Source organism: Dipteris shenzhenensis, chromosome 29 (assembly GCF_047967505.1).
Source record: "Dipteris shenzhenensis isolate YYH24624 ecotype China chromosome 29, Dip_SZ_1.0, whole genome shotgun sequence".
Taxonomy (NCBI): Eukaryota; Viridiplantae; Streptophyta; class Polypodiopsida; order Gleicheniales; family Dipteridaceae; genus Dipteris; species Dipteris shenzhenensis.
The window spans coordinates 37568252-37640340 of NC_141624.1; the positions used below are offsets into that span (position 1 = coordinate 37568252).

The 72089-nt window shown below is 42.9% G+C and overlaps 1 protein-coding gene across 1 annotated transcript; it reads right to left on the bottom strand.

The window, feature by feature from the left end:
* Positions 1-5759: 5759 nt before the first annotated feature.
* Positions 5760-35506, bottom strand: CAND3 (tobamovirus multiplication protein). The gene is made up of 12 exons (XM_087400972.1): positions 35450-35506; positions 24457-24490; positions 24244-24330; positions 21822-21873; positions 18077-18260; positions 17432-17530; positions 16906-16966; positions 16728-16792; positions 14749-14823; positions 14581-14656; positions 6531-6733; positions 5760-6439 (listed from the first exon to the last, which is right to left on the bottom strand). Exons 1-11 carry the CDS (start codon positions 35504-35506, stop codon positions 6531-6533), a joined length of 993 nt encoding a protein of 330 aa, XP_087257098.1. The 3' UTR covers positions 5760-6439.
* Positions 35507-72089: the final 36583 nt, after the last annotated feature.

Genomic DNA, 72089 nt, shown 5'->3' on the forward strand with positions numbered 1-72089 from the left:
AAGCAGTGCAAAAGAAAGAATGGGTGACAACCATGGATGAAGAAATGGAAGCCTTGGAAAGGAATAAGACATCGGAATTAGTAAGTTACCACCTGGCAAGAAAGCCATTGGATCAAAATGGGTCTATAAATTCAAGTTCGAGGCTAATGGAAGCCTCAAAAGGTATAAGGCAAGACTTGTGGCAAAGGGTTATGCACAAACCCAGGGGTTGGACTATGATGAGACCTTTGGTCCGGTTGCTAAAATGACAACCGTGAGAGTTGTGATTGCATTGGCTATAGGTTTGGTTGGAAGATTTATCAAATGGATGTCAAGAATGTCTTCTTGAATGGACAATTGAAGGAGGTATATATGTTTCAGCCACAGGGATATTTAAAAAGAGTGTTGTATGGGTTGAAACAGGCCCCAAGAGCTTGGTGTGAAAGGATGAGCAAGTTTCTATTGAGTATGGGGTACAACCAATCCAAAGCTGATTATTCTTTATATGTAAAGCACATAGGACAAGGAATTGTAGTCATTGCCATTTATGTTGATGATCTTATCATTATCTGGAGATGATCATGACAAAATTGCAACCATCAAAAGAGGCTAGCAAGTGAATCTGAGATGAAAGATTTGGGATAGCTTAAATATTTCTTGGGTATAGAGGTGGTGGACACCCCCTCATGCACATGGATGATGCAAAGGAAGTATGCCTTGGAGATGTTGAAGAGATATGGAATGACTGCATGCAAACCTATTGATACCCCACTTGACCAGAATATTAAGTTGGTAGATGATTGCCATTATATAGAGGATGTGACCATGTATAGGAGGATGGTAGGTAGTCTCATATACATAACCATTATCAAGCCTGATCACAGTTATGCAATTGGCATGGTTAGACAGTTTATGCAAAAGCCATGTAAGAGTCATCTAGATGCAGTCAAGAGAATAATGAGGTATGTCAAAAATACTATTGGATATGGGATGTGTTATGAGAAGGAGGTTGATATGTGGTTTCATGGATACATGGATGTAGATTGGGCAGGTAGCATAGTGGAAAGAAGATTCACTAGTGAATATGCATTTTCTTTTGGTAGTGGTGCAGTCAATTGGTGCAGTAAAAAACAACCAACTGTTGCTTTATCTAGTACAGAAGCCAAGTATAGAGGAGCTTCCATAGCTGCCTGTGAGGACTCCTAGCTTAGGATGCTGTTATTTGATTTGGGTATCATTAAGGATGGAGCAGTTACTTTGTATCGTGACAACATATGCAGCATCATGCTTGCTAAGAATCCTGTTTATCATTCCAGGACTAAACATAGAGAAGTGCACTACCACTATATCACAGAAAAAGTGGTAAGAGGAGAGATTGACATGGTTTATGTTAGAACCAATGATCAAGTAGCAAAGCATTACGAAAGGACGAATTCCAGCACTTTAGATATGTGCTAGGTGTGCATCATGTGCAAGCTCATTCTGAGCTTGACGAGGAGAAATGTTGATGTATTTATGTTATATGTATGAGACTGGCTTATTGTGGTGAGTGACATGACATGTTAAATAGTCAAAGGGGATAAGGACGATCCTATCTTGTATGAGACTGCTCTATGGTGGTAAGCTCCGAGGTTAAGCAATGAAAATAAGATGAAGCTTGGTTGCATTGTGTTCGAGTGTATAAGCTCGTCTTGTGATTAAGCATTGCTCTCTCATAACTTGAGAGTTGCGAGTTTGATATCATCGGTGGTGAAGAATGAACAAGAGGTAGAGTGAGGCAACTATGGGAGGTCTAGTGTAGGGTAGTTGGGAATGTCATATAGGGTGCATGAATAAAAATGTGAGATGGATTTTGTGAGGAAGGATGCGGACCTTCTCTTGAGAAGTTTCCACAAAAAAACATTGGAGTTATTACTAAACATGATGTTTAGTATTTCTTCCTCATTTTGGCAGATGAATTCCCTCTTCTTGACGGACTAGATGATAATATTCTCATTTGGTCTCAGCCAAGGTTGAAAGATGATGCTTGTCTCAAATCTAAGCTGATGGCGCAAGGCCATACACTCACCATCATACCAGCTATTACAGAGCAACGAGTGGTGGCGGGTGGATCTGGTGATACGTGGGAAGGACTGGAGTGTGGCATCATGAAGGAAGCAGGTGTGATGACTTTATTCTCTAGTAGGGGGGGTGATGATATCAACAAGCAAAGTAGAGAGGTAGGTGGCATAGACAAGGGCTACTTTGTGATCAAAGTGGACCACTTGATAGGTGGTGTATGTGGGGTGGGATGTGCTCAATGGTGGGAGTGCAACAAATATGCTAAAAACCAAGTAGGTATGGTCGTCTTCAGGTGGGGGTGGGGGGATGGAGGAGTCTCAGACGTGAGAGGCCAAGGCAGGGGTCCCCATGAGGTAGTCAAGTATACTTCCTCCATGTGGGAAGCATGTGAGCCACTAGAGGAGGGCCATCGCTCCAGACCATTGTAGATTATCAAATCATCCATCCTACCCATGTCTATGAAAGTTTGCCAAATGATGTGACTCAGGTTGGTTAGTCTATAGAAACTCAAGAGACACCTATCTCATCTAGATCAATGTCAAGCAATATGATAGAGTCATCCTGAAAATCAATAATTGAAAATTGGTCACCAGTGGTCCTAACATTGAAGTCTCCACTCCTGATCTGACTCCATAAGAATTTGGTAGTGGATTGTGTCGCTGCAACTAGTTGTCCTAGTCAGAGATGATCGGTGTATAGAAATGCAACTAGATCGGACCTCAATCGTGTGTGCTTTGGTCCCACTCTGTATCGCATGTGGAGTGCGTATCTCTCGTCTGGCAACATCATGGCAGAGACTCCAACTGCTAATCCATATGCTCTCATCTCATCAAGCTCCTCTACCTCAGCCTCATAGAGATATGTAACAAGTGTCTATGCTTTGTCGATTTTGATGATCTATGGCAGTCATGGGCATCAATCCGTGTCGCCCTTTGGTATGTCGCATCAGTACATCTCTCTGTCGCCGCATCTCAATCAGATAGAGCCCTGATTAGGAAATAGATTAGCCATGTAAGTGGACCAAGGCCATGCCCCTTCTGAAAGAGGCAGTGATATCGCCCTCGGATGGGCCTCAGATCTCATAGTAGACTGGGCAGACACATAGAAAGTGCTCCTCTGTCCTGATCTCCCCCATCTAGCAAAGTGCGTAGATCCTCTGCTCTCCGAGTATGCTTGCAGTTGTCTCTGCCTCAATCCTTAGGTGATGTGATGAGACTCACAACTGACGGATGGCGGTCCTCAATGCATGTGAGACTCTCCTATCCTCAAGGTACTGAGGTATGATGAATAGACTATGCTCTGAGACCCTCAGGAAGTGGTCATGGTAGAACTAGATCTTGGTGGGGAACTCCTCTCCCCCCCAAGCCCTCGCTGTATGGAGCTGCTGGAGGAGGTCCAACCGTATGATACGGCTGATCTCATCTCGTGGGATCATCTCAGGTGGTGCATCCCTGATGTACTGAAAGGGGGGAAGTCTATCCATATGAATGCCGTGACTACCAAACCATGTGGATATGTGTGCGTACCATGTTGTATCAGCACCGCTCTCTGCGAGTCACCTAGAAGACTCCAATGCTAGCCTCGAAAATCTCCATTGGGATAAGGCTCAAACTCTGTGGAGGAAAGTCACTGTCTGAAAGATGGCATCAACCTGGAGAGGGGTCATGGTGCGAACTCTGCCTGTATAATCTGATGGGGGACTGAGGGCTTGCTTCGAATCATCTCTTGGATCCCATAATCACCACACACACACGCGCGCGCGCGTGCGCACACAGATTCCCTCTTTGAATATACAATGGTAGCGCCCTCGTATCTCATAGTAGGCAAGGCGTCCGCATATGTAATGCTCCTCCATCTCAACCTTTGTCCGGCATCTCTGATATATTCTATCCTCCTGTGCCTTTCTTGAGTATCTCCTTGTCTTGACCTAGAGCTAATGTGAGGAGGTCTATAGTAGCTGGCCTATGCATTGCATCTCGAATGACGTGTATATTCACGTATCTTGGTCAAACGATGAAACATTCATAGAGGACAAAGAAGGCACTATGTGTAAAGGCCATCCTCGCGCCAATGGTACTCTCGATGCAAGGCATATCCTCTCAATGTCCATCCTAGTGATGTCCACCATGATGACTTGGCTCAACTCTATGTGGCTGAATTGTAAGGTGGGTGCATCCAAGCTATGATGTAGTGGTAGCAGTATCTCCATCTAGAGGCCATGATCCATGAACCATGCACTAGTTTGTTTAAACCAACAGTCTCTGTCTCCTATTGCAAGTTTTTGTTTGAATCACAATAATCTAATGTACTTGTCTTGTCTATGTTGGCATTTAACTGACGAAAAAAGGGTATCAACCACCACATGCGTAACAACCAACTCAGCACACATGATCTCGTGGTACTGATGTTTGATGTGTATCACCATAGCAAGCAGCATAACCAAGGGCCTCTCCATTCTCAATCTGCTATGAAAATTTGGTCCCCAAAAAGCACCTCCAGACATGAGGGCTAGAGTGCCTAGGGTGTCAAACAACCATAGCTTCTCTCTAGGGCAGCAAGGGCCAACACCCCCCATGAGAGTTTGGCATTAGTAGGCCTCCTCATAGAAAACTTGGGGCGAGAGAAAGTGACCCTTGGATATACATATGATACTCACTCCACCCTATTTCCTTGGTATATGAAATGTGATGCTAAGTTGGATGTCCAAATAGTGAGGTAGTAGAGATCATTACATTGGTCTTCCCAAGGTTAAATATGAGGTCCCTCTACATGCAAAAAGCTTGTAAGTCATCAAAGGTTTGCTACAATCCCTTGGGAGAATCAAAGATGAGCACAATCATCAACATATGGTGCTAGTCCTCTATACACGATACTCCTAGTCCTTCAAACCTATCTATGAAAGTTGAAGATATCAAAGTAGCTCATGGCATTCCCAAATCAAAGGTGCCTGGGGCTTTTACATCCTAGAGCTCTGTAGACAGAGATTCCACTGACATGGCACGACCCCACGTAATAGTGGCTTATACATAGAAGAGGGGGCAAAGGATACTTACAGCCTTCTTCAAGGCGCTACCTCCAACACCAACTCCACAAACCTCCATGGAAGCAACACAAGATGCAAGCAAAGGACCACGAAGAGTGACATTGACAAGGCCAAACCAATATGCAAAGCTAAGAGACCTCGTCCCTTCGATGCCAGGCGACATGCAACTACTTGAGGATCCAGGCCATCATCTCCCACCATTGCAACTGGACTCCTCCACAATCCCATGCTAGATATACTAGGACTCTAGGAGAACCATTGGCTCCTTGTGTACATCTAGATTAGCTTTTGCTTTTATTAGTTCATTCCCCCTTGTTTTATCCATGACAAAATAAACCATGGAACAGTTGTATTTATCATTTGGTCTCATGGGTCATTTTGGCCTCTGGTAAGTCGCTAATATAGTTTACTTTATTCTTTCTTTCTCTCATCCCCACCCCCCTTTTCAATGTTTGGTTGTTGAAAAGCTACCTTGAAATTGCCATGGTCACAATTAAACTAACCCACATCATAAGAAGCTAAGGTTTATCTTCCATAGATCTATTATTTTGAGATATTACAGATTCTTCCACCAATCACAATTGTTCTACTCAACATAGTTACTTCAGAGTAAGATAAAGAGAACAGCGAGAATATTGTATTACATGTTCATGCCTGTTGGCAGATACTACAAAATTGCATTCGTGGCTGACACTTTGCAGTGCCTGACGATGTTGAATAATTTTATTGCATGTATAGTTCACTAATTTACAAAAGGATTTGAGCCTAATCTATTTGGGGTATCACTTGCCCCTGACATTACACGGCTTTGACATGCTTTGCCTGCAAGAATGAAATGAATGAATAAGTAATGGTGCCCAGTGATGGATTGAGGAAAATAAATTGCTCCATAAAAGGGTAGTGTTGATTTTGCATATGCAAACCACAAAAATTAGCAGGCATCTTTGCTTCCATGATCGGTACATAGCATTTCGTTAATCACCTCCAAGCCAACCCAGCTTCAAAGAGAGTAAACAACCAATGCAACCATATTGCTCTGCTTTCAAACTTTCCTGTGATAACACTGAACATTGGTTTGAATTTGAGTGGCACTTCTCTGCTGTGTCTTGACATTCCAATACATTTTGCATCTCTGCCTTTGAGCCTGGCACACGTTGGTAAGATACATTGCATCTATATGACTCAACTGCCTCTTTTAAAGAGCAATATTCCCCCATCCTTTGCCATTGTGCTGCAGAATAATATATGAATTATGTTTGGGCCTTTGCAGCAATCACATTATCCATCGCAAGTAAACAAAATCATTGATGAAGGCATGACTGAGCTTCATATTGATACAGGGCTGACCCTCTGGACCTGCACTTACAAAAAACAATTATGACAATGACAAAGTGTCTAATACTGCTGTTAGAATATTGGATCTATAGAATTAAGCAGATTATCCTACCTATTGATTGGGAATTGAAAAACTTGCTTCTGTCAGTGTCCCAGATGATGTTTCCTCATCATCATCCATCCACTGTTGAATTAATGTTTGGTCAGGGACCACGCCCTTATCTGTAATCAAAAGGCGAGGATGTCCAGTCTCTGAAGATCGAGAAGGAAGTTCCCTCATAACCCAGAGTACCACCAAGGACGGTATGGACTCTCCTGCCACAACACATGAAACGTTTTTTTAGTGCTTTATTGTTTAGAAAAATACAGAGTTGATGAGCAGCTACAATGCCTTTGGAATATACACACGCACTTTTTTTTTTGTGAAATCCATTTTTCATTATCTCACAAAAAGCAGTCCCTAAACGAGGGACAGCCAGTAACAAACATCAGAAGACGTCATTATATAGCAAGAAAGCAAGATAATCTAAATCCCGTGCATGTAGACAATCATCAAATGATTGCCGCGTCGATGGTTGCGATCTTTCCATAGAGTCCATAGTGCCAACACACATACACACACAAAGTACCACCAAGGACAGGCATCTGGTTTAGAATCTTAAGTCATCCAACCATGATTCCGAAGATAATCCTATTATTAGGACAGTCAAAGCTGCACTGAGAGCACAGAATTCGAAAAAAGAAAGTAAGATAAGTAGAAAAGCTTTCTCGTTTCGAAATTTTGATGGCACACGCTGTCTTGTCTTGGATCAGTTAGCTAGATAATTACTTTTCAGGGGAGAAATTCTCTGAAAAATATAAAATTAAATGCGCTGCAAACCATTTAGTTGAGAGTACTGCACTTTGTGGAACATCACTAAGCAAAGTCAAAGACGACCAAAATTTTGGAAGTCTTTTCAAAGGCTTATCAAGAGAGATTTCCTTTCCTCACACTTCAAAGCAAAAGCTAGACAACAATGGAATACTTTCAGGCAATTCGATAAAGAAACAATCTCCACATACACTGATAGGTTTTGGCAAACGCTGATCCAATTACAATCCTTAGAGAAAGTGAGTGAGCGAGATCAACAAAGGAAGTATGTGGCAAGTCTTCAATCTAAATTGAGAGCCGAGATTAATATGTTCCATCCTCCTTCATAGAACTCTGCGATTTCTCTCACAATGAATAGTGAGAGAAAGAATGGAATCCCAAAAGAAGGGAAGAGCTTGGAACAGCATGTACCCTTCCATAAGAAGAGGAGGTTTGATAAAAAGCCCTTCTTCAAATCTAAATTTGGTTTTGTTCCACAGAAGACAAATTCTTCTTCGAAGCCAAACGGTGGAAATTTTCAGAAGAAAGAAATAAGGTGCTTCAGGTACAACAAGGTGGGACATATAGCGACTAAATGTCCTAAGAGAAAGAAGATCCCAACGGCAAAAGTGCATATGATTGAGAACGAAGCACCCAAGCAAGAGGGAGATACAACGCCAAGCCACTCCAAAGTTGCAGGTAAGTATAATTGTCAAGCTCTTCTGAAAATGAAAGGTTTCATTAACGGTAAAGAAGTTGTTATTCTACATGACGATGGTAGTACACATGATTTTATTTCGGAAAGAGCTTTAGCAAAGCTAAACCTAGAGTCATTCCTGTCTCACTACAAAGTTAAAGTTGCTTTCACCAAGACGAAGTATAATTGCACTAGAGAAGTCAAGAATCTAGAATTTCAATCAAACCTTCCAAAGATAGACGAGAAATTCTAGTGGCACCTCTACAAGGAGTTGATATCATCTTAGGAATGCCATGGAGACATCAGTATAATCCTAAGATTTATGACTCACATCAAATGTGGATTGAGAAGGACAAACAAGAAATATGTCTAAAAAGCTCTATGAAAGTTGAAATCAGTCCTTTACTCAACCACACACAAGCCAAAAGAGCAATTAGAAAATGTGAGAAAACATATTTGATTTTGGTGAATACGGTAACAGCTACTCAACCAAACACTAAGCCCACACACCAAAAGTTTCTTCCTCAATTTTATGATTGTTTCTTAAAGGATTTACTACCCGAATTACCATGTTCTCGATCTGAAGATCATAGGATAGAAATCATATCAGGCAATACTCCACCTTGCAAGGCTCCTTATAAAGTCAACCAGCCAGAACAAAAGAAATTCAAAAGCAAGTGGAGGAACTAGTACAGAGAAGTGTTATGCTGAACATAGTCTTTGGCCAGACTAATGGCACTTTTATTATCACAATAATCACAAGGAGAATTTTTGGATAAGTAGGGTTGCTTAGTGGTAACACCATGTTCCTCATCATATTGTTGAGCCCAACAATCAGAGATAATGATGACCATGCTTGTCACAAGAAGACAAATGTTTCTAAAGATATTTTAGATGAGAAGAATTGCCACCTCTGTACAGATGACCATCATGTCCATATTTGGAGAAAGGACACTTGCGAGCAACGCAAGCTGTCTTTGAATCATGAACTTTTAAGTATTCACATTCTTACTTTTGCTTTTGATTGAATATTTTTTATTCTTTCAATAGTATGTGAATGAATGTGAACTTATCGAATGTGCATAGACTGACAAAGTGTAAATCGTACTAGCCTAGTGTACACAAGATTAGCGGAAGAACTAAGGAGGCTCAAAGCACACTGAATAAGACATGAGAGGGAGATAGCAAATATATATCTCTTGCAATGTGTGTTCTCAACAATACATGATAGGCCTCTTATATAGAGAGTGCCCTTCGAATAGTCAAACCATGTGGAATCCTCTCATCAACATCTATCCTTATAGATGTTCTCAATCCACATCTCCACATAATGTAGTCCACATCCTAGGGTGGCTACTTTGATTCTTTCCTATACCATACCTTAGCCTCTAATTATGTGCTTATGGCACCACAACTCTCAACATCTCCCCTTGGTGCCATGATCCTTTGGCTACTGCAAGGTGGTCAGATGTGAGTTGCATTCCATCACCTCCCCTTAGTGCATACATTGCTACTTAAGGTGATTAAGTGTGGGTATTACAAGATCAAATCTTCCCCTGGATGCTTGCATGGCTATTCTCAGGTGGTCAGGTTTGATTCACAAACATATGGACTGAAGGTGGCAAGGATGTTGCTTCTCAGTACATGATGTCGATGGCGTTCTCTTCTTTGCTTGATGTAGCTTGATGCGTGACACTTTGTTCTTCCATGTGCCTTAATGCTTTATGTGTGGATGCCATGTTCTGGGCTATGGTCATCTCATGCACTTGTGCTTTTGGCATGCTTATGACAACGATGTGTGCATTCATGCTTTGATTTGTCATTTGTTGAAAAGGTCTTACCAATTGACTTCTTTCAATATTGATAGTGTCTAATTACTAACAATGATTCTGATCTAACAGGCGCGTAGAGCTCGAAAAGGCGATCACTTTTTCTTTTTGAAGCGCGTGCAAATTCTTCTTGGATTGGACGGCTTGTCAAAGTTTTGATCAAGAAGAGGAGCAATCGATGATGTGACAGAGGCTGTTCACATGCTGCACTCACACTGTGCTTAACAAGGGGCTCTGTGCTTGGGTGGCACTGCTTATTGTGCATGCTTATGTGACACAACTTTGATCAAACTGAAACTCAAGCAACCTATAACTGAACCAAACCTTACGTAACCTAACCAAACTTTTTGAACTCAAGATTAGGTTAACTTAACCATGGTCCAATTAAACTGAACCTAGCTATAAACTTAACCAAGGTTGAACTTAACCACACCCTGGATCAGATGAACTTATCCAAGGTTTAATCTTATCCTGCCACGTGTCTTAAGTGTTTACAACCTTAGAGAAGAATGAGAGGAGCTTCTCTGCAGTGACGACGCGCACCACGTGCAGTTCATCTGCTTGGAGAGGCTCGAATCGAGAACCTCGCCTGCTCGTGCCTGGGGAGCGTGTGAAGTCTTGCTCAACTACGACAATTGAGTTATTTGGGTGTTGAAGCCTTCTTTGTTCTCAAGCTTAGGAGCATCCGGCAATGGTGAAGGCATCAAATCACCTCGGCTCTTCAAAGGCTTGACTCTCCTTCTATCTTCGCAAACATACGCGCAACTTAGCACTATTTTCTACGCTACTTTGAGGCGGGGAGCTGGTTATGCAAGTACGTGGACTGGGAGGTCATTTGAGGAGTCGCTAAGGCGTGGTGGTCACTGGCTGTGTGTCCCTTCACATTGGAGGCGGATAGCGTTGGCTGGCAATGGCTGTTGCTGCAGTCCGCTGTAACTAGAGAGTCGTTGAAGCATGCGCCTTAGTGCTGTTGGACGGCGGCTGGTGATGCTAGCCTTAGATGTTGGCCATGGAGATCCAGTAGAAGTCGCAGCAGATGTCGTAGCAGAGGGTGGGTGACTGCTAAGAGCGTTGCAAATGAAGGAGGCGCAGAGAACAGCAACTGCTCCGTCTCAAACTCATACGGAGTTTGGAACGATAGGACTTCTTGCCAAGCCGGTGCAGTGGTTTATCCAACAATGGAAAAAAAGGAGCTCCTGGCTGCCGTAGTCACTACAAAAGGGCTTTGAGAAGCATCTAGACAAGAAAAGATATAGAAATCATATGAAAAACATACACTTGGCAATTCTCATTTCCTATTGTTTCAAGGACAGGTTTTTTTTTTGTAGTGGTCCTGCAACGGATAGTCTTGACAAGTTGCCTATTGTGACAAATTTGGAGTGAATGATGTGCTGGTATAAACTATTGCGCAAAGAGCTTTTAAATGGTGCAGCTAAAGGTAGAAGCATCCGTATAAGAAGCTTGTATGAATTCAAATAACTAAACATGATACATTTGAGGACAACCAAAGCTCCAAGGATTGTTGGGTTTTAAGTTCTATATTCATAAAATGGACAAGACATGAAATGTTTTCCTATCTATTCCCTGTTGCTCATTGCATCCCTAAAACAACCCATCCAATTGAAAGGTTTTTGTTTACAAGTGTGTTAAGGGCTTAAGATTTAGGTTATCAAACTTACTCTTCCTTCAATATTCCAAACATCCTATCTACATATTCGAAAGACATGCTCCTGAAGGGTGGTGTCCTTGCCAAGAAGGAAGGGCCTCCACATTTAAGTGTGTCTACTTGGCTTGCAGTTAGTGCAAGAATCTACTTTAGGTTATCTACACCCATTCCATGGCAATCAGCTCAATCATACCAAACTTTGGTGAGGCTGGAAAATTGGATGGAACAAATTATCCAATCTAGAAAGTGAGGGTTTGGAGGCCATTTGGTGGCAAGGGAGATACGGGAGGTGATGGAAGGAATAGAGGCTGGACCTGTTGGCATGGTGGATGCTTCAGGCAAGATTACAATCCAAGTAGATCTAGATCTAGTGGGGGCATGGAAATTGAAGGATGCAACTGCACTCTCCATAATCATAGGGATGACTACAGATGCAAAACTTCCACATATCTAATTGGCAGTGACATCGAAGAAAGCCTGGGACATCTTGAACAATGTCTATGAAATTAAGAATACATGGAGAACCGAAAATCAATTGTCCACCCTGACATTGGGAGAAGCGCACAATTTCCTTGTTAAAATGAAAATTCTCAGAAATCAATAGGCAACAATTTGTCAAAAGATGGACCGTAACCAATTGGTGATGCATATGGTCAGTAAGCTTCCAAGGAGCTATCGAGGGTTGTGATGACTTTCATAGCTTGAAAACAAATGAGGCCAATTGCTTTTAAGAATTGGGACCCATTTTTGCTTGCTTCAAGAGGAGGCTCAAATGAAGCCATACAACGGAATGCATGCTCACGATTGAGTTTTCTTGGCCAAAAGTAAGTCTGATAAAGGAAAGCAACAAAAGAAAGAGGAATCCAAAGACAGGGGTACTCAATTGAAGGTGAAGGCAAAAAGAAAATGCTTTTACTATGAAAATCCGAGATACCTTAAAAGGATTGCGATGATTGATCAAACGAAGGAGAAGGTTCAAATGAAGTCGACGGAATCACATGGTTCAGCAAGGATGGGGGGGCTCAATAGAAGGTGAAGGCAAGAAAGAAAATGCTTTTACTCTAACAAGCCAAGATGCCTTAAAAGGATTGCAAGAATAAGATGGTCGATCAAGTGAAGGAGAAGGGTCAATTGAAGTCAACGGAATCACATGTTCAGCAAATGTGATAGTTGAACAACTTCTCTCAATGGTTTCTCCCAACATCCCTAAGGTAAGGTTTGCAGACCCACAAGTGATAGTGTTCATGCAAGGCATTCAAGAATGGTCCACGGACTTGGATTTTGTAAAAGATGACAAATGTTCGAATTGAGGCCAAGGCAAGTACCACCAACAAAGATGAAGATGGGCACTTGAAGGTCAACAAGGGTAGATGAGAACTACATAGCTGCACAATGGTGGATGGTACTTCCGGAAGGTAAGAAGCTTGCTTCAATAACCAGCAACAATCGAAGTTTCCAGGATATGTGTTCTCAATTTCTATTTTATCGGAGTCTGAGGACTTAAGCATTTCACTTTGGGCTGACTGCATTTGCTAGGAGAATGGAGGGTGAAAGCCTTTAAGGGAGTTCTCATTGTGATGCCCATTACCTACAAGACTGCCTTAGAGGTTGGTGATGCAGATTTTGAGAGTTTGGGATGCTGAGCAGTACAAGTGATCTCACCATGGTTACCCAGTTGCATTATGTAGGAAGGCCCAAGTGGTGAACCACTTGAGACCTTTCAGCGGAGATGAAGGATCCAAAGGACCAAAGGAGCACATGTCAAGTGGTGATTCCCAGATCAGTTTGCGAATGGTGTCAATTCATAGACCTAGGACATTTTGTGAATTCATACTGTCATCAGCTTATGAGAGGGGCAGCTAGATGGACCTGTTTTTGGTAGTGAAGAAGATGGCATCTTCATGATTGAGATCAAATATGCCAAAGATGGTTCGTGCTGCATGTATGGGACCTGCGTTTCAGGATGGCTCGCATGTTTGGAGCCAGACCTAATAGAGCAGAAGCTCTATAGAGTCATGGACCGGAATTCAAAGACGCCTTCTAATTGTTCCAGAGAGCTTCTCCAAGGGAGCTAATGGAACAACTGCATCGACATGTGGATGTGGACCCACTATAGGTAGGTGAGAGGAGGTGTTGGAATATTAGTGTCAGCTCCCCACTTGTGAGCCCCATATGAAAAGGGGATGACATAGACCATAGGATGGGAGAAAAGGGGTTAGATTAGGGCTGCCATGCGGGCAGCAGATAGTTGCCACATGGCAGCACATACATCTCCTTGTGGTCTGAGTTTTGAACATCCCATGAGGCCACCAAGGTCAGCATGTAGGGCTGACATAAAGCCCACTGTCGGGAAGAGTTTGGGGCTGCAAGTAGCCCAGCCAAGAGCCCATGGAGAGGGTCAAAGAGCTGGAGTAAAACAGCACAAAGGTACAGTGCAGCAGGACTGTACGGAAGTTACTGGTCGGCAAGACAGCCGGTACTAGTCAGGAGCGCAGGAGGTACTGGTTGGCAAATACAGCAGGTTACAGGTCAGCAAATACAGTAGGACTGGTCAGTGGGTACAGCAGGTCCTATAGCAGGTAAAAGGGCCTGGAGTTGGCATGTGGTCTGGGCAAACATCAGTCATAGGTCTGCAAGAAAGGCCTAATATAGGCCAAGGAACTGGAGCAGCAGGTCGGCTGCCTACAGACTGGGTTGGCCAGTCCGCCATATAAATAGCCCCCATTGTGGGTACAGTTAGAGAGAGAGGTAGGACCCTCTACATTGTGGACAAAAAACAGGGGGTAGATCTAAAAGAAGGCAAGAGATGACAATGGGATCCGACCTCCAAGAACATAACAGCTTTAAGTCATGGCCAGCTACCATCAAGTGAAAACATTTCTTATTTTTAGCATTTGCCTGCCCTTTTCCCCGACAAGAAAGCTTACTCTTTTGCCTCAAAGCCATTTTGGCAGCTTATGGTGAAAGATTTTCCCTTTATGTTCCCTCCTGTGTTTATCCTTTCCCTTTTGTGCACCATTTGTACATCTCAAGCTCAGTCACATCAGTATAATCTAATTTCTTTTGAGAGAAACACTCATATTTTAAAGAAACTCACACTCCTCTTGCAAAAAAATTTACCTATGAAATAATATAGGAAGAGGAGGGCAGGAGATTGGTCACGTTGAACATGCTGTGATCTCCACACGTCCAATGCCTGCAAAACATTTTTTGAAATTTTGACCTTTGTAGTCTCTTCAAAATGGTTCTTACAAGAATTACTTTTCGAGATAGGCATAGAAATCTTACAGGGATATCTGTGAACAGTACCAAAAATGCCCGCAGTGAGAAGCAAATAACAGAGATAGATGCCAAGCATGCAACCTGCAAATCACCATACATTTTAATGAGAGAGCAAAGCAAAAGCACAACTGTCATCTATGTAGGCTTCATACGCCTTCATGACAGCATAGCCCTGTAAGAAAATATCACTGGATGCATATAGAGTATTCCATTCCATGTCAGCTAATGTGCTGTCCATGTGGCAGCCTTGCATTCCATGTCAGTTCAGTCCAACACTCTAAAGCTCAATGAGCACAATAAAAGCATAGTCCCTTTTGCACTTTCTTCCGAAATTGCATGGGCCCTCTCCTTTTAGCAGCCAATGCCTTGTCTTCAGCTCCCTTTTCAAGCTGCGCACTAGTTTGTTTTCTATTCTCATCCCTTTTCAAGCTGCGCACTAGTTTGTTTTCTATTCTCATCCTATAAAAGCTAACCAACCACCTCCTCAAAAGATTGGAGTTTCTATTGTCTGCTAGGCTGCTCACATAAAACTCAAAGATATGATTCAGCCCATTATATACAATCTCGCCTAACTCACTTTCCTCAATTTTAAGTGATTTTGGGCAAGTTCATTCCAGATTTCCCTGATCCTTAAACTAAATTCAGCAATGGCCTCTATCTCTCCCTGTATAAGGAGCATACCTTATCATCAAAGTACGTTTTCACAATCTGTTATTTTTTTAGCGCCTATATCTAGCCTCTTTTCTTTTCTTCTATCTTTTCTTGTATAAGGAGCATACCTTATCTTCAAAGCAAGAATATGCAGCGTATACGTTCTGTGCAAGACTTTCCAGGTAGCATCAAGAGTGGATATCACTTCAATCCAAGTGTCTTACCCTACCTTTTCACAATCTGTTATTTCTTGAGCACCTATCTCTAGCCTCTTTTCTTGTATCATCCACAATCTCCCATGAGTCAAGAGCTAAGAGGGCATTCTGAATCTTGTGATTCCAGACGTGATAGTCGGATGACCCCTACAACTCAATCATCCGAATACTTATAAATGTCATTTTGTGATCAAATCTTAACCGAACTGCAACCAAAGTGAGCACAAGAGGTGCAATTTCCTTCACACGCCACAAAAAGGTCAACCTCTTGCTGAGATTAAGTGTGATTCATTGTGCAAATGCAAAACCCCCAGATTTTTGACAATAAATTCTTGTATTTTTTGTAAATCTGTCAAACTTTGCATAGTCAGAGATCCAAATGCATCCAAAAATGCAAATTTGTGTCACAACAACAATTCTGAAAACTGCTCCAGCCTACAAAGCCTAGCAACAAATTAGAGGATCCATGGAACATAGATGCATGGTCCAACATGCTGGTAGTTGTAACTTGGCATCTAGTCGATGCTCGGTGGCCTACCTTTGGTACAACTCCCAAGCCTTCATTAACCATCCCTTGCATGACTCCATCAATTGATCGTACATCTCTAAAAACTGTCAGTCCCATTTACCTTTTTGAAACATGTAAGTAATGAGTATGGTAAACTATCCCCAGTACTAGACGATTAAATAGTTAAAATTATATTCAAATAATCAAGCGCATGTTGGCTACAAATTGTACAAATTCACATGAAAAATTGGCCATCCAAGCACTACAAACGACCTACAGTTTCAGCTTTCAACACAGGTACCATGTACAATGTACACCTCTAGTGACTGCTCGTTTTGCAACTATTTGAATAGTAGCAGATGCTCTTAGAGACAATTTATACCGAAGTGTCACAATTCTCTGTACACCTCTAGTGACTGCTTGTTTTGCAATTATTTGAATAGTAGCAGATGCTCTTAGAGACAATTTACACATAAGTGTTACAATTCTCTGTACACCTCTAGTGACTTCTTGTTTTGTAACTATTTGAATAGTACCAGATGCTCTTAGAGACAACTACACTCATCCTTAAACATATTAGCAGGGAAACAAAAACTTACACGTTATATTACCTTCCTTACATCACGTGAAGCAGTTCCTGATCGAACTCTTCTCATCTTGTGATACAGAAGAAGCCCTGAAAAGTATGTGCTATCAGAAATTTAGAAATTTAATTTAAAAAGTATAGCATCAAAGAACCAGCACAAGTCTACCCATGATGACAAGTATCATCTCAACATATCAACTAACCGTATCCAGCAAGGCCTCCCCCTGAAATCAATATAAATACGGCAAAAATGTCTGAGTAGATCTGCAAAGCACCACAACATTTACATGTTAACTAGCAGAATGAAAGCATAGATCCGCAAACACCCCATAGCCTATCAGAATGCAAAATCCATGTGGCAATGATGCCAGGTGGAATATGCTTCCCAAAAAAAATAGTGCAAAACAGAAGGTAAGCCTTGAAAATAAAAGTGTGCATCAAATCATAAGCAAGGATATGCATGCACAGACACAGCCCACTGACAAGTAGTAAAGTGTCAGTGTAAACTAATAAAGACTAGAAAAAATCACTTTACTTGACATTGTAGACAGGAATAGTTTGCTCCTTAGATCTAGAGAACAATATTGGAAGACATGGTATGCATCTGAGCCTTCCATTCATATCACAGCAAGACCATAATCTAACCAACAAACTCTCCTTTTACAGAGAAAAAGCTAAAATGGACCATGAATTAAAATTTTCCTGAGCAGAATAGAAAAAACAGCTTACCTGAGCAAGAGTACCCGAGTTTATGGGGTTATCGCTATCCATACCGATCCAGATAAGCACAGCAAATGCTGCTGTTATGATACAAATGAGTACAACCACCTGGGTACATAAAACCATAACGTGCATCAATTCACCTGAAAGACATTCAAATAGGCACTGTCCCAGCAAAGACAGGATGTTGTCTTGGGACAAGATCATCAATTTGATTGATTACTGTGGAAAAGGTTAGTATGCAGGGAACATAATCAGCATGCCCCCCATAATAAATGCCCAAAAAGGTGATGAGTATTAAGTTTCTAGTTAGATTATTGACACACAATGAGGTGAGCCTTAATATGCCACAAATTCCTTGCCCGTAGTATCAGTAAACCTTCCGAATATCAATCCATTTTCCTTGAAGCCATCTTTTAAAATCTTGAGGAATCCATAACATGCCCAAACTCATCATACAGAAGCAAAACGAAGAATGCATCCTTTAACATCATCATAGTTGTCCACAATGTTGAACCCTTATTTATGTCGGGTGCACCAATCTCTAATCTGTGACATTCACACATGCTTCAAACTTGAGGTTATGCATGATGACCTAATGAAAGGATGGACACAAAAAACGAAAGCTTTTGCACGGGAGATAATTTGTAGTACCCCAATCACAAACTTTTGCCGAGTGCGTATCCGAGGAAGCCGCCAACATGGACAACATTTTCGACTTCTTTCAGCATGCCTATGAGACTCCACTCTATCATCAAATGCAGGTAGAACCACATAATCATGTTCTTCTTCATCTTCTTCCTCCTCCCTATCAGTAGCTTGATGGCATAGATCGACCCTGTCACAATCATCATTATGGCACATTTACAAAACACAAACAATTACAAAAGTACTAAAAAGGTAGATATCAAAGTTGCTGCTTTTTAAGGTAGATATCAAAGTTGCTGCTGGAATAGTGTAACAAGAGAAGTCCACAAGATTCAAAGAAACTTTCCATTTAAAACCCATCATATGAATGAATGTATTAATGTACCTCCTATGCATATGATAGTTGCTTTTGGAATGACGAGATTGTAGCTTTCATGCAAGAAATGCAAATGGAAAGCCGCAGAGACACTTCGCAAAAAGCACAACAAGTCAATATTGAGCAATAGGTTGCACTCTTCTATTTCAACATATCAATGCACCACAAGTCTACAGCACCCCACTTACATATCACAAGATGAACCATGTCATCCAAGAGGATCTCCAACATTTACACACATTTAGAACTTGGTTGGCACCTCACGAGTTCCCTCTCAAGCTCAACTTCTATAGAGACCATTGCCTACAAGTTTTGGCAGAAGGGTTCATCGATCCACCACGCTACACACAGATCCACCTCCCCCACTCCGTGAGGATATTGATCCGACAATTCCGTGTTTCATCACACCGCCTCTGTATTGAGAGTGATCAAGTGGAAGGCATACCCAGAGAGGCTCGCATTTGCACTCTATGTGATCCCCAAGAGATCAAGTCAGAGGAGACTTCGCTTTTAGATTCCCCGTATACTATGAGATTCGAGGTCGCTATCACTGCCTCCTTACGGATGGTTTCGGACCGCCTAGAGAGTATCTCATATGGGCCATGAGCCTCTGTCGTGACCTCATGCGCGTATGATGATGTGTCCGGACGGAATAACATACTGCAATAAATGTATCAGGTGATTGAAACTACACCCACACCCACATGTGTCATATGTGCTCCTCCTTTCACATCACACAGATAAGCGGTCTCACGTGTCATATCAAAAGAACTGCTACCCCTCCAAAACCGTGTATCCTACTATCCCTCCTCGTCTCCTATCTGTAGGCTAACTCCCAAGTGTACCCTGTGATTGTGGGTAGTCCTCTCTCTGGAATCTCATGTGTCTCAATGTAGATTATCCTCTGTCACTGTAAGTCTCTGAAAAGCCTCGTTGTTCGGACTATAAGGTGCCATTGCAGTTCCATAATGCCATCCTCAATACATGATGCCACCTGGCCTCGACACCACCATGTGTCATCCACATCTCTATCTGCTCCTCTCTCTGCCCTCAATTGGATAATGACCTTCCCATCTTTGTAAATAACCCATTTCCCTTCTTCTCTACTACGATTACGCACCCCATTCCCTCTCTGGAATGCTCCTGCCTGCAAGAGCGTGAGGTCTTCATCCAGATATGTCTTGGTTCCCTTTAGCGTGGCCCTCAGTTCATGAAGGTGGATCTATCTATGTCAGTCCTGAATTTGATTACCATCCGACTCGTGGATGGGTCATCCTTCCCCACTCTCCATGCAGCCTCAAAGGTGAGGTTGGTATCCATCTTGGTAATATGTGCTTTCGCCTCCGCCATCGGGGTGTCACCCATAGCTAAGCCTCTTACTAGGACATTTAGGGCCTTATTGCTCCATCCTTTCTCCTCCTCTAGGGTGTCGGAGATGTTTGTTTTCTTCGGGGCTGATGCATCCTTCTTTATCACTTAGAATCTTCTCCTTTTCTTTTGGTTATTGGTTGAGTGAACTCTACATGTTTTCCTTGCATATTGGCTTGAATGGCAGCCATCTCCTTCCTAAATGTCTCATTTACTGATTTGAGTTCTTCTAGTGCCTTGTTTATCTTCTTTTCCTCTTGTGCGTGAAGAAATTTGACCTGCTCTTTAATTGTGTGTGTGTGTGTGTGTGTGTGTGTGTGTGTGTGTGTGTGTGAGAGAGAGAGAGAGAGAGAATGTAGATCTACAGCACAATCAGGCTGAAAACCGAAGCTCCACCATATGTGCTATATCCGGAAACCACGCTCTCCTCTATTGGATGTCATAGCCTTCCTTGCACAACTCCTGAGATGGGAGGTGAAGGACCAATGTGCTTTGTTGCACATTGCCTGATGCTAAAAACTGAAGACCATAGGTGCAATATCCGGAAACCACGCTCTCCTCTATTGGATGTCAATAGCCTTCCTTGCACAACTCCTGAGATGGGAGATGAAGGGCTAGTGTGCTTGGTTGCACATTTCTTGATGCTCTTGCACTCTTCAAGGGATGGAGTGACGATGAGACTTCCAACTTGCAGCGTGAGGTGCAATTCTCACTTCTAATGGGCTATGTCCGGGCAGAGCCAAATAAGGTGAACCAAGCACTGATATAGGCTGCCATGTGGCCTTCTTGTGCCAACCTGATGTCGACCTGTGGCCGACCTTGAGGCCGTCTTGACATGTGGCTAATGCAATATTAGCTACTATCCATGCCAAAATGGCTGCTGCCACAACTTATGCCAACAGCTTGTGTGAATGTTCTGCCCTCTCATCGAGGCTGCCATGTGACCTTGTGCCATGTAATCACCTTGGGTGATGTGTAGGCAGTTGTGTGCCACATCATCACCCCTGTGGACAGCATGAAGCTGTCCTCAAGATACAACCCCTCCCACCATGGTGACGGGGGGCTAATCTATGCTGCATCTGCATCTCTTCTTCACCTATGCTATCATGCTCATGGCTTCTCGGCGGGGAGAAACTAAGCTATAGTCAAGGACTATAGAGGGTGGAGCATTGACCTCCCACAGTGATTGCGCACTACATTCATCGCTTGTGACACGTGTCACAATGAAGCCACCTTTGACCTTGACCAAGCCAGGTCACAGTCCACAATGGAAAAGCTACAGTCCTAAACAAGGCATATATAATCCTGTGACCACCAGAACGCCTGGAATCTTGAAGTTGCAGTAGTGAGAAACTAGACCAGGGTCCATCTCCCTTCAGTGCAAGCATGAAAGAATGGGGAGGCAAAAGCCAAGCGAAGCGCCTAAATGCAACAGCAGCAGCAGGCAAGCAAAGGCTGAGTAAAGCGCATTCAATGCAGGAGCAGCAGCAGGCAAGCAATCGTGGCCCTGGACTGTGGACAGAGAGGACCCCTTCATATTTAGAGCAAGAGCAACAAGATTTTGATTTTCCCGTGAGAGAGGGCCCCTTCTTACTTGGTCATTGAATGAGACAGTGTGCTGAAATCTCTTAAAAAGAAAGATCATTAACTGTTGGAAAGAAAAGCAGCTAATACTCCTATGTTCACCCATCCTTAAAGTTCTCCAAATTTTAGTTACTGAATTATAGAGTTTTCCTGGCCATATTTTGAAAATGAAAAGCACAAAATGTGAAAATGAACTTGTACAATCTCAAACGAAGAAACACTGCTTCTCACATCAAAAGAACAATGCTTGTGGGGAACCCATCCCAAATATGCAGCCATATTCTCTTTTCTAGGATTTGTTGCAGCCTTTAGAATGCTCCCCAAACAGTTTCTCACAGTAGCTCATATTTATAATTTAAAGAAGCTCATGTGGAGTGCTCAATATCCCCCAAAAGCAAGAACAAATAATAGATAAGGATGTACCAGAAAGACAAGAGGAGGAGGAATGTAGCCAAAAATAGTATTTGAGGTAAAGCTGCACGTCAACAGAAACAAAGAGTCGTGAGGTGATTGAAAACACAATTGCATCCATAAACTACCTTAGTCCCCCATGTCACCAATCATTAATATAGAACATTAAATATTTAAATTTTGCAGCTTCCAAAATCCTGCTGCACAAAACCATATAAACTCTTCAAACCTATTCAGTAGAAAACAGTTTCCTAAAGTCCCTCGTATGAAAGATGAAAGACATGAAGGGTTTGTTAATTTTTGTTAAAACAAAATTGAATCTAACATCCCTTAACTGGGCTTTCATATGTGACTGTCAAATTGCTGTAAACAACTTCATCTACCACAGGCTGCTCACTAAGCTGCCCTTCTTCCTCATCCTGCCTTCCCCCCTGCCCCCATTTCTCCTTGTCCTGTCATCCCTCCAAAATACCCTTTCTTAGTGCATCCTTACAAGCTGTAAGAGGTGTCTGCCCTTGTGTAAAGAGATTTGATATTCCTCTTATCATTTTTGGATTCAACATAGCGACATTTTGCTACATACATCGAGCTCTTGATCCCCATACTGTCATCCTTTTGCCGCCTCTTTTTTCCCCCCCTTGAAATAGACTTCTATTAGAATGAAAGAAAAACAACCAAGAGAAGAAACTTTGCCATGTCATTTTTTTTCCAGAAAACCTCCGCCATATCATACCTGTAATGGTCTCAGAAAGAAAGAAGAACCCCTCTACTCTCTGAGAAAAGTTTAGCCTCCTAGCCAAAGCAGACCTAGAAGATCCCTGCATTCTCAATCAAATAGCCATCAAAGGTGTGTATGATATATGTCCAGATACTGGCCGTGGTATGAGCGAGGTAGACTACGGTGGACTTAGTGCCATCAATAGCCTATGTGCATCTAGAACTCCTACAATCTCCCAGCATGTGTCTACTGATCATTGCAGGTTTGTAGTGAGAGATAGAAACTGCATGAAGTCCACAGAATTGTACAGAATGGTGCCAAACCATAATAGCCCGAGTGGAGCCCTAACTCTGATAAATACGTGAGGCCCAGTAAGTGAAAGTCAAGCAAATAATGAACAAAGTGGAGGATGAAAACCTGCCCATAAGTTCTGATATCCTAGACCAGATGATCCTAGCATGTCTGCACTTTCAAGGGCAGTGCTGATAGACTCACCAGCTGATAAGCATAGTGGAAAAGAGGGATCAGCTCCAAAAATACCCCAGTGATTTACTGCAATCCCTCCATGAGCAGAAAGCCAAAAGAAGAGAGTGACTTTTCTATCCTGAGGGATTCCCAGAGCCTCCTCCAAGATGATCTGAAAGCTCTCCCCACGGTGAGCTCTAGAAGGTCTCCAATGTCTAGTAGTAATCTGGAATCTTACGGCTTTATTTACTGTGAAGTCAAAGAAAGAAAGAACCTATGAGTGGTTGTTTGCTAAATCCACTCCCACTCACCTGGATCCCAATGAAGATACTTTAAGGAGACACCTCCAAAAAGCTAAAGCCTCCAAGTACCAAGTGGGATATGCTCAAAAAAGGGTCTACCTACCAGTGTTACACTTTATGCTAACGAGCATTTTTGTGTGGGAAGGTATAGCCCTCTTCACTATGGAGTCCAAAGTAAGATGGGGGACCTCATGTGCTTCGAGATGCAGTTTATATCCTGAAGATCAGATGAGTTAGGGGAGAGTTATGTAATTAAATGTGGGTTTATATCCTGAAGATCAGATGAGTTAGGGGAGAGTTACGTAATTAAATGTGGGTTAGAGTCAATCATGTTTGTTTAGGGGGGTAGAGAGGTTAGGGGTCTAAAAACTAAGGTGTGATGTAAAAGGAGGCAAAAAGGAAACTCGAATGGATAAGGTGACGGGCAGGAGGAGTCTGGAAGCAGGAAGAAGTCGTGAGAAGAAGAAACTGAGGAATGTACAAAAGATGGGTGGACGGATGTGTTTGGGGTCTTCGGCAGTGTGTGTTGAGGAATATAAGACGTTTTTTGGGTGTGACTCTCTCCCTCCTTCACTCTTGCTTTCATAGATGAAGTTCTTGATCGTTAAATTTTAAAACGTTATCAGCAGCTAGAAGCAAAATAGCACTGTTCAACAAGGTCCACTACTCCGACTGGCTCCGGTGTTACCCCTCCTATTATACCTTTTGTCATGAGAGAATCCAATGAGTTCAATGTCATAATTTCTTTTTCATTATATATCATCGTATTGTGCAGAGCATCCTACGCATGAAACATGACACCATTACTATAGATTCATGGTTGGTAGACTCAAAATGCTAGCTAGCACATGATAAGTTGAGTCAGTCCACATGCTTGCAAACAATACCTCAGGGGGGCATATTCTCTTTATTGAAGGGCTTTTCTATATAGCAAATATATCTATCATACCTATAACCACAAATCCACATGCATGTGACCAGCAAGACCATCCGCAACATTTTGCAATTGGTGTCAGCACAAAATACACAACGAACCCTGCGTGTCAGAAAAAAAGATACCCACGTTCTTAAAAAGTTCAAATCTGCATCAAAAGGTCATTGACATGTCGATGCTGCATGAATTAATCCATGCAGCCAATTAGAGATTGATTTATCACATTACCAAAACTTGAGGCACCAATCAAGCAATGGAACACCTGCACAAAACAAGCACTAAATCAGTGACGTTTAATCCCCAAAAAAGGGTGTCAATCATGAAAATACTTTTGAAGTAGAACTACCAAAGCTAGACATATACAGTGCAACAATACTGCAAAAGCTACGGGTCTTGAAAATAAGTGTCCATGAAGATTGAAAATCCATAATCTGAATCACAGAAAGAATACTCATGTTCTCCACTACTGAAAGGCAATTTACACTTGTGTGCATAACTCAGAAATCCTGCAAAATTTTGTGATCTGTATAGTGAGACCCCAAGAATATTTTGAATAATGACACTCATGATGGATCATGGAAAAGAGAGAGAGCAGGAAGCAAGAGAGTGTAAGCTGAACGTCGGGTATGCAATAGAAGAGTGGGGATAAAGTTTTGTCTAAGTGACAAACCTTATCCTTCACTAACCGTAGTTAGTGAACTAACTGTGGTTAGGGGGAAAAACCTCTAAATGAGGGAAAAGTGCCCCTAACCCACTTATTGTCATTACATTAGTCACTGCCTAGAATATACCAATAATTCTAACACCCCCCTGCAGTGCCAATGTCATGTACAAGGAAATGATCAATCACTGAAAGGAGATAAGTTCAGGGCACTGCGAAATGCTTCAAACTTCTCAGGTGGAAGTGCTTTGGTGAAGATGTCTGCAACATTGTCATGTGTTGACACATAGATCATATCTCTCCTGCATGCAACTTCTCTCTAACATAGTGATAGTGAACCTCAATGTGCTTAGTGCGAGCATGAAACACAGGATTCTTTTGACACTGCTATAGCACTCTGACTATCAGTGAGAATCGGAGAAGGACCTTCCAATGAAAAATGAAGATCAGCAAGCAAACGACGCAGCCAAACACATTCAACTGTCGCTGTGAAAGCTGCCCTGTACTCAGCTTCACATGAGGAAATAGCCACAGTATATCGCTTCTTGCTCAGCCAAGAAATGCAAGCTTTGCCAAAAAAGAAACAATTACCACTTGTGGACTGCCTAGTGTCATAGTCTCTAGCCCAATCTGAATCACTGTAAGCATGCATCTGCAAGTCACCCCCCCTGGGAAACATCAAGCCATAATACTTTGTGCCTTGCAAGTAACGGAAGATGCGTTTTACTGGCTGCCAATGTGTTGTCTTTGGGCTGTGCATATACCTGCTCACCTGAGATACTGCAAACTGAATATCAGGCCGTGTATTGCACAGATATATGAGGCATCCAACTGCCTAACTGTAGAGTGTGGCATCAACAGATTCTCCTACATCATACAATGTAAGCCTCAGCCCTTGCTCCATGGGAGTAGCTATAGGCTTGCAATCTTGCATCATGAATCTATCCAAGAGTTTTTTAACATACTTGGATTGAGACATAATGATACCATGTCTCTCTTGAATGAATTGGATCTCCAAATAATAATGTAACATGCCCAAATTTGGAAATGTCAAAAGTGGCTCTCAATTCAGCCTTGAAATCTGCAATTTTATCTGTGAGCAGTAGATCATCTACATAAAGAATGATGACCAAGATTTCCCCCCCATCCTTCTTGATGTAGAGGGTGCTTTCAGTTGGACTATTGCTGAAACCCTTGCTGGACAAAAAGGCATATATGTTTGCATACCAAGCACGTGGAGCCTGTTTCAGCCCATATAAAGCTTTATTCAGCTTGCATACCTTACGTGCATCTAATACCACAAAGCCTGGAGGTGGTTTCACATACACCTCTTCCAACAAGTCTCCATTTAAAAATGCTGTTTTTATGTCCAACTGATGGACTTTCCAATCCAAATGTGCAGCCATGCCAATAACAGTTCTGATGGTTGTCATCCTCGATGTGAAGCAAATGTCTCCTCATAATCAATGCCCTTTTGCTGAGCATACCCCTTGGCAACCAGCCTTGCTTTATACCTGTCAATGGACCCATCGGGCTTCCGTTTGACCTTGAAAACCCATTTTGTACCGATGGCATGCTTACCTGGTGGCAAATCCACAACAGCCCAAGTCTGATTTTTCTCTATGGACTGCAGCTCATTGTGCATGGCTTGCATCCATTGCACATTATCCTTTGCTTCTTCAAAAGAGTCAGGCTCCTCTTCATCAAGAAGAGTCCCTGCATAAGCTATCTCAACTGAAAGAGCCCCCCTACGTGCCTTACTGCACTACGAGTCCTGCCAGGCAATGGAGACTCAAGCCTACTCTCCCTAAGAGTCTGAAGCAACCAATTCCGAACTGTTTTGGCTGCGTGTATCTCTTGAATCTCTTGCCTGACAACTTCATCCACACCCTGAGGTGGTACTAAATCAGCCGGTGGCTGAATCGGGGCATGTGGATCTGAAGGAGGTTGCTGTATTTCTGAGTTTCAGCGGGGGGAACCTGCTATAGGAAGCATCCCCTCAAACACATCATCTGAAGAAGCTGGAATCTGAAATTCAGCATGTGTATGTGCTGAATTTTCAAAGAATATGACATCTCTACTAACAAAAATCTTGCGTGTAGCAGGATTGTAGAGACGGTAGCCTTTGCTTTGTGAACTATATCCCACAAAAATGCATTTGAGTGCCTTATCTAACAACTTGTGTCTAAACTCCACAGGCAGTGGGCATATACAACACAACCAAAAACTCTAAAATGGTCCAGTGAAGGCTTTCTCCCATGCCATGCCTCATAGGGAGTGATTGCCTTCAAAGCCTTTGTAGGAGCCCGGTTCAAAATATAGTTGGCACACATGAGGCCTTCAAGCCAAAACCTGTGAGGCAACTTCTTACTTGTGAGCATGCATCTATCCATCTCCATGGCAGTGCGATTCTTCCGCTCAGCTTTGCCATTTTGTTGAGGTGTAAGCCTCACTATAAGCTGATGCGTCATGCCTTTCTCCTTCAAAAATGTCTCAAATTCATGAGACATATACTCTCCCCCTCGATCTGTGCGAAGTGTCTGCACCTTGAATCTGTCTCATTCTCAACCATAGCCACAAAGTGCTTGAAATGCATAAACACTTCTGATTTTGCCTTGAGACCATAGACCCGAGTATAGTTGGTAAAGTCATCTATGAATGTAACAAAATAGAGATAACCCCCAAAAGCAGGTGTCCTCATGGGACCGCACATCACTATGAATAAGCTGTAATTTCCGTGTAGCTTTCACTGCACCATCCTTCTTGAAGGATAGTCTAAGCATCTTGCCAAGGATGCAACCTTCACATGCATGAGGAGGAGGCGACTCCAAAGGAGGCAACGCATCAACCATATCATGCCTCTGAAGTGTCATTAAGCTGCCATAGCTCATGTGCCCATACCTGGCATGCCATAACTCCGCATTCTGCATCGCAGCAGTAAGAGTGCTAACTGATAATGCAAGATCGGATCTTTTTTCATATAGATCAAGCTGAAAAAGACCACGATACAAAGTGCCAAACAACATCAAAGCATAGTCATTCTCTTTGTCTCTGATTGCACACTTGTCATCATCAAAAACAACCTGAAATCCTCCTCTATTGAGTAAGGACACTGAAAGCAAATTCTTCTTTATCCCTGGCACATAGAGAACATCTAAAATTCTGAAATCTGTGCCATCAGTGGATGTGAGAATGTCTCCCACTCCACACACTGAATAAGAAGAATTATTCGCACAAGTCACCTTCTTTTTTGTGGGTGGAGGATGTAGAGATACAAACACACTCTTCTTGGAAGTGATGTGCTTTGAAGCACCACTGTCAAAATACCAAGTATAAAGTGTCTCATTGACACTAAGAGAGCATGCATCCTTTGAAGGATCATAACTACAAGTCAAGAAAGCATATGGGTCATCATCATTAGTGGCTGTAGCATCTGAACTACCCACTAAAAAATCTGAATTGCAAGACAGAAAGGCATAGTGCTCTTCCACAAAGTTGGCTGCAACATCTCCCCCATCATGAGAATGTGTACCGGAATCCCTTTTCTTCTCTTTGGCTATGCGCTTCTTGCATTCTCCAATATAATGACCTGGCTTCTTGCAATAATGACAGATGCCCTTCTTTTTCTACTTATTTGTATCACCCTTTGCATTATAAGAGGGCTGTCCTGAATCAGTTTTATGCTGATTTGTGGGCTGATTGGCATGTGGATTTTGCTGCCCTTTACCCTTGGGCTTGAACTTGGAGAGCATGGCATGCTCGCCAGCCCGGGTTGCCATATTTTTGCGTGTCTGCTCCTTCTGCAACAGAAGTCCTACCAACTCGTGAAAAGAGAGAGGATTGCTGCCCCCCCTCAATGACAAATTCAGCGAGGTGTGGAAACCGAGATAGGATTCAGGAAGAGAGTTCAGAGTGGTGGTGATCATCTCTGAATCCGGAATGACTTCATCAATATTCAGCAACTGTTCCCTTAAGTCCTGAAGCTTTGTGAGGTAAGAATTCATGGAATCTCCCTCATCCATATGCATATGGGAAAGCTCTCTCTTCAGAAAGGAAACTCTGGCATCATTTCTTGCTGCACACATACTCTCTAGTATCTCCCAAGCTGCCATAGATGTCTTGCATGACCAAATGTGAGGTATAATGAACCTCTTGACAATTGCATGACCAAATATGAGGTATAATGAACCTCTTGACAAAAAGAGAAATTACTGAAAGAGCTTGTGCATCTCTAGAGTCCCATCTTTTCTGCTCTGCTGTGGGAGCTCCTGGAGCGGCTGCTCCAACTACTTGTGCTGCATTTGCACCTCTACCCCTGCCTCCAACTGTAGGAGTGACAAGTATAGCCGCTGTATCTGGTCTTGCTTCATGTCCATTGACATAATCCCAAAGATGTCTGCCAACCAAGATATTGCGAACCATGAAACTCCACAAGGAGTAGTTGGTGCCATCCAACTTATCCTCTTGTGTGAGAACTCCGAACACCTCATTGGGGTTGTTCTGAGCCATTTTCACCAGATAATCTCAAAAAATATAGCAAACTAACCAAGTAAAATCCCTTCCTGGGATGTAAAATGCACAAGTAAAGTCAGCAAAGAAAATCTACCCACAGTGACAAATACTATCACAGCCTATCAAAGGCTCAAAATGCACTTCAATTATCCTGCAAATGCTCTCAATCTGCGAAAAAAAACACTACAAAACTTGCCAATGTCTGCAATGTCACTCAAAATGAGTCCAAAATTGCATGCAACAGTCCCAAAATGCTTGTACACTGCCAAATTGCATCAGAATGCCAAAAGCCCCAATTTCTTCAAGGAAATTGCATCCAAAAGAGGGCAAATTAACTGAAAGCCCCAAAAATGCAAGAAATTGCAGTGTAAAGCAAAAAACCCCAAATTTTTGCAAGAAATTGCAAACTCTAAAAGGGGCAAGTTGACTGAAAGCCCTGCAAAAGAACCAAATTCTACTGCCAATGTGTGCAAATGAGCACACCCACAATCCCAAAATGCACCTGCTTGAATCCACAGCCAATCAATGGCTCCCTGCAAAATGCACCTGTGTGCATACGCAAACAAAAAAGCCCCAAAATGCACTCTGTGGCTGTCACCTGCAAATGGCACGGAGCTGCAACCTGAAAGGAGCAAATCGAAGCCGAGACCAGAAGTGTACAGACAGCTAGCTCGAACAGTACGGGAGCGCACGGAGAGCTGTACGAACGGCTGATGCACTATGTACGAACGCCTGAGCAAAAGTGTACGGGCAGTTGTACAGACAAATCTGTGTTGTACGGACCCCTACGTAGATGTGTACGGACACACGTGCAACTGTGTACGTATGACTCTAGTCAATTGTACGGACGGCTGACTGAAGTGTCCGTACGATTGTACGACATAGCTGTACAGATAGCAGGAGCAGGTGGTATGGCGCAAGACTACCGTACATCTGTACAGATAGCAACGTGAGTTGCTGGTCAACTTGCACGAACAGAGGCTTGTAGTTGATTCGTAGGATTCCTGTAGGTGCAGAATATTTGGGAGCTGTGGGAGCTAATAGATGCAGGAAGAGTAGATGGTCTAGGACTTCAAGTTGCTCTGATACCAAATGATGGAAAAGAGAGAGAGCAAGAAGCAAGAGAGTGTAAGTTGAACGTCAGGTATGCAATAGAAGAGTAAACCAAAATACAAAGGGGGAATAAGGTTTTGTCTAAGTGACAAACCTTATCCTTCACTACCCGTAGTTAGTGAACTAACTGTGGTTAGGGGGGAAAACCTCTAAATGAGGGAAAAGTGCCCCTAACCCACTTATTGTCATTACATTGGTCACTGCCTAGAATATATCAATAATTCTAACAACTCATTGGAGCGATCTCAATCGAGAGGAGGGACCCACACTCTAGGTTCCTTTGGATCCAACTACGGCGCACGACTAGTCGAGACCTCTTCATAGAGATCTGCTACTTCCCACCAGATACATCACACTTCGCCAGGGCAGCGCGGGAGGAGGCTGAGACGTCACCATACACACCTCTCCATAAGGATATTATTTATTTCATGAGCCGCGGCGATGTTCTCCTAGTTAGAGACTTCAACGCGAGGACGAGAGCATGCCAAATGCCACTGCTAGATTTTCGAGAGGGTGCAATTCTACTTCCCGACATATCACGAGTGCTCGCTGATAGGCGGGCCCCTGTTACATCCTATGGACATGCACTACGGGATTTTGGCCCGATTCCTCTCCTACTCAGACCAGCAGTGTTTGGCAGGTTTCATTCATGAGGTACTCATACACCGCGAGAGGATACTCTGAGCACGGAAACAGGAGCAGACTTTTTCCTTGGTTGATTCCTCTCAGAGCTCTATCACGAAGTTCTTTCAGCCCGATCACATGGACCCCCACGAGATGAGGCCTCGACATGACCATGACCCGAAGCCTGTGACCCGACAGCTCAGACAGAGGGTTGACACACAGATCACACTTGGGGACATCCCCTCCTTGTTTAGAGTCGGAGCCCAACCGACGGGGGTCACAGTAGCCCTGGTTATAGACGTAGAGCTACGACCAGGAGACGTGCCAGGACTGCACCTTTGAGTGACCGACAGCACTCTATTGCCGATTTCATGCCCCCATTGCCTCAGCCACCTTGATGTCCTGCTGTTGCTAATGATGATGATGTTGATGATGATGCTGAGATTGATATATAGTCGACCATTGACATGACTATGTTGTACTTAGGACTTAATACTACCATTCTGCATTTTTGCATTTTGCCTTGGTTGGAACTTCGAATTCAAGACTATACAGAGAAGCTTGATTTTGAAATGACAAAGCTTGCTCACGCAGATATAGCCCTAGATAAGACTTGGCATTCTAGGAAGAATGCAGCCATAGATTGGAGAAAGCACATTTATCAATTCAAGATGAATGATGTGATGTATGTCTTACGAGGTGAAAAAGATATACCTCAAGCACCGTTGGTTTCCATAATGGAAGTTCGAAAAGCTCAAGAAGAGTTTTTGTTTCTTTGTACATCATCAATAGAGCCGATTGATGGTTCTTCGGCTAGCACTGATGTTACCCAAAATGGAGAGATGGCCAAGCTGGCTAATCAAATAGCAAAGGAGTTCTCTGATTGTTTTAGGGATGAGTTACCTTATGGGTTACCTCCAAAGCAGAATGTTCAGCCTAAGATTGAACTAATCCCGGGGGCAGAACCTATAAATAGACCTCTCGATAGATTAAGTTTTACCGAAGAAGCAGAGGTACGAAGACAACTAGAAGAATACCTCAAGTTGGGGCAGATTCAACCTAGTTTCTCACCTTTTGCTTTGCCAATGATATTTTAAAAAAAGAAAGATTATACTTTTCAGCAAAAGTATTGCTGAGCATCACAAACACTTAAGAATAGTGTTCAATACTTTCAAGAAAGCCACTCTTTATGTAAATAAAAAGAAAACTGTACTATGTATGGTAAGACTTGAATATTTAGGATTCATTATTACTCCTGAGGGGGTAGAAATGGATCTAAAGAAAGTGGCTGCGATACTGACTTGGCCTATCCCTCAGAGTTTGACCGCTTTGCGATCATTCTTGGGATTTGTCGAACTTTATCGAAGACATATCAAAGGATATCCTGAAATAGTATCACCATTGACTGATCTGAAAGTACCTTTTATATGGGAACAGAATCAACATGAAAGTTTTAACACCATAAGCTGTGGTCTTAGGGCTGGTGTTAAAAATAGTTGATCCCCAAAAACCGTTTTTCCTTGAAACCGATGCAAGTGGCATTGCGGTAGGAGCAGTTCTCCTCCAAGAGGAAAGGCCAATAGCCTTTGAAAGCAAGAAGCTTTCTCCCTCTCAACGAAATTGGCCAACTCATGAATTAGAGTTGTATGCTGTTATCTATGCTCTGAAAACATGGAGACATTATTTATATGGATCAAAGTTTTATGTTGATGTTGATCATGATACTCTTAAACATTTTTGTAAACAACCTGACTTGAGAGGCCACCAAGCTAGGTGGGCAGAACTCATGCAAGAGTTTAACTTGACGATTCGGTACCGAAGAGGGAAGGATAATAAAGTTGCTGATGCGTTGTCACACATTATGCATAATATGAGTTTCACGGTATTAGAGAGTGCTCTAATGACCGAGATTAGAGAAACTCAAAAGGTGAACGAGTTCGTTCAGAGCCTTTGGCCTAAGGCTAATGTATTTAAATCCGAGGAAAAGGGTGACCTGGCATCCAGAAAAGGCCAGACTTATGCAAGATATACCATAAGAGATGGTATGCTGAAAAGAAATGGCAAGGTAGTAGTACCTAATCAGAATGATCTCAGACAGAGTGTCATTCACCAATGCCATGATAGCCCATGTGCGGGACATCCAGGAGTCAAGAAAACATATGATCTCGTGAAGCGAGATTTCTTTTGGCCAAAAATGAAAAAACATGTTCATGAATATGTGACACGTTTTTCGTGTAAGGTAAGTGAGACAGAGCGAGTGAAGCCACCCGGACTTTTACAACCTTTGGAAATACCACTAGGTAGGTGGGAGAGCATTTCCATGGACTTTATTGTAGGTCTGCCTACGACACAAGGTAGATATGATTCTATCCTTGTGGTAGTTAATCGTCTTACCAAGATGGCTCACTTCATTCCAACTAGAGTGTCTATTAGTGCCCCGCAAGTGGCGGATTTGTTTATTAAACATATATTTCGTTTACATGGATTACCCAAATCCATAGTGTCAGACAAGGATGTCAAATTTACCAGTCATTTTTGGACTGCAGTGTTTGAGACACTAAGGATTGAGTTGGGAATGAGTGGTAGGGATCATTCAGAAACGGATGGTCAGACAGAAAGAATCAACCAAATTTCAGAGGATATGCTTAGAGCATATGTTTCATTGAGGCAACATACGTGGGACAAATGGTTGCCATTGTTAGAATTTACCTACAATGATAGAAAACATTCCTCTTCAGGGTTCAGTCCATTTGAGCTGAACTATGGTTATAGACCAACAAATCCAACTACAGTTGGAGTACCTCAGAAAGTGCCTAGTGCCGCGAACTTTGTGGTTCAGATGCAAGAGATGCTAGCACTTGCGAGAGCTAACATCCGCCAAGCTATGGATAGAGCTAAGGCGTATGCGGATGAGAACAGATCCGTTAGAGAATTTAAGGAAGGAGAAAAAGTTTTTCTCAGAGTTCCTTTGCACTCTAAGTCTTTGACTGCAAGAGAGAGTGCTAAGTTATCACCCCGATATTGTGGACCGTGGTTAATTCTAAAAAGAATAGGCAAGGTGGCCTATAAATTAAAATTACCATAGGTTGTAAGATGCACCCGGTTTTTCATGTTTCTCATTTAAAGAAGTTTTTGCATACAGGTGACTAGCATAATGCAAGACGCAAACCAACAAGAATCCTGGACCGAGGAATAATGCAAGTACGCAGATACCCACGGTGTTGGTTGCATGGCATGATTTACCTCTATCAGAAGCTACCTGGGGATCCGTATACCAATTACAGAGTGTTCCCAGACTTTATCATTGAGGACGCTGATGCTTGAAGAGGAAAGGAATGTTACGCTCAAGTTGAGGCAACATGACCTCGGAAGGGTCAGTCGACATTTTTCTTTGTAAAGGATCAATGTTTATATTATATTTATTTGGGCTTCATGTAAATGGTCAAAGGGGTTAATGTCAAGGTCCTTGATGAGGGTAACAAGGCACTGACTAGATGGGTCTAAGGCAATGGGTCTTAAATGCATTAAGTGGGAAATGTCCTAGGGGCAAGTGAATAAATTGATATCCCAAGAGAGGGGTAGTAAATATGCATTTAAGAGGTACCCTAGAATGAAGACATGTGGCAAGCTAGATCCATCTAGGGAATTGGGGCTTGGTGGAATATGCAAGCTGGAGCTTTCACGTAGGGTGCTGTTCCGAGAGTTTGCTAACACCGAGATTGGCTGGGAGGAAAATCTGAGTGCCTGCCCCATGATTGATCGTTGAATTGGCAATATGAAGCAGGTTCAAGTATAGTGATCATAAAATCTAGTTTCCGAACAAAAGCAAAATGAGAAAAGAAAAATAGAATCTAATTTACTACCCTCTTCATCGTTCCTCACAAGCTAATTAATGGACTGTATAATCTTTCTGAAGTAGAATTTAATAATCAAGTACATGTCTCTAAGCTTCTCCTCCTTGTTTGGCAGTTTGCAATAGAAATTCAGTGTGAAATTTGTATGAGTTTTTTCTTTTCTTAGATATCTTATTTGCATGTAATTATTTTGCTTTCTTGCTTTATGCAATTCCATTTGGTAATGTTCCTGGCATGGGTATGCATCGTATCTTTTCACCCTCAAAAATTAGAATATTATATTGCAAGGAAAATATGAGTAACAGGATGATTTATTAGAGGACAGCTTTCATGTTTAACAAACAAATATAATAAATGGAAATGGCATATACATGAAGATGAACCTACATATGATTTGCACCACACCACATTGCAACTTCAAACATCAGGAAAAACGCTTTTCAAACCCGCGACTCACCTTTTGACGAGTACATCCTGCATTAGGATTTCGGAGATAGAGCCTTGATAACTGCATTATTCCATAAGCATCGCCCTTAGTGATTTATATTTATAAAAAGTGCACACTAAAGTAGTTTCAAAGGCGTCACGCAGCAAAACTAGAAGCAATCAACTCAAATGTACACAACAATTCCAAATTGCTGAAATGCATAACACTGACCAATCTGACAAACAGATTAAGGCAATGAATCAAGGCACCCAATAACATTTCATATGGACTACAAGCCAACCCTAAGCTTTTTAGCATTTTAGACTATAGTTTTGCATGTAATGCTCTATAGCTATAAGAGTCCGAAACTTATCTTATAGAAGCAATTACTTCATGAGAGTCACCCCACCAGGTAAACAGAGCTCGAGGAGACACTTTGCAGGCTCTAAGACCACAATGTTGAAGGCTCAAGGCTATCAAAAATCTTGATAGGTTAGTCAGCTGTAGGTTTGAATCTTTTAGGGCATATAAATGGTATGGTAATGTAGGTTGGTCAACCGTAGTGGTATTTACAATGGTATGGTAACATAGGTTAGTCAATTGTAGGTTTAAATCTTTTAGGGTTTCCTACATAAACCAATGCCTTTGTAATTTCAATTGTTGGTGATTCATTGTGGAATACACTCATCTCTTGCATTCCCATTCCCTCTTGCTCTCTCTATACTTCAATTAGCATCAAAGCCTCCACTCTCCTATGTACAAGTCTAGAGCCAATTAGTAGACTGTACAATCCACGCATGTGAGACGCACAACTTGTTCTCCAATATCACAGGACGCATCTGCAGACGTTTTCCTATTGTAGCAGTTTTGAGACCGTGTGAACTGCTCTAGATTGATGGCCAGCACATCTTTGAGTGCAAAGACGGCATTTAGAAGCTATATTTGCTGTATTTTCTGTATTTTAGGTGCCTCTTGCAAAAACATCTTTGGGGCGGTTTGCCATTCTATTCCACACGCTTCATGAGACAACAAATGTTGAGGATTTCAGCAGATGTGCCACTTCTGCAAAATTTCAGCAGATCTTCTTTGATTTGGTATGGATTTAAAGTGACACTCAATTGGCATGCACTCCACACTTAAAAGCGTAAATATTGGAGAGCTGTTGCAAAGATTCATTTTGGGAAGCTTTGGGATTCTAAGGTTTCTCCCAATCTCAGCATTCAATTGTGCATGCACAATAATATACAGTCAAGAAAGGGCTCATTTTGAGGATCATCACCCATCCAAGGCTTGTATTGGTTTGATTTAATCATTTAGAGCTGGTCTATGCCTTTTGTTGACATTTTTCACTAAAGTTGCAAAGAACAGTGCAAGATAGACACACTTTTTGTTTGGGTAGCATAGCCACAGAATTTCATGTTGCTTGTTTGTCAATGTGTCAACTCCTACCGAGAGTCTTGGTTCGCTGAGGCTCGATTGTAAGTTGAATGGCTTAAACAATTCATTCTAGGCATCATGCTCACAAACAAGCCACTTCTGGACCATTGCTTTGGAGACAAAAGAGGCTTCTTGATGAAGCCTATAAGCACTGCAAGTAGCCACACCTCTACTTAGCAATTATGTGTCTCATTGAAGAAAAAAAGAAATTCGAGAGACAGGACTGAGCAACTAGGCCAGCTAGGACTACAATCACGTCTTGCACAGGTGCAAAGGAAGCTTCATATTTGCCACGAGTTTGGAAATGCCAAACACGTTTCTGAATTACAATTCTTTTGACCCTCCTTGTATCACATCCACATTCCTGGAAAAACACGTGCTGCACTGTAAATACTGTAAAATGAAGATATTGATCATGTACCATACTCCATCAATCATGAAACTTTGGGCCCCTAGATCTACAAACATATGTAGACGTAGAATCCCAATTGAAGTTACCATTAAATACCATTTAAATTTTACTCATCATGCCTTAAAGTGAACAACGCACAAAGAAAGTTCATAAACAGTATCCAGATGCCCTCATGTGACATGCCACGTCAATAGTGTGAACATAAGCAAGCTAGCACTATGACTATGCCAGCTGTAGACTAGCTATATTAACTGTCACCCACGGTAGAGAATCACTGGCGATATCTCGATCATGATGTCCACCAACAATGCCAGTGAAGTGTGGGACCGTCAGTCCAGTGGTCATCAGTATCCGCACATGTTTAGCTCGACTTCTCAATAGAGATTACATGCAGGAGAGATCAGCCTCATCTATTGTCCTATACATGACAATGTTACCAACGCATTATCCAAAGAAAAGTCTGGAGCTTTCCACAAAGCTTTAGGCTTGGTTCCTTGTGGGGTGATTTATCTACTTTCTTGTACTTGCTCATACTGCCACTACAGGGATAGCCGAACTCACGACCCTACCTATTCAGATGGGTGTTTACCGCCAAGTGTTCCCGGAGTGTACGACTTGACGTCATCCCAACCTTGCTCCATAGTACAATGACAGGCAGTCTTTTGTGAGCGCAACATCGGCACAGAGGGAATCCTGGCCTATTTTTTAGCTTAAACACCCATTTCTTACCGATTGCCTTCTTACCAACAGGCAAATCCACCAATTCCCAAAGTGTTTTTTCTGAATAGAGTCATTCTGACTGCATGTCTTGCATCCATCAGGTTTATCCATATCCTCATCCAAGCTGTGTCAGCATATACCATGCTCCTCCTTAACCTTTGAATGAGCCATTGTTCAACTAGAGAGAGGAGCTGGCAGCCAACTTTCCTGCAAATACTTAGATGAATCCAGGAACATTCCCAAACTCATCCTCTAAAAACACAACATAGTGCAGTTTCAATCTCATGATAGTCACTCACAAGGTTGAAAACCATAAACTCCATCATGCATAGCAGGGACTAGCTACTATGACATCCCCACTGACATCATCAGCACCCAACAGTGGGTGTAGACCATAGTATAAAAATATGCTCTCACACATACAAATACACACACCCACACATACTTGAGCATCAATTTATACAAAGTCTTCGTACTGAGTTTCTGTCGGCACTCCGGAGGTGAAGGGCAGACTCAACCATGATGAAGGCTAGCACTAAAGCCTGCATAAGCCATTGAGGAACCGATCTGGCTTCTTGTATAGCTGTCTCACTTCCCTGACAATTTGTGTTATAGGCTGTTCAGGCTTATCAATCTGCAGCATCCAAAGTCTGCTATACAGGCTGCAAATGCTGATCCAAAATCTGCTGCGCAGGTACAGATGCTGGTCTTCTATTAGTTGATCTAATCTGCTATCGCTCGACAATGTGAACCCGTAGATAGCTATATGAAGGATTGTTGGCACAGGATATTGTTTTGCCAATAGGGGCAGGCTGCAAATCAACAAACAAAAGCTTCCTGGAAGTATGATTTTTTGGCTTCACAATCCCGACCACCTCAAGCAAGCTTATAACCTGACCTTGTAAAGCGTACACTGTTTCTCACTTTGATAGAACGATCCTTTTCCCAAAAAAACAAAAATATGCACATAACGCTTTCCAGCTGGTTTCCTGCCCGCTTACCCTCCACAGGCTAAGCTACATGAAACCAAACCAGAAGGAGAGGTGCCTGGAGTTGATTTCTTGGAACAAGGACTATGACAAATAGTGAGATTCAAATTCAGGGGCTGAACAGGAGTTCCAAGTATTCAACAAGCTTTGCAGGAGAGAGTCAAAGTGGCTAAGATACAACAGGCAATTTGATGCAATGAGGGAAAGGACTTTGATCGCAGCATTCATCTCCTAATCAGTTCTCATCCATGAGGGCCTATCCTCACCTCAAGGCATCCTCTCTGTCAATAAGACAGACCTTTGATCAATCATGACCCATCCATTAATGCAGTTCCAAATAGAGACGTGTTCTTTACTGTATGCATCCAAGGGCAATCTGTTGTACTTGTCATCTCGGGGAATATTAAACGCAGGAATAATCAAAACCAGAGAACCTTTCCTTGACTTTGATGATCTCCTCATATGTTGTGCAGGTTGTTGCGTTGATTGGCTTCTAGGTCAACTATCAAACGTCAAATGTAGCTCTAAAGCTGCTATTTTTTTGTGGTAAGGTATTGATTTTGCACCGGAGTCCACCCTGCTCGTACCATGACTAGCATCTGGACAGATATTGTACACACCTTAGTGGCCATCTGGTCTAGGATAGCTCTGCTTGAGCTATGAGAGCACTTTTTCTTAGGGTGTAAATCCTGAATGAAACCAAGATTGTGGATGAAAGTGCCACACCATGTCAGAAAGAGACTGGCACTTTGCCACTCATTTCTCATGTCTCCATGATGTTCTGTAGCTTGAGCTCTTGGCTCTTGGCTCTTGGCTCTCTTGGCTGTTTCTCATAGAGTTGCTTTCATGAAAACAATATATATTATTTTACTGTTGTTTTCCAAGATCGGTGCACACAAACTGGTTCACTGGTCAATGGTCTCCGACCTGAGTGGCACCTTGAACTAGTTTGTCAGGTCCCTAGCCCAAGAAAACTGTATGGCCCTGTCGCCACAGGTATCCAATGCCCTTGATTTGCAAACAGTTTGTAAAAATGGGATTGGCATCGCCCAGCAAATGTAAAGTCTGAATGGCTCCTACTTCAAAGGAAGAAACAAAAGTGCTTGTGGAAAAGGCAAGGAGGTCCCTCTAATAACCTATGGATGGTTTACTATAACAGAAGCCTCTTGAACCGCTGTAGGTGTATATAACACGCAAGTTCATTTATAAAGAAAACCTAGGCATACACTACCAAGTAGTGCAGAAGCTTAGGCCAACTTCCTTCTGAGTTTATTAGGCCACTTCCACAATCAGATAATGTGTAGCTTTTATAAGCGTAGTGCCATCTTCCTGCCCGGAATTGGCATTAAATCTGGCAAGCTCCAAAAGAAGATGAATGTGTTCACTTGCTTACAAGCCTTAACAGATATAAGCTATTAACACCCCAAATCGGCCAAATAGCATTATTGAACTCACCCAAGAATCAGTTGAAACGTCACAACTGGACCTATCCAAATGCTGTATGGAGAAGGGTACAATCTCATCTCATACTGATATACCTTTGTAAGCCTAGAATAAGTCCAATCATACAAATTTAGAATTTTTGTTGTTCTAAAGATCAAAAATCTACAAAGAAAAGAAAAGAGAAAATGAAAGAGAAGAAAAAAGAGGTAAACAAAAACTTTTATGAAAAGCAAAAGGAAGACATACTTAGCAAGCAAAGCAACACTTATGTCGTCATCAGTGCCCAAGCATAAGCAGCTATACTGGGTTTCTAAAGACCCGCGGAGTCTCTAACTCATCTCATACTGATCGCTAATAAGGCTAGAAGCATCGACTCTGACTCAGATGTGATGAAGAATAGCAGTGAATGATATGGCTAATCAAAAAGTAATCCACATTCTTTTTGCCAATTCCATCCCTGCCAAATAATAAAGAAAAAAAGTAGCTGACAGAGCAACACGGGGGTAAAGATGGGATTAGCGCAATATAAGCTGCAAGAACGTGATTCAGCCTATGCACAGATGGAACGCGTCCAAACCCAAGCCAAATGAGCTTTGCAGTACACATACAAGACCCGTAATGATACATTTTATGTGCTTCTCTATTCATGGGCATTGGATATGACACCGCAGTTCAATAGAAAATAACGGGCATCACTACAATAAGGGTACAAACATCTTAGCAAAAGTAAATTTCATAAGCATGGAGCATCAATAACAGGGAGCAGTAGACTGCCTGAAATATTGCCAATGCCGCAATCAAACCGTCTACAACCGCCAAACTAATATTCACAGCGGTCATTGCAGCGCCGAGGCAAAGATCTTCGGCGAGCAGTGCCTCCAAATGAAACTGATCCATGAAATCTGACTCTTGCCGCAATCCCACTGAGGAAAATATGACGGGTGATTTCCAAGAGGATGTTTCAAACTTTGCGCCGGTAGTCGTTCGATCGTCCGCCACTCCAAGCTTTCAAAACTGCAGAAAGCTCTTGATTTAATTTCTTTGAACGAAACCAGGGCGTCTGTTTCACCGGCCTCGCAGCAGTATCATTCGATACAGAAGAAGGTAGTTATGATCTCGTCTTGTGGGCTGATCCAAGGAGAAAAAGGGAGCTGAAAAGGCCTCAGAGCTGCACAAACAGCTGGATTTTGGGAGGAAGCAACGCGATGGATGAGGGGATCGGGGGGAGGAAAGCAAGCACAAAAGCAATGCAAGCTAGATTTATGGCGAGATTTTGCCCGGAATATTCGAGGAGGAGGTCTGAATCGACGAAGAAGGAGAGGGCAATGCACGTGGAGTCGTGGTCGTCGTCGTCCTCCGCCAGCTCCTCCTCCTCCTCCTCCTCTTCCTCCTCCTCCTGCTCCTGCTCATCAGCTCCAGACCCTCTCCTCCTCTACTCTCGAGCTCTCGATCTCTCTGCTCCTCCTCATCATCTCCAGACCTTCTCCTCCTCTACTCTCGAGCTCTCGACATCTCCAGACCTTCTCCTCCTCTACTCTCGAGCTCTCGATCTCTCCCCTCTTTCCAGCCCCTGCTGCGAGCTCCTCAAACACCCACCTGTAAAGCTCCCCAAATCCACCGCTTTCCTTCTCCCCTTGGCCCCGCGAGCTCTTTCCACCCTCGCACCCCTCTTTTGCATCTCCCTCCTCCTCCTTACATTCCCCTCCATCCCTGGAGCCCTTCCCCTCCCCCGCCATCCAAAATTGGGCTCCCCACATTTCTTGTCACCCTCGCCATCCCCCAGCCGTCAGCACCTCCCTGCCATTTTTCGATCCCTCCTTCCAAACATCGTGTAGCTCATCTTCTAGTTTTATTAGCTCGCTCCTGCCTTCTCCTTGTCCTTTTCCCCTCCTCGATCTTGGCCCTCTCTCGAATCGCTCCCAAACAGCATTTCCTCCCTCGCTTTTGGTATCCCCTCTCCACTTCAATCTCAGGCTCCTCAAATTTAACCGAGGCTCATTTTTTGCAAAGAAAGCAATCTCGCCTCCGAAAAATGATATGGCTTTACGGCAGCAAAACCGCGTTTGAATCTCGGAAATTTCACGGGTCCTACGTCCGGGTTTCACTGCGTTGCCAATTCATCATCTCAACTCCTTTCACGTCCATCGATAACTGACACGACGATCGATAAACAGCACGTTGGCGACAGATGGATCCATATCCTGTTTGCACAGTTTATCACGATCATGAGATGGCTGACCAATCACATTCCGCTGCTACCTCAGATCCCACATCCACCATCTGCCTCAAATTATTTCATCAACTCAGAGCATTCGCCCACCTGAGCTCGCTGCCCACATTCGATTCCCTTGGGTGCCTGAGCATGGGTGATTTCTCTATTCTCCCACCTGAGCTGGCTCCCCACATTCGATTCCCTTGGGTGCCTATCCCTCATACGATCCCCTTGGATGCCTATCAGATAGCGCATAGGTGGTTTGCGCATTCGCCCACCTGAGCTGCCTGCCCACATTCAATTCCCTTGGGTGCCTATCAGATCGAGCATAGGTGGTTTGCGCATTCGCTCACCTGAGCTGGTTGCCCACATTCGACTCCCTCATACGATTCCCTTGGGTGCCTATCAGCGTAAGGCACATCTAGAACCCCCAAAAAAAAACTAGGGTCGCGAGCCAAATGGAGAGCAACTAGCTTGAACCGCGCAATTTTGACCATCACCACGTCAAAGGCATTGGGAAGTTTTATGGGCAGACATGATTGCCCGCCCACATGTAACCATGGCCCATATGCATTCACATGCACAATGGGCAAGCATGGACTATAAATACCCTCATTCGATGGAAGTCAAACACCCTTTTCACCTAATAAAATTTGAATTACAAGCCTTGCGAACAAAATAATTAGCAACCTACAACCACACAAGCATGCATTTAAGGCCACCCTTTCCTCTCATGCATGAACCTACCTTTGACTAATGCTTAAGCTTATTACAAAATGTAGGAACTAGTGGTTGATGCCTTCTTGATCCCTTGAATTACCATTAAAATGCATCTCTAAAGGTTATGCATTTTCACAGAGTCATTAGAGATTATCTATGCCGAATAGTGTATAATGTGTTCTTTGAACTCTGACAGTCCCTGTGAGTGGGTAGTCGTAGGGGAATTTTTTGTTCTCAACATTATCTCTATGCTTCTTTGGCCATGGTTCTAGTATCTTCTCCTTTGGATGACCTTCTCTTCATCGTGCTAATTTCCCTCTTTTTGCCTGTGCTTCCAACTCTCCTGCTTCTCTTGCTACTCTCCCTAGTGTCACTATCTTTGCTCCTCTTCAAGTCCTTGCTTCTTGCACTTCTCTTTCTCTTCCATCTTCTCCTTCTGCTATTCTTTTTATTGCTACTCTTGGTGCTTTTTGTCCTTCTTCTCTTGATGTGGCTTCTCAAGTTGCATAGACTTCTCTTGCTACTCCTATTTCTCGACACATATATTATAGGATTAGAGGGGTGCTCCTCCATGTGCACCAAATGGGAAAGCTTGAGGCATCCACATACACATGGAAAAATATGAATTTGGATTGACACAAACACTTGCTCAACTAATACATAATTTAATCAGCTTTAGCAATAGTGAGTGCCCCAAGAGTGCAAAGTCGAAGAACTTTGTTGTGCTCTCCAATTTCGAGTAATCAAGCACTAGCAACATTGCACTCCATGCTTGTGGGCATATGCAAGGAGATGTAATAGGTATCAAGTCACTGATATCCACTTGGGTTTTGTCCAAGGCCTCCACTTGGGTTTTTGTCTAAATGGACTATCTATGCATGCTTTACAAGCCATTTTTTATCTATATCCCAGGCCATTTTCTACATGCAAACTTATGAATGTATTGGATAAGTCGTATGGTGTTATACCTGATTCTAGTAGTGATATTACTGATTTTAACTTTGTAAAAGAACCTGTGTTAATTCTATTCTACCACAATATACACAATATTGCATCTTTGAAATATATTGAGAAGTGATTTGGTTCCATTCTTCTAGAAATTTATCGATGAATAGCCATAAAGAGAAACTCTTTGTAATCGTCTTTTCTTGTTTTCTATGCTAAAGTAGGAAGCACGTTTTCTCCTTTCAATAAGTGACCTTTTCATATTTGTAAAGTAAATTTCGAATAACAAAATATCAAGGTTTTTAACACTTTATATTTTTCACTCAAAATTTATAAATTGGCTCTGGTTGACAGCTTAGAAGAAAAGGCACCGTGGAGGAGAATAACTACAAAGCAGACACGATAGTGCAAAAGGAAACACAAAGGAAAGGAGATGGAGAGAAAGGGCGACTACACAAGAGACTAGGGGGAGCAAAGTTGCCTATGTGTAGAGGCATTGAAGGAGTAGAGCAGGGAGACAAAAGGGCCAACGGTGGCTTCGAAGCTAAAAGGAGAGGTCAAGAACAAGCAAGGTAAATAGTAGCCAAGCACGTAAGGTAAGAGCGATGGTTCAGTGTGCCCATGAGCGGGCAAGCATTAGCCAAGAAAAGAGGGAGAGGTGGTCATGGGGTGGTGCATGCACATTGCCACACGTAGGCATTATTAGAAGAAGGTGGTTAGGTTGCTATGTTTATTAGGAAAAACAATTTTATCGCGATATCTATATCTGTTTATTGGTCCAAGAGCGTGTTGGTGATTATGAATGTGAGAAAAAAATGCATTAGAATTTATAAAAAATTATGTATAATTAGAGGGACCCCCCTTTTTTTAAATATAAAAGGAATAGGTTATGCACATGTAATTAACTTATAACTAATTTTTAGTAAGAGAAAAAAAAGAGGGGAGATAGTGGAGGTAGAGGGAAAAGAAAGGGATGGAGAAGCGGGTTGTTGATTGTTAAAAAAACCTCAACTAACCAAAAAAAAATTTCAACAATAAATTATCAAAACATAATAATTAAGGGGAGAATGAGGTAAATATTATTGAAAGTAAAAGAGAAGCTAAGTCAAGCAACTAAGTCCAAAAGCTATGATCAGGCTAAAGGAAAAGGTAAGTTACGGAATAAAGAACTACATAATAATAGTAAAGCTAAAGAAGCATTGAAAATTATATAGAAGGGATATAATTAAAAGTAAGGTAAAAAACCAAATTACGTAGGAGGGTGTGAGGGGGGGGAAGTTTGTGTCATAGTGAAAAATGTGTGAAATAGATGTGTATATATGCATCTATGTGTGTGGGGGGACATAAAGGTCAGGGAGGAATGTGTGCGTGTAAAAATAAAAATAAAAAGTGTGTGTGTGTTTAGATTAAAAAGTCCCATCAATAATTGAGCCATACAATTAATTCCATCAATTGGATAAAAAGTTTAAAAAGAGAAAAATATAAGGAAAAAATGTTAGAGACATCTAAGTTGAAAAATGCAACTACAATTTGCAAAAAATTTGATCAAAATTAAGAATTTTTAATAATATTGAGTTTGACAAATATAATATTAAAAAAAGATGTCAAGTCCTCAGGAAATCTAGCTTCTGAGATTGGGGTCCACTTATCTACCACCATCCAAATAAACTAGGTGTTAGAACATCATAGTTACGTTTGGGTAGATAGGTAATGCCTGTTTTCCCTGGCTTGTTTTTGCTTTACCTAGGAATATAGACAACCATATGGATTCTTAGATAATTAAAAAAATAATTTAGCCATAAGTGAAGTTCTAGTCACAAGTGAAGTAAGGAGCAAATGAGTGCATGGGTTAAGAAGGGATTAGAGGAGGTATGGGACAATTAGTGGGGTTGGTATGTGGGGTGGTTAAAAAGAAAGTGTAAAGGAAGGATTTCATAAGGGTACATAAAAGAATAATTCATGGTTAGGAAAGTATTCATGTGTGTGTGTGTGTATGTGTTTAGATTAAAAAGTCCCATAAAAAATTAAGCCATACAATTAATTCCATCAGTTGGATAAAAAGTTAAAAAAGGAAAACATATAAGGAAAAAATGTTTGAGACATCTAAGTTGAAAAATGCAACTAGAGTTTGTAAAATTTTCAATCAAATTAAGAATTTTTAATAATATTGAGTTTGACAAACATAATATTGAAAAAAGATGTCGAATCCTAAGGTAGTCCAGGTTCCGAGGTCGAAGTCCACTTACCTACCACCATACAAACAAACTAGGTGTTAAAACATCAAAGTTGCATTTGGGTAGATAGGTAATGCATGTTTTCCCCGACTTGTTGTTATCGCTTTACCTAGAAATATAGACAACCATATAGATTCTTAGATAATTTTTTAAAAAAATAGCCACAAGTAAAGTTTAAGTCACAAGTGGAGTAAGGAGCGAATGAGTGCATGGGTTAAGAAGGGATTAGAGGAGGTATGGGACGATTAGTTGGCTTGGTATGTGGGGTGGTTTAAAAAAAAGTGTAAAGGGAAGATTTCAAGGGGGTACATAAAAGAATAATTCATAGTTGGAAAAGTATTCATGTGTGTGTATGTTTTTGTGTGTGTGTGTGTGTGTGTGTGTGTGTGTGTGTGTTCGTGTGTAAAGAGATAAGTGTCTGTGTGTGTGAGATATATTTACTAATCAAACTTATTGTGTGTGTGTGTGTGTGTGTGTGTTTTCATGTGTAAAGAAATAAGTGTATGTGTGTGTGACATACATTTACTAATCAAATTTATTTTGTGTGTGTGTATGCATGCATGCATGTGTGTGTGTGTGTGTCTCCATCCCCATCTTTTAATTTTCACCTTTGATAATTTCTCATGTTGCATGTATGTAGGCCCTTGGAAATTTCCCAAGGTGGTTTATTCGATGCAACGCAAATTCCGTCATACAGTGGAGGTATTCAATACAAAATATGGCCTCACCATGGAAGCTTTTAATCCTAAACAGTTGAGGTGGGAGAAGTTGGTTGACTTTGAGTGGTTGAGTGTAATTAGTTATGCCAAGGATCATAGTCAGTATCAGATCAAATGCAGCAGCATCCGAAGGGAGGTGTTTGAGGAGTTGATGTTATTTCATCATAAAATCTATTAGGAGAGCCCTCCCACCAACATGGAGATAACTATTGCATTTGAGAGGCGGTATGTGAAAGAGTTTGGTCTGCAACAATGTTGAGTGGGTCAGCCATGCCTTTCAACTAGGTAGCATTTGTTGTTCAATATTTGGAAGACGTACAAGACAAGGGATACTATGATAGCCATTTCAAAAGATGGAGGATATGTAATTAGGACTTGCTAGGAACCAAAAAAAGTTGTTTGAGGACGTAGTGGGCAATGAGTAGTATGTACTATTGGATGCAGGGATGAATTTTTTGTGTTAGTTTCGTTAAAGAGCGAAACTTTAATATTGGTGTCGAAAGTTTGCATGTCCTAATACAAAAAAATCTTTGAAACATTTGCCAGGATTTGAAACTTTTATGTGAAAATTTTTGAAGTTTCGCTAGGATTACTTTAAAATTCAAAAGAAAATATACAAAAGTGTACTATATTCTATCAATATTGTGAAACTAAAAAAACTAGCTTGTTAAACTTTCACTAAGATTTTATATTAATATATAAACATAACTTCGATATATGATGCATGGCTACCACCACAACAAAAACTGCAAAAGCCACAACCCCCTCTCATGGAACACCTCGTGAACCCTTTCAGATGAAGGGAGTATGCCATGGTAGGTCTCCAATGCCAAAACCTAGTGACTTGGACAAAATAAAGGAAATTGTCCTTCATGCTAGGGGGATCTTGGGAAAGGCCCTCGCGAGGAGCTCATAATTGCACAACATGAATTAGAGGCTACAAAGGCTACAAAGATAGCAAAGGAAAGCAATGATAGGTTGATCCCTGCTGTCACGACGCTAAGAAAGAGGCTAAAAGAAGCACAGGAGGAATTACACTCCCGGCCAACAAATGTCGATGTTGTTGACAAGAGGCAATTTGCACTTGAGATGGTCATTGGCACTATGAAGACTACTCTTGAAACACTTGGGGCCTCCAAGACAAAGGATCTTCACATAGAGGACAACAATGATAGATTGATGTGGAGTTGAAGGAAAGAGAAGTCAAGAAATGTGAACATCAATTGCAGCTGGTGCTATAGATGGAGAGGAAGGTACAATCATCAGACCCATCATCACCTCCCTATATAATGTGGCTATGGGCATTGTTGCAACATTTGTAGGAAGCCTTGTGCAAAAAGAATCAGTGGTAGATGTAGCAGAATGGTTGCACCACAGCGGATGCGATGGTTGTGGCATGTCACTTGAGGTTGATCAGCATGTTGCCATGGTCATCATGTTGCCTTGTAGGCATATGTATTACTTTCTATGCTTTGCAACTGCTTGCTCACTAGGGACTACATGCAAGGTTTCAAGTTGTGGGCAAACACAGTAACCTCTAACAAGTTGAAGGATGGCAATCAAAGGGTTTTTAAAACACCAAACAATGGTGAGTAATTGTAAACACCATAATACCAATTTGATATGCTTTGATATGGGTGCTCCATCTTTGTACTACATGGTTTGAATATGAGAAGTTAGCTATTTCTAGCATGCTTACTAGGTGACCTTTACTGTGTTAACTTACCTAGATCTCTTACAAATATTGTATGGTAACTAGCTTCATTGCTATAATTCTTCTATGATACCTAGCTCTAGATTATGCTAGCTAGTAGCTCACTATGTGTAGATGCATTGCTAGCTAGCAATGTAGTTTATTTGCTAGCAATGTATGATAACTAGCACTTGTTAGTATGGTGAACTAGTGCTAGTGTGCTAACTAGTAGTATAGATTGCCAACTAGCATTGTAATATGCTATCTAGCATTGTAGCATGTGAACTAGTATTGCCTTTATGTTAAATAGCATTGTAATATTATAATTGGAATTATTAAGTACATGCTAATGAGCATTGTAGTATGCTAGCTTAGCATGCTAACTAGATTCTAGCACTATAGTATGCTAGCCAACAGCTACTAGTTAGCACATGCTAGTTAGCATGTTACATATGTTAGCATATGTTGTATCTTGGCTAGTATATATTGTATACTGGTTAGCATATGTTGTATGCTACGTAGCATATCTTTTGTGTTAGCATATGTTCTGTGCTATGAAGTAGTTCTTTTGTGTTAGGGTTTGTTTTGTGCTAGATAGCACATGTTCCATGGTAGCATATGTCTAGCATATGCTCTATGCTACTTACCACACATGATATGCTATTTAGTATACATGCTCCACTACTCATGACGCACTACTAACAAACAGCTTTGGAGCTCTTTCTTACTTTGGGTATTGGTCATTGTATTATCATTTTTTGCAGATCCATCAATGTGTAACTCATCAAGAAAAATGTATGACCGGAACATGTTTTCATTAGGGCAGATGGAGAACATGCCAACAGGTGATCAAATGCACATGCAAGTAGGTAACGAAGACATATGCTCCACTACAAATCGCTTCACATGAAGAATGTTGGTCATAGTTTATAGGTTGGGTGTAGTGGTGAAGACATGGAAGACTCATCAGCTTCTTTGCTATGGTTTGAAATTGCAGATAAGTTGCAAGATGCAGAGACAAAGGTGTAGGATGTATCTGTTGAAGGGAGCTTGAAGAATCCAACTAAGAGCCCTGCAATTGATAGCCCCATGAATTCAAGTGGCAGACAAATGTAGCCAATAGTTGCTAGTAAGCACATGCTAGTTAGCATGTTACATATGTTAGCATATGTTGTATCTTGGCTAGTATATGCTGTATGTTGGTTAGCATATGTTGTATGCTAGGTATCATATGTTTTGTGTTAGCATATGTTCTATGCTATGTAGTAGTTCTTCTACGTTAGGGTTTGTTTTGTGCTAGATAGCATATGTTCCATGGTAGCATATGGCTAGCATATGCTCTATGCTACTTACCACCCATGATATGCTATTTAGTATACATGATGCACTACTCATCACGCATTGTTAACAAACAGCTTTGGAGCTGTTTCTTACTTCAGGTATTGGTCATTGTATTATCATTTTTTGCAAATCCATCAATGTGTAACTCATCAAGAAAAATGTATGACCGGAACATGTTTTCATCAGGGCAGATGGAGAACATGCCAATAGGCGATCAAATGCACATGCAAGTAGGCAACGAAGACATATGCTCCACTGCAAATTTGCTTCACATGAAGAATGTTGGTCATAGTTTATAGGTTGGGTGTATAACTTTGAGGATTTCAGTGCAATGCTTCTAGAGGAGGAGATGCATCAAAAGACAAGGATTGGAGAAGATTCGGCTTTCTGGACCGGATCAAAGAAAGGTAAGGGTAAGGACTCTAGTAACCCATCTTCTAACGATGATAAAAAGAGAAAGAAGAAGATCAAGTGCTTCTATTGCAACAAGGCAGGCCACAAGCAGAATGAGTGCCAAAAGATTGTAGATGAGAAGAACGGAGTAAAGAAAGAGTCCAGCAACAGCACGTAGGTAGCACTAATAGAGCTGTTCGTAGCAATTAAGGAGATTTGCACGGAGGCAGTTCATGTACCTATGGATCAACCTTGGATCATTGACAATGGTGCATCGCGCCACATGACCAGTCGGAAGGATTGATATACCTCTCTACAGCCTGTAGGGAATGACATCATGGTAGCAGTCCGCAATGATGCAAAATGTCCAGCAAAAGGAAAAGGTACGATTGCTCTCAAGTCAAATGGAGTTGTAAAACAGTTGTCTGATGTTCTTTATGTGCCAGATATCAAGAGGAACTTATTGTCTGTTTCTACGATCACGGTAGATTGGGACCTCAAAGTTCAATTCGATAAGAATGGTGCACAGATCCTGGATCTTCAAGGAAAGGTCATAGGTAAAGGTACACGGTGCAACAACATTTACGAACTCTCAGCTTTCAGTGTTCGAGCGAATGTGAAGAACACTAAGATGTGGCATGAGAGGTTTGGTCATCTAAACCTTAGTTCTTTGAAGGAGATGCATACAAGTGGAATGATTGCAGACCTACCAAAAATTTCAGATCTGCCCGATGTATGTGAAGCTTGCATGATGGGCAAGCAGCATCGGTAGCCCTTTCCTAAAGAGGCCAGTAGGGCAAAGGCTCCTTTAGAGCTTGTTCATACGGACGTCTGTGGAAAGATGAAGACGGAAGCTTTGGGTGGTTCCTACTACTTCATGATGCTGATCGACGACTACAGTAGAAGGATATGGATATACTTCCTAAAGACAAAAGACGAGGCTTTCAGTAGGTTCAAGGAATGGCATGTAATGGTCGAGAAATAATCAGGGAGGAAGGTGAAGAAGCTGAGATCAGACAGAGGTGGAGAGTTCACATCGATTGAATTCGAAAGAAACTGCAAAAGTCACGGGATCAAGAGGCAAAAACCCCGCCACATACATCACAGCAAAATGGAATAGTAGAATGCAAGATGCGCGTCATCTGCGAAATGGGCCGGAGTATGATGAAAGGGAAAGATTTGCCAAAAACTTTCTGGGCTGAAGCATGTAACATTGCAGTTTACATCCTTAATCGTAGCTACACGAAGGCTGTGAACGGGATGACTCCACTGCAAGCCTTTTCTGGTAAGAAACCTTCAGCTTCACATTTCAGAGTTTTTGGATGTGACTATTTTGTGCATGTCCCTGATGCTACCAGGACCAAATGGGAATTAAAGAGTCGGAAGTGTATTTTCTTGGGCTACAGTGAAGAGGCGAAGGGTTACCATCTCTATAACCCTGTTACCAAGAAGGTAATTGTATGTCGCAATGTGGTCTTCTCAGAATAGCGGCATCAATTGGAGGAGGATGCTTCCTTCCTAGACAACCAAGATCAGGATATCCATCTAGTACTGCCACCAACAGCAGATCGAACTCCTCCAACAGTGCTTGGGAGTATTCAAGACAAAGAAGATGAAGAAGAGCTTGCAGAACCACAACGGGAATGGCCATTCCCGAAGTGGGTAAAGTAGCTTTTGGATGGCAGAGAACCTCCAGCCATTGAGGACTCTCCACTTAGCCAACATTACGTGGAAAGTAGGAGATAAAGCGATGGGTTAAGACTTAGCCAAGATTTCAAAAATCAATCCAAGTATGCAAGATGAATAGATTAACAATTTAAGAACCAATCAATGCATGTGCCAAGAGGAGCTAATTTCTCTCTATATCTAGCAACAATGTGCGGATTGCATAATAGTTTGACCAACATCAGGTTGGTGATTCATTAGAAGAAAAGGATTCTGTAACTTGTGAACTAATTGTAGTCTTTAAATATACATATGAAACTTGGGATTCTTCTAACAACTTGTAGCTATTACATCGCAAAGATTGCTTGTCAACAAATGTCTACCTATAAAGCAATCACAAGAACTCGTGAAAAGGCTTCTATCACAATTCTTATGGGATCAGAGCCGTGCCATTTTGGGTATTTGTTTTTTGTCAGTTGGGCATTACTCGTGGGTGGTGTGGCTCAACATCCTCTCAAGTTGCTTCTTCTAATGATTTTCAGTGCCTTTGCACTATCTATGGTGACTTTGCTCCACTTTGAAGGGTGAGCAAGCCAGCCATAATGATTCCTTTGTAGCGATGACCTAGTATTTGGGCTAGGTAGCGTATTACGGGTTCTATTGTTAGCCAAAATTGTATCCTATGCCTAATAGTGATCATTGCTCATCTATAGCTTTAATAGATACATGAACAATCTCACATCTTGAGAAGTGACGATGACCATCTTAGATTTATATCCCCAACAGCCCTTACTATGCTACAATATCTACTGTTTCATGGTGTTGCTTCTTGCATCTATAATAGGGAAGAGTACTTGAGCTTGGGAGGATCGACTCAAAGCACTATCCTCAAAGGAGAATTACCAAGTTTGGTGCATTATATATTAATCTCATCTGAAAAGTAGAAGCCATGAGAGCCAGCCATTGATTTGAGTGTGTAAGCTAGTTGCAATGGTTAATGGAAACAGTGAGCCATTTATAGATGGAAATTCCATTCGTCGACTAGTGCAATTGTAAGATACGATCGTCCTCTAGGGCCTACTTCCAAGACTTGAAAACTCAAATCCCTGTTAAAACTATCATCGTTAAGCAGTGATCTAGAACATTGATTTCTAGCATGATGTATTGTGTCCAAACATGTCTAGGAGTCCCATAAATTGCTTCATGATTCATGGGTGATGAACTTGAGAGTAAATTCTTTGGTGTACTTGATGTTGTAAACATGTTTATATTAGTGCCCAATGATTTAGAAAGTAATAAAAAAGATGTAATTTTTGTATTTTTCTCTAGAGCTTGAACTTTCTTCTTTCTTCCCATGATAAGTACCTGTTTAAAAAATTATGTCTTTATTAGTTGAGCATAAAATAGAACATAATTTCTTTTCTCTAAACACATGCTGAAAAAATAGCATAATAATTCTTATCCTTATAAAATTATGTGCACTTCAAGTGCGTTGCAAATCAAGTATAACATATCTTCTAAGAGAAGAAATACTTTAATTTATTTTCATACAAATCTACTATATGAATACAAGTCCACCACATGAATACAACAACAAGATATTGCTAGCTTCAAAGCAACATTCATCTCATCAAGGGGCCGCATCGCTAGACTTGCATTACATCCAAAGCAACATTCAAAGGTAGACTGAGTATATTTTCTATGTTGCTAGCTTCAAAGCAACATTCATCTCATCAAGGGGCCACATTGCTAGACTTGCATTACATCCAAATGTTGATAGGATACTATAGGTATCCATAAGTGCTATTCTCTCTATAGAATTCTCAATCATCATCTTTTCAAAGTCATGTACACTTTAATAGTGCACTATCAGGCATGTGGCGAGACTGTTCAAAATATCCAACTGCATCTTCCCAAAACTGTATAATCTCTGTAATTATCCATCCTAATGCATATATGTTTGACTGAGGGCTATACACACCTCTCCTAGAAGAACATTGAAGCTCAAGTGCAAACCACTCCTTTCATGCATGCTCTTGCTCTTTCGTATGCTTCCTTTGCATAAATTGTTGGTCAGTCTCTAGAGGTGTCTTCTTCATATCCTTAAAAGCTTTTCTATTCTCTGAAGAAACTAGTGCCATCCCCCAATCAATTATGCCAACTCTACATGCACCATTGCTGTGAAATCTAAGAGAATGTTACCAGGAACACATATTTCATTAATTTTGGACTGGTGCACTGTCCAAATTCGTTTTGTGAGATAATTTTGGATAAAGCATTTACAAAAAAGAGGCTCTTTTAAAACAAAACTTTGAGTCAAAAAGTAAGATTTTAAAAAATCAAATTAGAAAAAATGACATGACATGTTATTAAAACTAGAGTACATTAAAAAAAGAGGACATCACATTGTTAAAAGAGACAAAAAGTAAGATTTTAAAAAATCAAATTAGAAAAAATGGCGTGACATGTTATTAAAACTAGAGTACATTTAACAAAATTGCATGACACATTTGTACAAGAAGTAGATCATATAACTCAAAGCCATATGGTGTTAAAAAACACCTTCCATTAGCTCAGCCTAGAAGATCTCATCTTTGTCTCTCTTGTCTATTACAACTTTACATTAGAGAACTAAAAAGTCTTTGTGGAACTGTAGTTTCATTTCTTGTCTATTACAGTTACTTTAGAAAACACATAAGTCTCTATGGAATTAAATTTCCATCACTTGACTATTAAGTCATTAGAGAGAGCATATGTCCTCGAAAGTGCCTACTATGGCATTGGCTTCATGAAAACAAGCAGACTTTAAACTTGCAAGCCATGCGTAACTAGGGCTGGCATCGCAAATCTCCTCACAGAATCTCCTCACAACTTGTTTTGAATCTTTCGCCAACTTGTAAGCTTTCAACAACTCTTCTTTTCTCTCTTGGCTTTCCTCAATTTCTTTTCTCTCTTCTCTTGTACGCATGTATAATGTGGTGCACATTTAAACTTGAACTAAAGTAGTTAATTTGCTCTATGTACTCCCTTGTGCATACATCTTCCAATGTTCCTTATGCCCTTGCCTTCGTTTCTTTGCCTCTTTTTAGGACTATGTCAACATAGCGCTAATCCTGCCTTGCTCATATGGTAAAGTTCTCATGAAGTGCATCAAGCTACCACCATTAAAATATGGTGTGATAGTCCACAAGGGCTTTTCTGGAGTTACTGCAATAACACGAAAAAGCACAGGATGTCAAATTTGCATTTGTCCCTCCTTCCTTGCCTCTCATGTACGATCCTATAAGAAAATAATACAACATCTGTGCTCAACAGGTGACAGGATCTCGTACGCAAGAGAGAAAACAAGATAGTATGGAGAATTGAAAATTTGATTACTATAGAACTGATACAATAGATGGCGCTACCTCCCAACCATGCACTCCTGTGAAAGAAGCTTCAATGGCATGTTGGAAACAATAGAAGACGGAGGTTGGATGCTAAGGAAGCAGGGTTGCTATAGCCAGTGATGAAATGGGCTTCATCGGCTTGCTCTTATATAGCCACTAGTCGTAGTTGGTTAGGCTCAATTAGGTGACTGACCCAGTCTGCCCCAAACAGTCGACTGGGGGTCAGTCCCAAAATAGGCCACCGACCATAAGATAGAACTCGTGCACAAAACAAAGCAACTAACCTACAGTCTCCGTTCGGCCCAGAGCCATCCGGGATTATCTGAGGCTCCAAACGGGCCCCGCAACCTGAGAGTGGGCTACCCCAAGAAATGCTCCATCTACCCTCAGTGCGGTCAGTCAAGGGATGCCTTCCTGCACTTGCATGTAGCCTAGTTGGCGGTGTTCCAACTCTATCTGAAGTCGTCCAGCCATCAGGCCACACATGGCCCCCATCTAGTGTCCAAACTAGGACCTACCGGATAACGAGCTACTCAAATGCCTTCTCCTCATATGGGGGGCTTACAAGTAGAGTTAGCTAGTTCCCACATAGTTACACGAGAGTGGAGCATTGATATCTAACACCCCCCCTTAATGTCCACCCATAAGTGAACTTACTTTTTCAGCCCAATGCCAAGTCGATGAAGATGCCTCTCCAGCAAGTCTCTTCTAAGAGCCTTCGTGAAGATGTCTGCAGCATTCTCTATAGTCAGGCAATACACCAAATCGACCTCTCCATCCATGATGAGCTCGCGTACAAAGTGATATTGAATCTCAATGTGTTTTGTGTGAGCGTGGAACATCGGGTTCTTTGCAATTGCCATGCAACTCTGATTGTCACATGATAACTGCGTAGGCTTGTTCTGCACTACACCCATGTCCCCCAAAATCCTCCTCAACCACACTGCCTTGCAAGAAGCAAAGCATGCATATTTGTACTCGGCCTCGGTAGAAGAAAGAGCAACTGTGGGTTGCTTCTTGTTGACCCATGACAACTCCAGATCCAAATGAGAAACAGTACCATGTCACTGATCTCCTGCTGTCCATGTCTCCTGCTGTCCATGTCTCCTGCCTAATTCAAGTCACAGAATCCGGTCAAGATGTTGCCCTTGGTATAGGTGATGCCATAATCAAGTGTGCCTTTGATGTATTTCAGCACCCGCATCCCTGCCCTCCAATGGTTCTCTCGGGGCTTATTGGAAAACCTGCTTAGTACACCAGTCACAAAACTGATGTCCAATCGTGTGTTGCATAGGTAAATCAAGCTACCCACAAGCCTTCTGTACTTTGCTTCGTCCACCAGTGGTGATGAATCCTTGTTTGAGAGCTTCACGTCAACCTCCATAGGGGTACCACCTATCTTGCACTCAGCCATGCCAAAGGCCTTCACTATCTCTCCAACATACTTCAGCTGTGAAATGAAGATCTATTTCGGCTCTTGCCAAACTTCAATCCCCAAACAAAAATGCATCAGTTCGAGGTCTGTCATTTCAAACTCTCTTCCTAGCAAATGCTTCGTCTGCGAGATCTTCTCTTCATGGTTCCCTGTTATGACAAGGTTGTCCACATAAAGGACCACGATCATACACCTGCCTCCTTCTCTGAAGATATACAAATTTGCATCAGATGGGTTCCTCTTGAACCTGTTTTGCAGAAAGTAGGCATCAATTCGCTGGTACCATGCTTGTGGGGCCTGTTTCAGCCCGTAAAGTGCCTTCTTTAGTTTGCAAACTTTACCTTCTGAACTGAGGATCTCAAAACCTGGTGGTTGTTCCACCTATACCTCCTCCTTGAGATCTCCATTCAGAAAGGCAAATTTCACATCCATCTGAAACATGGGCCAACTTCCCTTGGCAGCTAAAGCCAAAACACTACGAATTGTGGTTAGTCGAGCTATGGGAGCAAAAGTATCTTGATAATCAAAACCATGTACCTGTGCAAATCCTTTTGCCATGAGCCGAGCCTTGTACTTATCCAACATGCCGTCAGACTTGTACTTGGTCTTGTACACCCACTTGGTTTCGATTACCTTGCGTTTTGGTGGCGTTTTGGTGGTCGGTCCATAAGGTCCCAAGTGTTGTTCTTCTTTATGGAGCCATACTCTGACTGCATAGTCTCCATCCACCTATCATCACCCAATGCCTCTTCAAGACACTTGGGTTCATCAGCACGAATCACTTCTGTCATCAAAGCATAGTTGACCAAATGTTCCTGTGCCCTTCTTTGCTCCTCTAATCTCTTGGACCGATGGTGTTCAGATGGTTCCTCCTCAATGGCTGGAGGTTCTTTGCTGTCCAAAAGCTGCTTTACCCACTTCAAGATTGGCCATTGACGTTGTGGTTTTGTAGGCTCTTCTTCATCTTCTTTGTCTTGAATCCTCCCAAGCACCGTTGGGGGAGTTCAGTCTGCTACTGGTGGTGGTACTGGATGGATATCCTGGTCCTGGTTGTTTGGGAAGGAAGCATCCTCCTCCTATTGATGCGGTTGTTCTGAGAAGACCACATCACGACTTACTATTACCTTCTTGGTAACAGGGTTATAAAGACGGTAACTCTTTGCCTCTTCAATGTAGCCCAAGAAAATACATTTCCAGCTCTTCGGTTCCCATTTGGTCTTGGTAGCATCAGGGACATGCACAAAACAATCACATCCAAAAACTTTGAAATGTGCAACTGAAGGTTTCTTACCAGAAAAGGCTTGCAATGGAGTCATCCCATTCACAGCCTTCCTATAGCTATGATTCAGGATGTAAACTGAAGTGTTACATGCTTTAGCCCAGAAAGTCTTTGGCAAATCTTTCCCTTTCATCATACTCCGACCCATTTCGCAGATGACGTGCATCTTGCACTCTGCTACTCCATTTTGCTATGATGTATGTGGCGGGGGTTTCTGCCTCTTGATTTCGTGACTTTTGCAGTAACTTTCGAATTCAGTTGATATGAACTCTCCACCTTTGTCTGATCTCAACTTCTTCACCTTCCTCCTCGTTTCTTTCTCGACCATTACATGCCATTCCTTGAACCTACTAAAAGCCTCGTCTTTAGTCTTCAGAAAGTATATCCATATCCTTCTACTATAGTCATTGATTAGCATCATGAAGTAGTAGGAACCATCCAAAGCTTCCATCTCCATCTTTCCACAGAGGTCCATGTGAACGAGCTCTAGAGGAGCCTTTGCCCTGCTGGCCTCTTTAGGAAAAGGATGCCGATGCTGCTTGCCCATCATGCAAGCTTCACATACATCAGGCAAATCTGAAATTTCTGGTAGGTCTGCAATCATTCCACTTTTATGTATCTCCTTCAAAGAACTAAGGTTTAGATGACCAAACCTCTCATGCCACAGCTTAGTGTTCTTCACATTTGCTCGAGCACTGAAAGCTGAGAGTTCGTAAATGTTGTTGTGCCGTGTACCTTTACCAATGACCTTTCCTTGAAGATCTAGGATCTGTGCACCATTCTTATTGAATTGAATTTTGAGGTCCCGATCCGTGATTGCGGAAATGGACAACAAGTTCCTCTTGATATTTAGCACATAAAGCACATCGGACAAGTGTTTTACAACTCCATTTGACTTGAGAGCAATCGTACCTTTTCCTTTTGTTGGACATTTTGCATCATTGCTGACTGCTACCAGGATGTCATTCCCTACCGGCTGTAGAGAGGTATACCAATCCTTCCGACGGGTCATGTGGCATGATGCACCACTGTCAATGATCCACGGTTTATCCGCAGGTACATGAACTGCCTCCATGAAAATCTCCTCAATTGCGATGAATAGCTCTGTTGATACTGCTTGTGCACTGTTGCTGGACTCTTTCTTTACTCCGTTCTTCTCATCTGCAATCTTCTTTCGGCACTCATTCTACTTGTGCCTTGCCTTGTTGCAATAGAAGCACTTGATCTTCTTCTTTCTCTTTTTATCATCAGAAGAAGATGGGTTACCAGAGTCCTTACCCTTACCTTTCTTTGATCTGGTCTAGAAAGCCAAATCTTCTCTAGTCCTCATCTTTTGACGCATCTCCTCCTCCAGAAGCATTGCGCTAAAATCCTCAAAGTTGAGGGGCGGATTTTTGTTCTGCGTATTCAGCACCGTAACAAGACTGTCGTACTTTAGTGGGAGAATCTGTATGCACCTTCGTGCTAGATTCTCGTTGATGATGGTGATGCCAATCGTAGTCATCTGATCGTGTAGATTCTTCACCTTGGTGATGAACTTCTCTGCCGCTTCAGACTCAGACAACTTCTCATTCGCGAGTTGAGTCTCCAGATTCTGAATCCGCGTCTGATTCGTGGTCTCATACTGATTTTTCAAGACCGTCCATGCCTCCTCCACTGTGGTGACATGTTGAATTAATGCCATGACGGAATCACTAACAGTGTAGACAATAGAACATAGCACATTTGCATTTCTTCTTGTCCACGTGAGAATCTCACCTGCAGTTGGTACTATCTATTGTCCTACATTGGCTGGATCTGGTCTCACAACCGGCCTCATGTCCACCCTAGTAGCAGTGTCCCAAAGCTCCTATGTGCTTAGGATGGTCTTCATCTTGAACTTCCAGAGTGGATAGTTAGAGTCGTCCAACTTTCTGCTTTCGCCGAACGGTGGGATTCATAGTCTTGCGGGCTGGGCCATCTCTCACAATTTGCTTGCAAACAGAAAACACACTACCAAATCTTCTTGCTAGAGTCCAGGCTCTGATACCATGTAAGAAAATAATACAACATCTGTGCTCAACAGATAATAGGATCTCGTAGGCAAGAGAGAAAACAAGATAATATGGAGAATAAAAAATTTGATTATTGTAGAATTGATACAATAGATGGCGCTGCCTCCCAATCGTGCACTCCTGTGAAGAAGCTTCGATGGCATGCTGGACGTAGTAGAAGATGGAGGCTGGATGCTAAGGAATCAGGGTTGCTATAGCCAGTGATGAAATGGGCTTCATGGGCTTGCTCTTATATAGCCACCAATCGTAGTCAGTTAGGCTCAATTGGGTGACCAACCTAGTTCGCCCAAAATTGTCGATTGGGGGTCAGTCCTAAAATAGGCCACTGACCATATGATAGAACCGGTGCACAAAATAGAGCAATTGAACCTACAGTAGCCATTTGGCCCAAAGCCATCCGGGATCATCTAAGGCTCCAAATGGGTCCCGCAACTCGAGAGTGGGCTGCCCCAGGAAATGCTCTGTCCACCCTCAGTGCAGTCAGTCAAGGGATGCCTTCCCGCACTTACATGTAGCCTAGTTGGTGGTGTGCCAACTCTATCTGAAGCCGTCCAGCCATCAAGCCACACATGGCCCCCATCTGGTGTCCAAACCAAGACCTACCGGATAACTGAGCTACTCAAATGCCTTCTCCTCATATGGGGGACTTACAAGTAGAGTTATCTAGTTCTTGTGTAGTTACATGAGTGGAGCATTGATATCTAATAGATCCCCTTAATAGATCCCCTATCACCTTATATTGCTTTCTAGCATTGCATATATGCTGTAATAATCCTGGAGCGCCTGTGAGTTGTACTTTGTAGACAAATCCATATGTGCCAGAACCTATCTTTTCACCAACTTGGATCTCATTTTCAGTTATGTACATCATGAAGGACACATTGTTTATATGACTTGCCTTGATCTGTAGCTTTTGAGAATCACTACCTTGCACTTCTCACATTTTTCAATTCAAAATCCTTGCACTTTCTTCTCCTTTTGCTACTTCCTCTGCCCTTCCAAAAGTAATTGCTGACTTTTTCTCCCCACTTACAGCTAGTATGGTTTTCACATCCAACCTTATAACCTTTGTCTTATTTTTAGCCCAGAAGGAATTCTATAAATGCATCTTTTCCTCATTAATATCATTTGCAAATGTTGAGTTCCTTGCGCATGCTTAATTAAGCCGAGCCAAGACATTCCCAATGTTGCTCTCTACCCATAGCATAACATCAATGTCCCATTTTGTGATCCCTACAAGGTGTTTTCTATTAGGATCCAGTTCTACTTGACGCCTTGTATTCACAAAAACTTTGGTCTTTAGAGTATGCAATCTAGAAGTGCTTTCTATGGTCATCTTCATCTCCTTTGTACTCATGTTATTTATCTCTACAAGAAGCTCATCTCGAAGGACCTGATTGACATACTTTCGTTGTCCTTTAGATAACTCAAATTCAATAGCCTTATGCTTAGATCCTTCCATCCCTAAACCATATGTAGGATCAAAACAAAAGAGCATTCAAAAATAGTTCGAAATCTAAGATATGGAACAACTTTATCGTAGCCCAACATACATGAAATTGGTATCAACTTATTAAAAAAAGAAGGATCACATCACATCATGCATACCAAACAATAATGCATATGCATATTCACAACATAAACTTTAAAAAAATAAATAAGCATATATTTCTGTAGGTTGTCAGCTAAAACTAAGAAACTTGGTCCTAGGTCATGGTGCCTCTTAGCCCCCTACCTTGTGAGCACAGGAACTAGACACCACTTCCTGAACCAAGCCCTTCTTTCATGTTTGAAATCATAATACTACACTACATAAAGCATCCCAAAACAATTTCAACTTACTCTATACAATGCACCAATAAATACATTAAAAAAGAAAGAGCACATCACAGACAATGATGCATATGCATATTCTCAACAGAAACTTTTAAAAAATAAATAAGCATACAGTGGTTTGCGAAGATCTGGCAAGATAATAACAGGATCTGAGCAGTGTTTTTCCTTCAGTAGGTCAAAAGCTGCAATTTCTTTGGGACCCCATCTGAAGGTGACCCCTTTCTTTTGCAAGGCATGTAAAGGAGATGCAATGTCTGCAAAATACCAGACGAGCCTCTTGTAGTACGAGAATAAGCCCAGAAAGCTACGTACTTCATGGATGTTCTTCAAGTGTGGCCGATTTCTGATGGCCTCTACTTTGGCGGGGTCCATCTTAACTCCATACTTGGAAATAATGTAACTGAGAAAATGGATCTCATGTATGAAAAATTTGCTTTTCTTGGCATTGACAAACAACTTATGCTTCCGTAGCTCCTCAAGGACAATAGTCAGGTGCTTCTTATGTTCAGCCTCATCCTCATCAAAGAAAGTGCTAACAAAGGCTCGGTGTTCTCTAAAAATATTGTCCATCATTCTGTTGAGGGTGGCAGTTGCATCGTTAACCCAGATTACATGACAAGAAACTCGACCAAATGTGGTACGAAATGCTAATTTGTGTACATCCTCTGGTTGAATTCTGACCTGGTGATAACCACTCTTCAAGTCAATGCTGCTGAACATTCTAGATCCATGCAACCTATCCAAAATATCATCTATCTTGGGTATAGGGAATCTGTTCTTAATGGTATTTTATCAAGGGCTCTATAGTCAATGCACATCCGCCAGGATCCACCCTTCTTCTGAACCAAGAGTATGGGTGAGCAGTAATTAAGGTGAAGAGTTGGGTTGAATCAGCCCCTTCTCCAATAGGTACTTGACCTGGTTCAAAATTTCCTCTTATTGGGCTGCTTTGACCTTGCAAGGAGGGCTGCTACCAAGGATTATATCTATTGTATGGTCTTTTGGCCTCTCAGGGGGCAACTCGTGTGGAATTGAGTCAGAAAAACATTCCTTAAATTGAAAAAGATAGTCTGCTGTCCGCTGTTTTTCCCGCTAAAAATGAGACTATTCTTCTATTGACTTCTTGTCAGATGCAAACACTAAGTATGTTGAAAGGTTCTTTTTCATTACGTTGCCAATTGCAGAAGCAGATACAATAGAAATGGATTCTTTCTTCAATTTAGCATCAAGAATGTGGGTTTTGCCACAGTGTGATTATTTTATTCTTTGTGTCCAAAATAGCCCCAACACGAAAGTGCTAGGGTATCCCTAGTAACACATCACAACCATTCAATGGCATAATATAGAACTCTTATGTGTCCACGTAGCTTTGAATATGCATTCGCTACTTGTCTATCACTAGAGTAATTGATTGGTTGAAAAGCCATATCTGCATCACACAAGGGACCCATCTCTTCTATCTTTATTCCCAACTTTCTAGCCAGCTCTGGAGAGATGAAGTTGGCCTTGGCTCCTGAATTGGAAAACATAAGAGCTCTTTGGTCTCTTATCTTGCCCCATGCCTAGCATAATTCTATATCATCTGTATTTTGAATAGTCCCAATCAAGTCTGGTAAAAGACCAGTAGTGGGCTTTAGCTTTTCATTCTTTTGGTCAGTCCTCTTCTCCTCCTTGTGCTCACCTTGCTCAGTAGGAGGGAACTTCCACTTCTTATGTGGGCATTCAAAAGCCCTGTGGCCCTCCTCTTTATAAATATAACACTTATTGGCATCACAAAGAACTTGCTTTTCCTCATATGACATACAGGTCCATACTCGCCTCTGTCCTGCAACAAACTTTGCCTTCATGGGCTGCAAAAACTTTCTGAACTTCTTAGGGAATTCCATCTTGTTGCCCTTTGACTTTGATGTCTCTTGTGAGCTACCTTTGAACCCGGAAACTTTCCCGTGCATGAGTGCAGAAGCGGTAGTGGCATTCTCAATCATGTTGGAGACCCTTGGCTTTGTGTAGTAGTCCCGAATCTCCTTTGGCAACCTGTAGCAATACCTTTCAATTTGCTCGGACACGGTACATGTCTAAAAGAGTTCACTAGTAGTAGGGTTCCCAAATTTTCTTATTGTAGTCCTCCAAAATTTTGCAATTTGCAGCATCTAACTTGTACCAAGCAGTCATGATATCTACCTCAAAAGTGGTAGTAAGCCATGCTACTGAGAAGACCTGCTTGAATTGGACCCAAGTGGTAGGTGCTCTACCTTGCAAGAGGGGGTTAGTCCACCATTGGAGTGCATTGCCCCTTTAGAAAGGTGGCTGCCTTGCAGACTTTGGAAGACTCTATAAAGTGTCCACTTGAGTAGGCAGCATCAAATTGTTTCATGAATGTCAAAGCCTTCGATCCATCCTGCATCCTATTGAAGGTTTCAAACTTTATAGCTACCCCTCCCTCCTGGTCATCTTTCAATTTGCCTTTAGGGGTGAGATTGTCATAAACGGGGGGCTGTAAAAAGGGCGGAGTCGTCATTGCTCCCACATTCAGAGCCATTCCACCTGCACCCATGGTGGGGTTAGGCATTCCTTGTTGCACTCCTTACATCTGTGGCATATCCCAAGTATTTCCATTGTCCTAGGCATTCCTGTCTGCATTCTAGGTTGCATCCCAATCTTTGAGTACATCATATTGGCATTTGTAGGGGCATTCTACCCATCATAGGTTGCTGGAAATTCTACATTCTGGGCTACGTACAGCCCATAAAGCTGCCTGGAATTCCCAACCAGATCCGACCATTGCCTAAAAGATTGATCCCCCTTCGAAGTATCTTGGATACATCATGGGCTGGGGAAGGGCTTGTTGTCCCTGATTGATAGAGTGAAAGCTATTGGCATTACTCGCTATAGGGGTGAATGTGGGCATCTCTGAAGGTTGTCCACGACTGAAAGATACATGCCTGTGAGTCTTCTTATGCTTCTTCTATTTCTTTTGAGCTGTCTTTTTGCTTCCAGGGGAAGCAACCATAGGGGGAGGAGCTTACATAACCTCCTTGACGACATGTTGTAACTGCGATAGGGCTCCCGCTACACTTTGCATTCACAGCTAAAAAAGGGCATTGGGATCAAGCTCCTCTGCCTCATCTACCTCATCCTGTGAATCTTCAGTGGCATGCTCAGGAGAAACAAGCTGTGCCCCACTGTCCTACTGCTCATCACCCCCGCTGATGTGCTGCTCCTCTTCAAAGCCCTTTTATGCTCTACCTTCCTCTTGCCCCTCCTGTTTAGAGATGGTCAATGACCTCTCATAGTGTGACATGCTTGCTAAGATTGATGGCTATAGCAACAATTGCAATGAAGGTGTCCTTCACCCAACACTACTAGGGCTCACCTGTGTAGGAAGATGGTGACTATTTGGGCAATGGAAGCACCGAAACCGGCCTTCAATAAACCAAAGGGCAGTGATCTTCTTCTACTTAGTCATAAACTTCATAAATAGCCACAATGCAAGCTTCAACTGCTTCAATCACATAGCAAAACTTAGAAACAAACTTCAACAACAACAAAGGGGAGGAAAGAATGCCCCTGCTCAGTGAAAACATTACACAATGCAAATGTCCTGGTGCCCCTTACAGTATCTATTTAGTGCTTTTGAATGGAAATGCTTTACACTAGGGGTCCACCCGTGCACTATTCCTCTCTGCAAATCCTCTATCTATCTTCAAGGCATCTAATCCATGTGCACCACTAGAATAACAATTGGCAAGGCATACCTAGACATCCACTTCTGATCTGACCCAACTGAGAGGCATTTAGGCATCCAAACCACTAACAAACTGAGCTCAAGGCAGCCTCAAGGCTATCACATGCATCCACATTGTCCTTAGGCCTTCCACAAGAACACCCTTGCCTTTGGGTGCTTGCTAGAACCTGTAGGGTCTTGAAAGGACTGAAAACAACACACATGCACTGCAAAAAGATCCAAAGAAAGAAAAACCAATGAAAAACAGAATCTGGCAGCAGGAGATCCCATGATGTAGTCAACTATGCTAGAGCCCCCCCATGTGGGAAACAACCACCTGAGGAGGGCCATAGCTCAAGACCATTATAGATGATGAGGTTGTGTACCCTACCCATGTCCAGAAGTGAATGCCCATATGATGTGACTGGCCCTTGTCTGTCCCCGCAGATGCCCATGTCATCCCTGCCTCATCAAGGTCAATGTCTGGCAGTAGTATGGAGTCGTCTCGGAAGTCCAGAAGTGGCACCTGACGTGTGCTCGTCCTTGCATTGAAGTCCCCAACAAGGAGTACTTCTTTGCGGCTTGAGAGATCCAGAATGTCTGGAAAGATAGCTACATATGGAGATGTATCACCCTCCTCATGTGTATCCTTGGTGAAATGAGATCTCTTAGGTGGGAAGTAGCATATTGCTATGAATAGATCATGGCCCCCTGTGCGTCGAATCCAGACCGACATGAATCTAGAGTGTGCATCCCTCCTCTCCATCGAGATGACCCCAATGAGAGAAGATTTGTATAGGACTGCCACTCCTCCAGATCCTTGTACTCCACCCTTCTCCCTTGTCTCATCCCTGAATGCTGACTCCCATGTGTATCCATTGATGATCGATAGTGGGCGCCCTTGGCTCTAGTGTGTCTCTGTGTAAAAGATATTTCTCGTCCTGCAACGGATTCCGAGAAGTTCCTTGGATCAGACCATAGGATACCATTACACTTCTAGATGGTGCATGAAAGGGACTCGGTATCCTGGGTCTCATAGACCCCGTCTCCCTATGCGAAAGAGCAGATGGGTGCCTGACAGGGGCATGTCAGGAGTCGTCAACCGTCTCGGACCACAACCCACTTTCCCTCCTTGCGGGACACATCCTGCTACTATAAGAGAACATGCCTCTCCTCGAGCTATAGGGGTGTCAGGCCCCTCATCCATGGATATTGTAGGGTGATCATGCAGGGCCTGTCTATGTGGCCTGTCTATGTCGGAGCACTACTAGTCATGCCTAGGTGTTTTGGAAGTGTATGACAAGGGGTTGCTCTTGGTTGGGATCTCTCACTACTCGCCAGGCCCCCTCGATCCCATGCTTTGGGACCCCCAGGGTGGTGGTCACAAAGGTAATCACATCGTCCACAACAATGGTATCTATACATGGAGTACCGTGAACTCTGATGTTGAGGGCCTTACTGGTTCTCTGCTGCTGTCTCCAAGAGGGTGGTTGAAATGGTTGCCTTTGCGGGCCCCTCATTTTGCCACATTTACCCACTTGGTCATCTCTATGATGGTAGACTGCCTAGTGGTGATCTGAGCCTCTAGAGCCGTCGATGCGGTACCTCCAGGGGCTATCTTTAGGGTGGTCACCTCCTCCCTGACCTATCTGATGTCTTGCCTGAGCTCCTGGATGAGGGTGGCCTGTTCATGTATGACTCGAGCTTGTGCTCCTGTGCAAGTGCTCAAATGCTATGTACCTCTGTGAGTAGAGACTCCCATGTGGCAGGTGGCTCGACGTGGGATACTCAGGTCCATGTGGGAGGTGGAACTGGTAAGGGGCTGATATGAATATATGGGGATGTGGCTGAAATGCAGATGGTGTGACTGAGTGAGCTGAGTGAGGTGGAGAGATGTCTAGGGGGATGTTTGTGGCAATGGTGAAGACACCCTAGGGAGCTGGAACAAGAAAGGTGGTTGACTGAGGGGGACAAGCGAGGGTGAAAGGAAGGCGAGGGATATTGTATCCCACAGTGGGTGGCTACTGATAGTGGTGGGGTAGGTGTACCAGTGGGGGTCAAGTTTGCTGATGTAGAAGTAGATACGGTAGTTGCTAGAGGCGAGGCAGATCCCTTGTGTGTCGCTGTGCTATCACCTAGAGCCCACTGCAATATGACAGTTTGTTCACATCATCAATCCTTGTCTACTTCATGACTTTCTCGTCTTTCTGGATGCTATCTTTTCCAGTTCCCCTTTTCGCCATTGTTTCTCTCCTTGTTTTTTGCTCAGTAAGTAGTCCCTTTCTTTTCTTGCAAGTCCTTCTTATACTGTTCCTGTGGGTTTGACCACAATCTTTTGAGCCAATCCAGGGTGTTTGAGTGGGGACAATAGCTCACAGGGCGGGGGGCTTCTTGTAGGTCCTTCTTGTACTATTCCTATGGGTTTGACCATAGTCTTTTGAGCCAATCCAAGGTGTTTGAGTGGGGATAGTAGCTCACAGGGGGGGCTTGGAGCCCGTGGCACAGTCCAGCTTAGTTTAGGGGGGTCTTTAGGCCTTGTCACAGGTCACGGGGGACCTGTGTCCCCTTGGTATAGGTCGGGGGGGCCTAGTGGCCCTGGTGCAGGTTAGGATAGGCCATGGAGGCCCTGGTACCTTGGCAGGGTGGCGGGAGGCCCATGAAGGTGAAGTTGAGGGCCTTGGGGCCTTGCTGTAGCACCTAAGGGGGATTCTTGGCACAGGTCCTGATGATGCACAGGTCTCAGTGGCTGGTGAGGTGGTGCAAGAGCTATGAGCTAGGGTAGGATGGCGAGGGCTTTGCAAGGGGTGCGACAGGTTAGGAGCTATGCAACAGGGATAGCGAGCACGGAATAGCATGCATGGCAAGGTAGGTAGCGTGCATGGCGAGCAGGGAGCGTGACAGAGGAGCAGGATGTGATGGACAGGTGTGATGGAGGAGCGGAGCGTGATAGAGCGGAAGGGACGAGGACGGGGAGTAGAGCGGGACGAGATGAGGAGCAAAGAACGGGATGGAATGAGGGCAGCAAATGGGATGGAACGGGAGCGGTGACAGATAGAGAGATGCATCATTACCTTTCATCAAGATGTCGAGTCACCTTGCCAACAAAGGGCTGGGTCACCTTCCACTGAGATTGAAAGCAAGCAATGTCGCTCAAGCCCAGCAAGCACGGCTCCCTATGCAATAATCCCAATGAATAGGGTGGAACGGGAGCAACGAATAGGGATGGAACAGGAGCAGCGAAATGGGGATCCTAGCAAGAGAGAGAGAGAGAGAGAGAGAGAGAGAGAGAGAGAGAAGGGGGGGGGAGGTGAGGATATACATTAGACTTGTTTGGAATTTCTAAGCAGTTTGATGCACCTTGAAGCATGTGTGGGTGTGTGGACTTGTATGTGTGAGAGCATATTTTTATTTTTTTTGCGCAAAAAGTAGTGCTAGTTATATTACTTGAAAGCGAGAGTACAAGAAGGCCTAAAGGCCAGCGGGCTGTAATCACAAACCGAGAAGTCAAAATGCTAAATACAAGCCTCTTAGGGCCTAATCATCAGAGAGTGGACAAACAGCCACGGTGAAGGGGCATAATGCCACTGAAGACTCTGAGTGGAGTGCTGGAAGAATAAATCCCGGTGGTCCCAGTCGCAAAGGAAACGTCGTCTCTTTTCCTTCCCTGCCTGGGACTCTCCCTAAATCTGATCCCACTGACCCTTGAATGTATGAATGATCGTGCTCCAGATATCTGCTAGGGTCTGGGTAGTAGTAGTCTGAGCTCCTACAGTCTGCGCGCATCTGGAAGTCCAGATATGCCAGCCTGCGATGCTCCCTATGATCTCCCAAACTAGGTGCCGAGGCATCGCTCCTGCATCTGTATCTGTCAGATGCCATGGTAAGCTGTCCATGTATGCCCAAGTGGCCTGCGTGATGAAAAAGACGGGATCCTGTCTAGAGAACTCATAGGCCAAGTGATGTCCCGACTCAGTGCTACACCAACAAATGGCTCCCCAAGTGATTGGTCCTAGCTTGGGTGTAGCTCGGGTGTAGCCCTAGCTAAGATCCCCATGATTCCCTTCCAAACCGTCTGCGCATGCGAGCAGCTCCAAAGGCAATGCTTCAGGGACTCCTCCTCCTGAAAACACATCTAGCAATGCCCCTCCTACCCCATCTATCTCAGCCATCTGCCAACTGGAAGCCCCTTGTGTGCCACCATCCAAAGGAAGTAGGAGATCTTCCTCGGATGCCAGCTCGCCCAAAGAGTCTTCCAGAAGGTGCGAAGAAAGACCAAGGATATCCCCTGGGCATACCACCTATGTGCCTGTGTGGGTAGCCCACGCTGGAGAGCCCCAAGAGCACGTCGACCTGTGCGTGCACTGTAAGAAAAGAAGGGGGTAGGGTTCTTTGAGGTCTTCGATGGTGGCCAACGCCACTCCCCTGGGTCCCACTCCACCTCTGACAAGGAACGGCCCTCCCATATCCAGAGTCTCCAATTCTGGTCCTACATAATCAGGGGGTTGATATGCCACGTCTTCCCTTGCAGCCGTACAATGCGAAGGCGCTGCCAGGGAAGCTGGTTGTCGATCACGGCCTCTTTGCTCTGTAGGCGACTGTCATCAGTGATGGAGAAGAAGTGTACCAAAGAGTCCGAGAAGAGGCCTGCCACCACTAAAGGAATGCCTCGTGGAGTGAACTGTCCTAGCCACCTCTCATCTCCCAAGAAAAGCTGTCCGGTGCCTATGGGAATCCTCCAACCTGCAGGGATGGTAGCATCAATCTCTGCTCGCCGAGCCTGGTGGATCCCACGTGCCGTACCTACTGCTGCTGCCAGCTCACCTAGGCTCAGCTGACTGTAGATGTCCCTCCAAACCCGGAACGAGTGTGTGGGCCCATGCGCCCAGAGTGCCCAAGGGATATGGGATCTCTCTCCAAGCTGACGACCTGTATCATATGTCACCTGGCTGCTCCAGATCAGGGGCTTTTTGTCTGTCTCCTCTCGGCAGCTAGGGGAAACCTGGGAAAGGCTGTGTCGCAACTTCCTCCAGACCGAAATGAGGCTACGGAGGAAGGGGGAATGGGGCTGAGTCAAAGGAGCTGAAGTGAAGATCCATCGGATAGAAGGCTGCCAAGCACCCCCTCTCTGGGGAGTATACGCACTGAGACCATGCTGTAGCAAGAGCTTCCACGTCTGTCCTCCTGGGGTCAGACCGCGGATGACTAGCTTGCCAAGAAGTGCCTGACTCTGCAACTCTGGATCTATGATGCCGAGGCCACCCTCTGCTTGGGGGAGAATGACCGTTTGCCAGGCGACCCTAGCTCTGGTGGTGCCGGAACCGTCTGAACCAGACCATAGGAAGTTCCACACCAGTCTCCTCAGCTGGGCTACACAAGACCTCGAGAAACACCAGCAAGAGGCCACATACCAAGCAGTGGCAAGAAGGACCTAGTTGACCACAAGGGCCCTGCCTGCCAAGGAAAGCCGAGCCGTGCTCCAGAAAGCAAGCTTCCGTCGTATGGAGGCTAGGACCAGCAAGAACTGCTGAGCTGGTGTGATGTCCAGGCCTACTTGGAATCCCAGGTAACGTGTCGTCTGTGGCTACACAAGACCTCAACAAACACCAGCAAGAGGCCACATACCAAGTAGTGGCAAGAAGGACCTGGTTGACCACAAGGGCCCTGCTTGCCAAGGAAAGTCGAGTCGTGCTCCAGAAAGCAAGCTTCTGTCGTATGGAGGCTAGGACCGGCAAGAACTGCTGAGCCGGTGTGATGTCCAGGCCTACCTGGAATCCCAGGTAATGTGTCATCTGTCCTCTAGGGATTTAGCAAAATTCCAGGAAAATACCCCACTGTGAGCTGGCTCCCGGATCCGTAAGAAAACCAACTGACTTATGCCAGTTGATTTTCGCTCTAGCCGCAAGGCAAAAAATCTCTAGGGACAGTCTCACTCGCTCCAGTGACTCGACATCATCCTGCACATATAGGGCTGTGTCATCTGCATACTCGGAGTCCAACAGCTCGGCATCCTCTCGAATAGGGAGACGCATC

Bases quoted from the DNA above. Each gene is read 5' to 3' on its own strand.
- CAND3 (XM_087400972.1), bottom strand. From the start codon at position 35,506: ATGCAGTTATCAAGGCTCTATCTCCGAAATCCTAATGCAGGATGTACT. The intron at 24,491-35,449 runs GTGAGTCGCGGG...TGTTTTGTGCAG, and splicing joins CAGGATGTACTCGTCAAAAG to GTGTTCCATTGCTTGATTGG. The intron at 6,734-14,580 runs GTAAATTTTTTT...GTGTTGTGGCAG, and splicing joins CTTCCTATATTATTTCATAG to GAGAGTCCATACCGTCCTTG.